The following is a 72,089-nucleotide window of genomic DNA, read 5'->3' on the forward strand; positions in this document are numbered from 1 at the left end:
ATTCTCGGTACATTCCCGGTAACTCCGAAAACCTTCCGGTAATCAAATGAGGTCATCCTATATATCAATCTTCGTTTCCGGACCATTCCGGAAACCCTCGTGACGTCCGTGATCTCATCCGGGACTCCGAACAACATTCGGTAACCAACCATATAACTCCAATACGCATAAAACAGCGTCGAACCTTAAGTGTGCAGACCCTGCGGGTTCGAGAACTATGTAGACATGACCCGAGAGACTCCTCGGTCAATATCCAACAGCAGGATCTGGATGCCCATATTGGATCCCACATATTCTACGAAGATCTTATCATTAGAACCTCAGTGTCAAGGATTCATATAATCCCGTATGTCATTCCCTTTGTCCTTCGGTATGTTACTTGCCCGAGATTCGATCGTCAGTATCCGCATACTTATTTCAATCTCGTTTACTGGCAAGTCTCTTTACTCGTTCCGTAATACAAGATCCCGCAACTTACACTAAGTTACATTGCTTGCAAGGCTTGTATGTGATGTTGTATTATCGAGTGGGCCCCGAGATACCTCTCCGTCACACGGAGTGACAAATCCCAGTCTTGATCCATACTAGCTCAACTAACACCTTCGGAGATACCTGTAGAGCACCTTTATAGTCACCCAGTTACGTTGCGACGTTTGATACACACAAAGCATTCCTCCGGTGTCAGTGAGTTATATGATCTCATGGTCATAGGAACAAATACTTGACACGCAGAAAAACAGTAGCAACAAAATGACACGATCAACATGCTACGTCTATTAGTTTGGGTCTAGTCCATCACGTGATTCTCCTAATGACGTGATCCAGTTATCAAGCAACAACATCTTGTTCGTAATCAGAAGACACTGACTATCATCGATCAACTGGCTAGCCAACTAGAGGCATGCTAGGGACAGTGTTTTGTCTATGTATCCACACATGTAAATGAGTCTTCATTCAATACAATTATAGCATGGATAATAAACTATTATCTTGATACAGGAATTATAATAATAACTATATTTATTATTGCCTCTAGGGCATAATTCCAACAGTCTCCCACTTGCACTAGAGTCAATGATCTAGCCCTCACATCACCATGTGAATTACATCGTAATAAATCTAACACCCATACAGTTCTGGTGTCGATCATGTTTTGGCCGTGGAAGAGGTTTAGTCAGCGGGTCTGCTACATTCAGATCCGTGTGCACTTTGCATATATTTACGTCCTCTTCCTCGACGTAGTCGCGGATGAGGTTGAAGTGTCGTTTGATGTGTCTGGTCTTCTTGTGAAACCGTGGTTCCTTTGCTAAGGCAATGGCACCAGTGTTGTCACAGAACAAGGTGATTGGATTCAGTGCGCTTGGCACCACTCCAAGATCCGTCATGAACTGCTTCATCTAGACACCCTCCTTAGCCGCCTCCGAGGCAGCCATGTACTCTGCTTCACATGTAGAATCTGCTACGACGCTTTGCTTGGAACTGCACCAGCTTACTGCACCCCCATTAAGAATAAATACGTATCCGGTTTGCGACTTAGAGTCGTCCGGATCTGTGTCAAAGCTTGCATCGACGTAACCTTTTACGGCGAGCTCTTCGTCACCTCCATATACGAGAAACATCTCCTTAGTCCTTTTCAGGTACTTCAGGATATTCTTGACCGCTGTCCAGTGATCCACTCCTGGATTACTCTGGAACCTACCTGCCATACTTATGGCCAGGCTAACATCCGGTCTAGTGCACAGCATCGCATACATGATAGAACCTATGGCTGAAGCATAGGGGACGGAGCGCATATGCTCTCTATCTTCATCAGTTGCTGGGAACTGAGTCTTACTCAATCTCGTACCTTGTAAAACTGGCAAGAACCCTTTCTTGGACTGTTCCATTTTGAACCTTTTCAAAACTTTATCAAGGTATGTGCTTTGTGAAAGTCCTATCAGGCGTTTTGATCTATCCCTATAGATCTTAATGCCTAGAATGTAAGCAGCTTCTCCTAGGTCCTTCATAGAGAAACTTTTATTCAAGTAACCTTTTATGCTCTCCAAAAGCTCTACGTTGTTTCCAATCAGTAATATGTCATCCAGATATAATATTAGAAACGCCACAGAGCTCCCACTCACTTTCTTGTAAATACAAGATTCTCCAACCACTTGTATAAACCCAAATGCTTTGATCACCTCATCAAAGCGTTTGTTCCAACTCCGAGATGCTTGCACCAGTCCATAAACGGATCGCTGGAGCTTGCACACCTTGTTAGCATTTTTAGGATCGACAAAACCTTCGGGTTGCATCATATACAAGTCTTCTTTAAGGAAACCGTTAAGGAACGCCGTTTTGACATCCATCTGCCAGATTTCATAATCAAAAAATGCAGCTATTGCTAACATGATTCTGACGGACTTAAGCATCGCTACGGGTGAGAAAGTCTCATCGTAGTCAACTCCTGGAACTTGTGAAAAACCCTTTGCCACAAGTTGAGCTTTATAAACGGTCACATTACCGTCAACATCCGTCTTCTTCTTAAAGATCCATTTGTTCTGAATAGCCTTGCGGCCCTCAGGTAGTATCTCCAAAGTCCACACTTTGTTCTCATACATGGATCCTATCTTGGACTTCATGGCTTCTAGCCATTTGTTGGAATCTGGGCCCACCATTGCTTCTTCATAATTTGTAGGTTCATTGTTGTCTAACAACATGATTGATAAGACGGGATTACCGTACCACTCTGGAGCAGCGCGTGATCTCGTCGACCTGCATGGTTCAACAGAAACTTGAACTGGAGTTTCATGATCATCATCATTAACTTCCTCCTCAACCGGCGTCGCAACGACACAGGTTTCCCCTTGCCCTGCGCCACCATCCAGAGGGATGAGAGGTTCGACAACCTCGTCAAGTTCTATCTTCCTCCCACTCAATTCTCTCGAGAGAAACTCCTTCTCGAGAAAAGCTCCGTTTTTAGCAACAAACACTTTGCCCTCGGATTTGAGATAGAAGGTGTACCCAACTATCTCTTTTGGGTAACCTATGAAGACACACTTTTCCGCTTTGGGTTCCAGCTTTTCAGGCTGAAGCTTTTTGACATAAGCATCACATCCCCAAACTTTAAGAAACGACAACTTTGGCCTTTTGCCATACCACAGTTCGTATGGTGTCGTCTCAACGAATTTTGATGGTGCCCTATTTAAAGTGAATGCAGCTGTTTCTAATGCATACCCCCAAAATGATAACGGCAAATCAGTAAGAGACATCATAGATCGCACCATCTCTAACAAATTACGATTACGACGTTCGGACACACCATTACACTGTGGTGTTCCAGGCGGTGTTAACTGTGAAACAATCCCACATTGTCTTAAGTGCGAACCAAACTCGAAACTCAGATATTCACCCCGAAGATCAGACCGTAGGAACTTGATCTTCTTGTTACGATGATTTTCCACTTCACTCTGAAATTGCTTGAACTTTTCAAATGTTTCAGACTTGTGCTTCATCAAGTAGACATAACCATATCTACTTAAATCATCAGTGAAGGTGAGAAAATAACGATATCCGCCGCGTGCCTCCACGCTCATCGGACCACACACATCGGTATGTATGATTTCCAACAAGTCACTTGCACGCTCCATTGTTCCGGAGAACGGAGTTTTAGTCATCTTGCCCATGAGGCATGGTTCGCACGTGTCAAGTGAATCAAAGTCAAGTGACTCCAAAAGTCCATCAGCATGGAGTTTCTTCATGCGCTTTACACCAATATGACCTAAGCGGCAGTGCCACAAAAATATGGCGCTATCATTGTTAACTCTAACTCTTTTGGTCTCAATGTTATGTATATGTGTATCGCTATCAAGATTCAATATGAACAATCCTCTCATATTCGGTGCATGACCATAAAAGATGTTACTCATAGAAATAGAACAACCTTTATTCTCTGACTTAAAAGAGTAACCGTCTCGCAATAAACAAGATCCAGATATAATGTTCATGCTCAACGCAGGCACTAAATAACAATGATTTAAGTTCATCACTAATCCCGACGGTAGCTGAAGTGACACTGTGCCGACGGCGATTGCATCAACCTTGGAACCATTTCCTACGCGCATCGTCACTTCATCTTTCGCCAGCCTTCGTCTATTCCGCAGTTCCTGTTTCGAGTTGCAAATATGAGCAACAAAACCGGTATCGAATACCCAGGCACTACTACGAGAGCCGGTTAAGTACACATCAATAACATGTATATCAAATATACCTGATTTTTCTTTGCCCGCCTTCTTATCTGCCAGATACTTGGGGCAATTGCGCTTCCATTGACCCATACCCTTGCAATAGTAGCACTCCGTTTCAGGCTTAGGTCCAGCCTTGGGTTTCTTCGGCGGATTGCCAACAGGCTTGCCGCTCTTCATCGAATTTCCCTTCTTGCCTTTGCCGTTTCTCTTGAAACTAGTGGTCTTATTCACCATCAACACTTGATGCTCTTTTCGGAGTTCAGACTCTGCGACTTTCAGCATTGCAAACAACTCGCCGGGAGACTTGTTCATCCCTTGCATGTTGTAGTTCAACACAAAGCCTTTATAGCTTGGCGGCAGTGATTGAAGGATTCTGTCAGTGATAGCTTCTTGCGGGAGTTCAATCCCGAGCTGAGCTAGACGGTTTGAGTACGCAGACATTTTGAGCACATGTTCACTGACAGACGAGTTTTCCTCCATCTTGCAAGCATAGAATTTATCGGAGGTCTCATACCTCTTGATCCGGGCGTTCTTCTGAAAGATAAACTCCAACTCCTGGAACATCTCAAATGCTCCATGACGCTCAAAGCGACGTTGAAGTCCCGGTTCTAAGCCATACAAGACTGCACATTGAACTATTGAGTAGTCCTCCTTACGTGCTAACCAAGCGTTCTTAACATCCTGATCAGCCGTAGCGGGTGGTTCATCTCCTAGCGCAGCATTAAGGACATAATCCTTCTTCCCAGCTTGTAAGATTAGCTTAAGATTACGAGCCCAGTCTACAAAGTTGCTTCCATCATCTTTCAACTTAGCTTTCTCTAGGAACGTATTAAAATTCAGGATGACTGTTGCCTGAGCCATGATCTACAACACAAATATATTCAAAGTGGACTTAGACTATGTTCAAGATAATTAGAGTTCAACTTTATCAAATTATATGCTAAACTCCCACTCAAAAAGTACATCTCTCTAGTCATTTGAGTGGTTCATGATCCACTTACACTATCCCAAGTCCGATCATCACATGAGTTGAGTATAGTTTCAGTGGTAAGCATCCCTATGTTAATCATATCAACTATATGATTCATGATCGACCTTTTGGTCTCATGTGTTCCGAGGCCATGTCTGCACATGCTAGGCTCGTCAAGCTTAACCCGAGTGTTCCGCGTGCGCAACTGTTTTGCACCCGTTGTATGTGAACGTTGAGTCTATCACACCCGATCATCACGTGGTGTCTCGAAACGACGAACTGTAGCAACGGTGCACAGTCGGGGAGAACACAATTTCGTCTTGATATTTTAGTGAGAGATCACCTCATAATGCTACCGTTGTTCTAAGCAAAATAAGGTGCATAAAAGGATTAACATCACATGCAATTCATAAGTGACATGATATGGCCATCATCGCGTGCTTCTTGATCTCCATCACCAAAGCACCGGCACGATCTTCTTGTCACCGGCGCCACACCATGATCATCCATCAACGTGTTGCCATCGGGGTTGTCGTGCTACTCATGCTATTACTACTAAAGCTACATCCTAGCAAAATAGTAAACGCATCTGCAAGCACAAACGTTAGTATAAAGACAACCCTATGGCTCCTGCCGGTTGCCGTACCATCGACGTGCAAGTCGATATTTCTATTACAACATGATCATCTCATACATCCAATATATCACATCACATCGTTGGCCATATCACATCACAAGCATACCCTGCAAAAACAAGTTAGACGTCCTCTAATTTTGTTGTTGCATGTTTTACGTGGTGACCAAGGGTATCTAGTAGGATCGCATCTTACTTACGCAAACACCACAACGGAGATATATGAGTTGCTATTTAACCTCATCCAAGGACCTCCTCGGTCAAATCCGATTCGACTAAAGTTGGAGAAACCGTCACTTGCCAGTCATCTTTGAGCAAAGGGGGTTACTCGTAACGATGAAACCAGTCTCTCGTAAGCGTACGAGTAATGTCAGTCCAAGCCGCTTCAATCCAACAATACCGCGGAATCAAGAAAAGACTAAGGAGGGCAGCAAAACGCACATCACCGCCCATAAAAAACTTTTGTGTTCTACTCGAGAAGACATCTACGCATGAACCTAGCTCATGATGCCACTGTTGGGGAATGTCGCATGGGAAACAAAAATTTTCCGACGCGCACGAAGACCTATCATGGTGATGTCCATCTACGAGAGGGGATGAGTGATCTACGTACCCTCGTAGACCGTACAGCAGAAGCGTTAGAGAACGCGGTTGATGTAGTGGAACGTCCTCACGTCCCTCGATCCGCCCCGCGAACAATCCCGCGATCAGTCCCACGATCTAGTACCGAACGGACGGCACCTCCGCGTTCAGCACACGTGCAGCTCGACGATGATCTCGGCCTTCTTGATCCAGCAAGAAAGACGGAGAGGTAGAAGAGTTCTCCGGCAGCGTGACGGCGCTCCGGAGGTTGGTGATGACCTTGTCTCAGCAGGGCTCCGCCCGAGCTCCGCAGAAACACGATCTAGAGGAAAAACCGTGGAGGTATGTGGTCGGGCTGCCGTGGAAAAATCGTCTCAAATAAGCCCTAAAACCTCCGTATATATAGGTGGGAGGGAGGGGGCCTTGCCTTGGGGCTCAAGGAGCCTCAAGGGGGTCGGCCGAGTCCAAGGGGGAGGACTCTCCCCCCCAAACCGAGTTGGACTAGGTTTGGTGGGAGGGAGTTCCCCTTCCTTCCCACCTCCTCCTTTTTTTTTCTTTCTCTCTTGATTTTCTTCTCCTTGGCGCATAGGGCACTTGTGGGCTATCCCACCAGCCCACTAAGGGCTGGTGTGTCTCCCCCAAGGCCTATGGGCTTCCCCGGGGTGGGTTGCCCCCCCCCCCCCGGTGAACTCCCAGAACCCATTCGTCATTCCCGGTACATTCCCGGTAACTCCGAAAACCTTCCGGTAATCAAATGAGGTCATCCTATATATCAATCTTCATTTCCGGACCATTCCGGAAACCCTCGTGACGTCCGTGATCTCATCCGGGACTCCGAAAAACATTCGGTAACCAACCATATAACTCAAATACGCATAAAACAGCGTCGAACCTTAAGTGTGCAGACCCTGCGGGTTCGAGAACTATGTAGACATGACCCGAGAGACTCCTCGGTCAATATCCAATAGCGGGACCTGGATGCCCATATTGGATCCCACATATTCTACGAAGATCTTATCGTTTGAACCTCAGTGTCAAGGATTCATATAATCCCGTATGTCATTCCCTTTGTCCTTCGGTATGTTACTTGCCCGAGATTCGATCGTCAGTATCCGCATACTTATTTCAATCTCGTTTACCGGCAAGTCTCTTTCCTCGTTCCGTAATACAAGATCCCGCAACTTACACTAAGTTACATTGCTTGCAAGGCTTGTATGTGATGTTGTATTACCGAGTGGGCCCCGAGATACCTCTCCGTCACACGGAGTGACAAATCCCAGTCTTGATCTATACTAACTCAACTAACACCTTCGAAGATACCTGTAGAGCACCTTTATAGTCACCCAGTTACGTTGCGACGTTTGATACACACAAAGCATTCCTCCGGTGTCAGTGAGTTATATGATCTCATGGTCATAGGAACAAATACTTGACACGCAGAAAAACAGTAGCAACAAAATGACACGATCAACATGCTACGTCTATTAGTTTGGGTCTAGTCCATCACGTGATTCTCCTAATGACGTGATCCAGTTATCAAGCAACAACATCTTGTTCATAATCAGAAGACACTGACTATCATCGATCAACTGGCTAGCCAACTAGAGGCATGCTAGGGACGGTGTTTTGTCTATGTATCCACACATGTAAATGAGTCTTCATTCAATACAATTATAGCATGGATAATAAACAATTATCTTGATACAGGAATTATAATAATAACTATATTTATTATTGCCTCTAGGTCATAATTCCAACACCCTGGGCTCACGAACCGGGTCTAATACCCCCCCATTAGTCTCGGTTCTTGAAGAACCGGGACTAATGGGCTGGCCGGGGCCGAACGGTAGTCCTGTTTTCTACTAGTGTCTTGATGTTGACAACATGATGGTGGAATACACCCAAGATGTATATGGAGATCTCATATAATCTCCACATCACTCATTTGATGTTATCAGCTATTTTATTGTAATAATGGATGTTATAATTTGTATAACTCTAAGTAGAATAAAGTCCTACGGACCAATCGTATTATGTAATTCAAACATAATGTCATATTTGTATTTTTAATTGTACTATGAATACTTTGTATGTATATATATATTTATATGTGAGTAATATGAATAAAGTTTCATCCTAAAATATTTTCTTACTCTATATAGATTTTACGAAAAAATAATCCAATGCAAGAAGAATTATGTTTGGTGGACAGTTGTACCACTAACACAATATTAAGGGAAATAAAATATTTCCAAACTCTAACTAAGAGAAAATGGAATATTATGACAATCGCCGGTCGCGATGCATCGACTATTGGTTCAGGACGAGCCACACTCGTTCTATCTATGGGTACTACAATTGTAATTGAGGATGCACTCTTGTATCCTGAACCTACACGCACCCTTATAAGTTTCAAAGACCTAAGATCAAATAATTTCCATCTCGAAACAATTTCTGAAAATAATTCTGAATATTTGCTTTTAACAAAGAGCAATGGGTCTGAGAAACAAATTCTTGAAAATTTCCCCTCACTTTCATCTAGATTATATTACAGTTATATAAAACCCGTACCGTATGTTGTGTACAAAATAATTTTTCAATATCTTGATAAATTCAAGGCTTAGCATGATCGCCTCGGTCATCCTGGCATAGGGATGATGAGAAAAATTATTGACAATTCTATTGGTCACAGCCTTCCAACTAAAAAAAAACCCAAAATCATCAGATTTTGTGTGCACCGCATGTGCATCTGGGAAATTAATTATAAGACCATCTTATCTTAAAGTAAAAAGCGAGTCACTTAATTTTCTTAAACGCATTCAAGGAGATATATGTGGTCCAATTCAACCACTATCGGGACCTTTTAGATATTTCATGATACTCACAGATGCATCTACTAGATGATCCAATATAATTGCTCAAATTATCAAATTAAGAGCAAATCATCCTGAAAATAGGATAAATTTTTTTCGAATAGATAATGCTGCTGAATTTTCTTCACGTGCATTCAAGAACTATTGCATGGCTATGGGGATTCATTTAGAACATTTTGTGCCTTTTGTTCATACTCAAAATGGTTTGGCTGAATCTCTCATCAAAAGAGTAAAATTAGTTGCTCGACCACTATTACAGAATTATAATTTACCAGCATCTTGTTGGGCACATGTGGTATTATGCGTCGCAGATCTGATACAAATCAGACCAACTGCATATCATACAATCTCCCCGATACAACTAGTACGTGGCACTCAGCCAAGTATTTCCCATCTGTGAAAATTTGGTTGCGCAGTATACATACCGATATCACCACTGCAGCGTACAACCATGGGCCCCTACAAAAAACTAGGGATCTATGTGGGTTATAATTATTAAATATCTTGAACCTCTTACACGGGACCTGTTTACTGCCCGCTACGCTGATTCTATTTTTAATGAGGACCATTTCCCAGCATTAGGGGGAGAATCATACCACAAAGAATGCCAGGAAATAGATTGCAATGTAACAGTCATTCAGTCCTTAGATCCACATACTAAAGAATCTGAAACTGAAGTTCAGAGGATCATAGATTTGAAACACATTGCAAATAATCTGCCAGATGCATTTACTGACCATAAAGGTGTCACTAAATCACATATTCCCGCTGTTAATGCACCAGAACGAGTGGAGGTACCAACTAAAACCACTCAAACCCCAAATGAGAGTAAGAGGGGGAGAAATCTGGTTAGCCGGAATATAGCTTCTCAAAAGCCTCCGCGAAAACACAGGAAACAAAATTCTCTACCAGTAAATGCAATTCAGCCTCAAGTTGAAGGACACCAATGAGATGCTCAACATCTTGAACCTAGCATAAATGCGCATAAAACATAATAGCTGGGACATCGGAACACCATGACTCTATTGTTGTGGAAAATCACATAGAGTCTGAATGTATAAAAGAAATTTCCATAAACTATATAGAATGAGGAGAATCATATAATAGAGAGACTACAATTGTCGACATATATTTTGCCTCTGAAATTGCTGAAATCCTTCAACTGGATCCAGAACAAAGACCGTCGGGGAGTGCCTCGAGCGTCCTGATTGGCCTAAATGGAAGGAAGCAATTGAGGCAGAACTGCACTCGCGCAATCAAAGAGAGGTGTTTTCCTCAGTAATACCTACTCCTCAGAATGCCTTCCCTGTGGAAGCAAAATGGGTTTTTGTTCGAAAAAGGAACGAAAAAATGAGGTGGTGAGATACAAAGTGAGGCTTGTAGCACAAGGGTTCACGCACAGACCCGACATCGATTACATACTCTCTTGTTATGAGTGGAATAACGTTTCGATACTTAATATCTATGGCGGTACAAATCAGTTTATCTATGCAGTTGATGGATGTAGTGACATCATACTTATATGGGTCACCTAAATCGGACATATATATGAAAGTCCATGAAGGACTTAAAATGCTGAATCCATAAGAAAACCGCAACACATATTTTGTAAAATTACAAAAGTCATTATATGGCTTAAAACAGTCGGGTAGAATGTGGTATAACCGACTGAGTGAGTTCCTTATTCAGAAAGGCTACTCAAATAATGATGATTACCATTGTGTATTTATAAAGAAGTCCTCAAATGGATTTTGCATCATCTCAGTGTACGTTGATGACCACAATATCATTGGAAGTACACCTGATATCGAAGAAGCACGCAATCATCTAATGGCGGAATTTGAGATGAAAGATTTGGGAAAGACCAAATTTTGCTTAGGCTTACAGCTTGAGCACCTTCCCTCAGGAATTTTAGTATACCAACCTGCCTATATTCAAAAGGTTTTGAAAAAAATTAATATGGATAAATCATATCCAACCAAAACACCCATGGTTGTCAGATCCCTTGATATGAATAAAGATCCTTTTAGACCTCGGGATGATAAGGAAGAGATACTAGGACCTGAGTTCTCGTATCTCAGTGCCATTGGTGCGCTAATGTACCTTGCAAATTGCACCAGACCTCATATTGCATTTGCGGTAAATTTACTAGCTAGACATAGCGCTGCTCCAACAAAACGACATTGGACGGGAGTAAAGAATATCTTTAGATATTTACGTTGCACAAAATATCTAGGCTTATTCTGTCAGAAAAACCGAGATGTGACTATGGTAGGATATATTGACGCTGGCTATCTATCTGATCCTCACAATGCGAGGTCATAGACAGGTTTCGTATTCTTATATGGTGGAACTGTTTTTTCATGGAAGTCAACAAAACAGACTCTTGTAGCAACTTCCACTAATCATTCTGAAATTATTATATTATTTGAAGCATCAAAAGAATGTGTATGGCTTCGCAGGATGATTAACCACATTCAAACTACATGTGGTGTTGGTTCATTAGGATCGCCAACTATTATTTATGAAGTAATGCAACTTGTGTTGCTCAAATGCAAATGGGTTATACAAAAGGTAATATCACAAAACACATTTCTCCTAAGTTGTTCTATCCTCATGCATTACAGAAAAAAGGAGAAATTGATATTTTGCAAACTAAATCATGTGACAATCTAGCAGATTTGTTCACAAAATCTTTACCAAATTCAACATTCCAGAAATGCATACATGGAATAGGTATGAGACGACTTCGAGATTTGCAAAGTTCAGCGGGAGAAATCTTTTGAAAATATAACCCTTTAATTATCATCAGGTAATGAATATTGTACTCTTTTTCGTTATGAGTTTTTCCGACAGGTTTCTTATAAAAGGTTTTTAACGAGACAATTAAATACAAGCGTTGATGCATGCCATATCGTATTTCTCCTTATATTTTTCCTACTAGGTTTTAAAGGAGTTTTTCATGGCACATCTCATTGCACTCTTTTCATTATGAGTTTCTTTGAAAAAAAATCTCATGATGTTTTTAATGAGGCAATATCTTCATAAAGATTATATGCTATACTTTCTATTTTTCCTATGAAGGTTTTTAAAGGAAAGTATCTAAAGCATATTTATTGTTCTCTAAAACTCACTAATAAATTTCTCCTTCTTTGAAGGTTTTTCTCATATGAGTTATCAAGAGACAATAATCACTAGATGTTGCATCATTTTATCCTTATAATTTTCATTGGGTTTAAAGGAGTTTTAACAACATATTTGTACATTTTTCCTCATATTTTTTGCAGAGGATTTTTGGGGGAGAATCTCAAAAGACGACTGATGAATATACAAGGAGCTTTCAATAATGGATTATTCAAAACGACGTTGTACAAGTAGAGTGTTACGAACCGACAAATATGGACGGTTATTAGCGAACCATGCATCATTAGCGTGTTATTAGTCAGTTAATTAGTGTCCAAGCGTCGTACAGACGCATCCGTCCGTACGGGCGCCTCTTTGTACAGACGCCTCTTTGGATGCGTCCCTAATTCTTATATAAATAATGTCAGATCAATGGAAGAAAGATCAATTCGCACAAACACTTTCACTTTCACTTTTACACAGATGCTTAGAGTGTGACGTGACGCAACAAGTGCACCTCTTCGGCAGAAGGTGATTCGCGGCACGTAACGCGCTTGCATGGCCATGGAGATGGTTGTACTTAACTATGCCTTACGCCCCGACCTGAGAGTTTCAAAGAGGCGATGGCCAATCAAATTCAGACTGTCATGGAGTGACTTGTAATTCTCAGCCAGATTCCATCGCCACTGGTCTGCCTGTCGATGAGATGCTCCCTCTATGTAATTGCACTAAAACAATGTTTCTTCTGATGCCTCTCATTCTCCAAGGTTACTGTTACTTTCTCCCCCTGTTCTGTATGTAGTGGCATTTCACATGGTCTTGGTTGTTCAAAATGTGTATATGGTTCTCAGTATGTATATTTATACATGTGAAATGGATCGCAACGATATTCAATGAATGTGATATGATCATGATACTCAATGTACATCACAACCTATATGTGTGCACACACTTTAATGCCTTGTTAGCACTATATGCTACTATATTTAGGGCCTGTTTAGTTCTCAGCCACACTTTGCCAAGCCAAAATTTAGCAGCCACAGTTTAGTTGGCATATGTTTGGTTTTTGCCACACTTTGGCTTGCCACACTTTATTGTCGCTATGGCCCATTTGTCATAGAGTCAATTTTTTTTGTCAACTTTTGCCAAAGTTTGGCGTTCGTTTTTTCAACCACACTTTGTGGCTTGTCACATTTTAACGACTTGCCACACTTTGGCTTGGCAAAATTACTCTCCAGCCAAACAAAATTAGTCCATGATACTAGTGAGTTGCGCTAATTCATAACTACTGGCTAGTGATGGATCTATCTTTTTAAAATAATTTATCAATAGTTTTGAAATATCGAGTACTTTTTAAATTTTATGAAAAAATGAACTTTTTTGGAGTCTCAAGTTTAATGGAAAAACCGGAACAAAATTGAAACGCGGGCAATTTTTTGTAAAAAAGGAAGAAACTAATAAACGGAAACATCTTTGAAATTATGCACAACTAGCAAAGGTGGCCCTCGCAAATGCGAGGGCATAGTCTATGTATAGTAAAAAAGATTGAAACGCGGTCCCTTAAGTACCGATCTCATTAAAAAAGGTCGAAGAGGGTTGTTCGGTTAATAATCGAAAAACCGGGCTAAAATCGTCACAATGCGCCCGCCACGACAGGCCACACAGGGCGACCTGGCAACCTGCACAAGAACGCACACACGTCGCCTAGGGGAAGAGCTCCGTCGAGGTTGTAATCCGGCGTCATCGTCATCACGCCTCCGCGAGGGCGACTCCGACTTCACCATCGACGCCAACCGATGTAGCCTCCACTGCAGACAAGCGTAGATGCCTGCGTCAGACAACGCCAAACAGTCCACCACATGCGCCGGCGACCAGGCAGCTTCGACTCGGCCGACGAGCATTGAAGGAAGTAAAGCACTGGACCTGCGCCGAGCCAGCGCCAGAACCGACCACCCGTCTTCACGTCATCGTCGCCGCAAGGATCCCCCTCAAACAGCTCCGACTTCAGAAGACAAGAGAGGCACGACAACCCCTCGAACACGCTGGACGAGACCGACTACCAGAACCCAACATCAAATCCTTCCCCGCTTGAAGGGGCCATCGTTGCCACACAAGAAGCCGCGCAAATCATCCACATTGTCGAACGAGCCCCAGCCGACCACAATGTCGCGAGCGTCTAGCCCCTGGAGAGTGCAAACGAGATTCAAAGATCTTAAAGACGACACCCCCAAGGAGGAAGCAACGATGTCGATGCCGTCGTCCGGCCCAACCGGGCCTAAGGTTTTCACCGAAGAACTAGATCCGAGGGTGTGTAAGGAGAGAACTCCTCAACGGTGCCTCCAAGAAGGTGAGACGACGTCCATAGACGCCGACACCGTCGGCCGGCAAGCTTTTGCCCGGAGCACCTCCCAACACCACAACCCCACGCACAACACTTCCGCTAGCCCACATGCCTCCCACGAATCCACCGCGCCAGCGGCACCGGAGAGCCACCAAGCACCTCCTCCACGCAGCACCGCAACAGCCCCCAGCGACACGGGGACTCAGTCCCGCTGAATCCGTCGCACTCCCCAGCCACAACGCCGGAGAGCCGCTGCGCCGCTACGCTCAGCGCCAGCGCAGCGCCGCAGAGGCGGGCCAACGTGAAGCCTGCAAGCAGGGACGGGAGGGCTGCCATCCCTCCTCATCCAGGCTAGATCCAAGAGCCGAGGCAGAGGAGTCTCGGACACCGCCGCACGGACGGGCCGCAGGCCGCCAGATCCGCGCCACAGCATGCATGGAGACGCCGTCGGAGGAGTTACCCGCCGGATCTGCGCCCCGCCCAGCCGCCCCATCACGCCACCTCGTTGCGCCGCCCCGAGCTCGAGCACCTGCGCTCGGTCGAGCACGTGCCGGAGAGAAAACGATCCGCGCCGTCCTATCCTAGAAGGAAGAGAGTGTCGCGCCGCCGTCGAGCCATGTATAATATTGAATATATCTGAGAAATAAAATTGATGTCATATTGAAAAGACGGGCTTTCAAAAACATAGTTTATTGTTACTTTATATATCATGTTAAGTAAAGTAACAACTACGATGGAAAAAAATTAAATCCTTGTGATATGTGCATTAATGGTTATTATGACATGTCACAAATACCATGTCACCAAGTTGTTGAAAAGGTCCATTCGACATAGGTAGTAGTTTCTCAACCTACTTTTACATTCTTCTTACAACTCCCCACTCTTCGATCGAGCTGTTATAAACTTTCACTTGCATCTATATATTTGTTGTGTCATGTAACATGCCTATACGACTTCGATGTCACATAGTGTAAACACTTCAATTAATCAATAATTTACTACATCTCTTTAATCAAATAATATTTTCTAGACAAGACACCACCTAATTCTTCTAAAAAAGAATCAGAGGACGCATGTAGAGCCTAATACCATCACTGCCTAACAATAGGCATCCCCGTAGTTAATTTTATAGCTGTCAACTTCCTTTTCCCGTTCATCATAAAGATCACACAATCAATGCCAATATATATAAAACCATCAAAAGTCACATTCTGCTCCAGAGCTCATGTGAGCTAGGGCTGAACAGTAAATTTCATTAAAAAAAGGAAAAAATTAAAAAAAATCTGAAACTTTTTGGATGCAAACTTTGACAAATGTTCTCGGTACTTGTAAATTTCATCCCAATTAACATTCATGGGAATCATGGCAAACAAAACTGAAATAACACTCCAAAATGCTTTTGAAAAAAGCATCTCAGGAGTGCCGACTTTTTTTACCACGGCCTCCACGAATGTTATTTCAGGATTAATTTTTCCAAGATCTGAAAACATTTATCAAAGTTTGCACCAAACAAATTTCAGAATTGTTTGATTTGTCTTACTATATATTTTTATTTATTTTACTGTTCATTGAGCTGAGAATAGATGCGTCCACAAACCATTTTCTTTCTCTCATTTCTCTCCGGAGGCCCCAAGAAGCTAGCACATTATATCCCGAGAACTTATGGTGCACACTGCACGGTTGTGTTGTAGAGATATGCAGTTGTTGTTGCACTAGAACACACTATATGCACTGGTGGAAAAAAGGCCTTTGGTCGCGGTTCGCAACTGCCATTAGTCGCGGTTGCGCAACCGCGACCAACTAAGCGCGACTAAAACCCCCCACCTTTAGTCGCGGTTTCTTAAGAACCGCGACTAAAGGCCCGTCCACGTGGGCGCCAGGCGGCCGTCGGGGCGGAGGACCTTTAGTCGCGGTTCTTCTGGCCAACCGCGACTAAAGGCCGCCACAGGTTTAGGGTTTTAGCGCCCCCCTCCCCCCCTAAACCTGTTTTCTGTTTAATTTGTATTGTTTTATTTCTTTTGTGCTTTATTTTAATTTTGAAGGAATTTCATATATTCTACGGTACTACATACATGCATATGAATGTACAATTTCAAACAAATTTGAAATTAGAACCAAAAAGAATTCAAGAGGAATATACAATATATATTCAATATCATCGGATGACCATATACAATTTTGAACAAGTTTCCATACATAATTTAATGCATATAAAGTTCTACGTCCTCGTAATGGTGTTCTCCTTTAGGATGGAGGACTTCCCTGCTGAACCATCCAGCTAGTTCCTCTTGAAGTGGTCGGAAGCGAGCTTCTGGACTAAGCATCATCCGGAGGTTATTCCTCTTAGCATTGGTATCACTCGGAACCCGCTCAGAGGTGTATCTCCGGATCATCTCACAGACATAGTATCCACATAGATTGGTCCCCGCTGGCTGAATATCCCCAGCATTCTTCGGCTTTGACCTTTTGAATTCTAGCTCTTTTTTGAATTCACCGACCTTTGTATCTACGAACCGTCTCCAAACCCTACGAGGCAAAGAAAATTAAATGAACAAGAGAGTTATTAGTTACTTGATATTAGGAAATGAACGAAATAGGCCGATCGATATAGAGCGCAAATGAATGAAAATAATTACTTCTGCAGCATTCTTCTCATGCCGCCCCAAAGCTTTGGATCCATATTCAGAGAGTCGTGGACGAGACATTCTGAGGTGTTAACTTTAATTACTAGCAGAATCCAGTGGAACCTGCGGACACGATACATGCACAGTACGTCATGCATAACTCATCGATTAGCCGGCCACATACCATGCATGGAGTAAACAAAAGAGAATGTGCTCAAGACAGAAACACTCACCCAAAATGGTAAGGAAATAGAATATCACTTTTGAGTTCCTGCTTTGTAAGAAACTGCCACAGGTCTGCCTCCATGTCGGCGGGGTGATGCTCCAACACATGTCCATTAACGATGTGTGGGTCAATGAACCCAACATCATGGATGTTCCTTACTCTGCATTCCTTAATCTTCATTCTGCATGTATAATAGCGGACACAACAATATAGTTAGGACATATATATAGTGCAGGCAATATGAACGAGATGGGGTAGAAATAAATCACTTACAGAACGTAGCAACTGATGATAGATTTGTCGAGATCGCGCAGATTGAAAAGCTGGAACAATTCACTCAGTTCAATTTGTACATAGTAATGTTTGAAGTGATGCTCATGTCTAACTTCCGCATAAATATAATCTTTGGCGCTTTTATTTTTTATGTAACCCTTGTACCATTTCAGCAGACCTTTCATTTGTGAAGGTAGATCCTTTTCCTGCGCAGGCTCGACGAGAGGCCCATTCTTGACATATGTAATTACTACCTCCTTCACTGGCGCCTCATCAAGGCCTAACAGTTCACGAAGAGTAATACCTAAGTTGGCCGCTTGTTCTCTGGCACTCGTTGCAGTCAATCCCTGTGCTGCCGCAGCTTGTATGATCTCGGGGGCATCCGGACCGGCGGCTTCCACTATAAGCGGGGCAATCGATTGTTTACTTTGTTCCCCGAGCTGGGCAACTTGTTTCCCGCTTTTTTTACTTTCGGCCTTCTCCCGCTCTTTGTTCTCCTTGAACATGAGTGCCTGCCTGCGAAGTTCACGTGCATAGTCGTCAGGCAGATTCTTCGCGGCTTGGGACGGTGTACTCAAAAATGACTTAGCCCACTTCTTTTGCTCATCAGAAAATACTGGCTTGGGCTCGGGCTCTCTTTTCTTCTTGCAGTCCGCCTTCCATTTCTCCAAATCAGCAGCCGCGGCCGCGTCGACTTCCTCGGCACTACGTTCCCAAGGCCTTGTGGGGAGAGGCTTCAGTGATGGCTCCGGTACCTTTTTGGTCTTAGGTACATAAGGGTCCGGGTTAATAATCCAGGACTGCTTCTGCTTCTGCTTCTTTGCCGGAGGTGGATTGGGGGGCGGCGTCTGATCACCCGCCGGACGAGGACTGGGGGGCGGCGTCTGATCACCCGCCGGACGTTGTGGACTGGGGGGCGTCGGCTGACGTGACGGAGGTGTAGGTGAACCGCCACCACCACCACCACCACCACCACCGCCACCGCCACCACCACCACCGTAGGGGGGTGGACTTGTTGTCCTTGGCGCCTCGCCTGGAAACTTGATAAACTTCTTTTGCCATAGAATGAAATGGCGCTTGACATCTCCAAGTCTTTTCTCCCCTTCAGGTGTAGCAATGTCAATCTCCAGGTCCTCAAACCCTTGGACTATGTCCTCCACCGTGACACGAGCATAGCCATCTTGAATGGGGTTGTTGTGGTGGAGTGCTCCAGGTAAACATGGTAAAGCACTGCCGATGGCTACCTTCATGGACATGTTCCCGATAGGATAATACAGATGACATTCTTTCATCTCCTTTATATCGTCCACGGGGTAGCGAGGAGGCTCCGGTGCAGTAATTTCGACCACCAGAGGCTCCGGTGCAGTAATTTCGACCACCAGAGGCTCCGGTGCATTAATTTCGATCGTCGGTGCATCTGCACCAGCCGGTGGGGCCTCCGTGGAAGCCACGCTGCTTCTCCGCTGCTGGCTTCCGAGATCCGCTGGATGATCTTCATGCTGCACCCGAGCTGCATCTCTTTCGGCTACTAGTACACTCATGGTTTTCTTCATCACATCCATTTCCGATGCCAACCGCGCCACAACATCTGCTTCCCGATCCATCTTTCTCTTACGGCTTCTGTAACCGTACGGGTCATCGTTCTGGGGGAACCCTATTTTCCACGGAATGTGCCCCATGCCTCGTACACGTCCTCCGTGTTCAGGATTCCCGAGGGCTTTTGTCAGCGCGTCGTTCTCTCTGTTGAACTTGATCTTCCCCTCTTGAGCATCCCTCATTGCGTCAATAAGGGCTTGGGTGGGTTTAATTAATTTGCCCCGGTAAACACACTCCCCTGTCTCCGGGTTCAGCGTTCCCCCATGCCCGTACCACCAGCTTTTGGCCCTTGGGTCCCATCCCTCCGTACCTGGACGGATTCCTCGCGCCCTCAGCTCGTTCTCCATCTTCTCCAACCTAGGCAACAAAATGCGATACCCTCCTGGCCCCATAATATGATTGTACTCCTTCTTAGCCGCATTTTCCTTATTTTTTTTCGATATTTGAATGAACTGCTCCGATTTCTTTTGCTTCACAAATTCTGGCCAATCATGTTTCAGTTTCTCATATTGTCCTTTGAAATCCGGAGTCTTGTTCTGCTTGACAAAGTCATGGGCTAGATTTTGCTTGAATTTCCGGAATGCGTCGGCCATCTTATGAAGAGCGAACTGTTTGACTAGCCTCCTCCTCTCCTTGTTTTCCTCGATCTTGTTACCCTCCTCATCGAATTTGTTGTATTCCGGAGGTAGAACGAAATGTTCCATAAGCTTCTTGAAGCAATCTTTTTTTGTTCTCTTATCGACAAAAGTGAAACCTGCAGCAATTCGTGCCTTCTTTGGCTCATTCCACTCCTGGACGGTGATCGAGACGTTGTCTCTAACAACAGCTCCGCATTGGCTGACAAACTTGGTGGCGTTCTTGCGGGGCTCCAGCGGCCTGCCGGTTGCACTGTCGACAACCTCGATGGTGCATGTTTCTCCTTGTTTCATCGTCTTGGTTGCGCCACGCTTTGACGACGTACTCGATTGTTTCGACGATCCGGCCGAGGGCTAAAATAAGAAACAGAGTCGCGCGCGTTAGTACACACATATTTATTCAAATCAGTTAGTTTGTATCACCAGAGGCTTAATGTATATATATACCTCGGCGCCGGAGGTGGTTGCTACTTCCATTTGAAGATCGTCGTTTATCGACGTTTGTTCGGCATCATCTTGCTGACGGCGCCCTTCATCTTCACCGTCAAGGTTCAGATAAGAAGAGATATCATCTTCTTCTTCTCCGGTCGGCACATATAGAATATCGCCGTTTATGATGCCGAACATATGTGTTTCACCGTCCGGATCATAGTTGTCCATAATCGGGTCAGCTCTATCGTCCGCCATTATGTCAGTCCTGAAAACATGTAGTAAAAACAAATTAATTAAGTGAAGAAGGGGGGCAAAAGGAGGGGGCGAGGAAGGGGTGGGAGAGGGTGTCGCGGTAGAGCGCGAGACGTTCTTTTTCTTCCAAGACGTTCTTCCAAGACGTTCTTTTTCTTCCAAGACGTTCTTCCAAGACGTTCTTTTTCTTCCAAGACGTTCTTCCAAGACGTTCTTCCAAGACGTTCTTTTTCTTCCAAGACGTTCTTCCAAGACGTTCTTTTTCTTCCAAGACGTTCTTCCAAGACGTTCTTTTTCTTCCAAGACGTTCTTCCAAGACGTTCTTCCAAGACGTTCTTCGAGCGGAGGAAGCGAGGAAGGCGGCGACAGGAAGCGAGGAAGGCGGGCGCGGCGCGGGAAAGATGAAAGGATAGGGGTGAACCAACCGCGACGGCGAGGGCGGCGACGGCGGCGACGACGGCGAGGGCGACGGCGGGCGGCGTCGACGAGGGCGAGGGCGACGGCGGCGGCAGGCCTTCGGCGCGCGCGCGACGGTTGGAATCGGAGAAGACGAGAGAGATGGAGAAGACGGCGGCAGGGGTTGTATTTATAGCCCCCCCCTTTAGTCGCGGTTGGGGACGAGACCCGCGACTAAAGGTACCCTTTAGTCGCGGGTCGCCTCCCCAACCGCGACTAAAGGGTTTTTGGCGGGTTTTTTGCCTTCCCGCGCCCCCCCCCCCCTTTAGTCGCGGTTGGGGAGGCGACCCGCGACTAAAGGGTAACCTTTAGTCGCGGTTGGCCAGACCAACCGCGACTAAAGGGTAACCTTTAGTCGCGGTTTGCCAGACCAACCGCGACTAAAGGCCCCCCCCCCCCCCCAAATCTTCTTTTATTTTCAGAACCTTTTATCTTTTTCTTTTCAGAAAAATCATCATTGCTTTTATAGAAACTTCAAACATTTTATTTTCTGTTTTCTAAGCATATTTTCGTAGGAAAAATATGCATAGAGACAATACATTGAATCTGCCTAAAACGGGACAGAAAAAAGAGAATCCATTTAAAGGGAACATTGGCCACAGCCTCTCTCCCCCCCGGCCTGGGCCGGCCTTCGGCCTCGACCCATCTTGCTCACGCCTGCCTGGTGCGGTGGCTGTGATGCCCCGCTGAGAGGCCTCTCGCCCGAGCCGTGAGCGCGCCGCCCCTTTCTTCTCCTATCCGCCCGCTGAGAGGTCGTTTTTGCGTTCCCCGCGCGCAACGACCTTTAGTCGCGGTTGGTCTGGCCTTTAGTCCCGGTTGCACCAACCAGCCGGGACTAAAGGTTAGATGACCAGCTCTGGATTCCTCTTCTTCCCGCCATTTCTTCCCTGTCTTCCCGCCTCTTTCTTCCCGCCACTTTCTTCCCGCCTCCTGTCTTCCCGCCTCCTGTCTTCCCGCTCCCATTTTTCCCGCCATTTCTCACTACATATATGTAGCCCGGCTTGGCCAACATTATCACATCTCTACAATCTCTCATCACTCTCTCATGGCTTCCACCGCACCCACTCTAACCTACCAGCAGGTGGAGGAGCTTTGCGCCTCGAACTACCCTTGTCCACCGGGCTACCGCGTCCCCACCGGCTGGAGCCTAAGCGCCGGCGGCGTGCCGGTCCCTCCCGTCCCTCAGGGTACTGCGCGCCGGGCGGCCATCACGAACCACTACTACCTCGACCTCACGCCGGAGCAGCGGATGAATCCCCGCTGGCATCCCGATAACCAGCATACTTGGGACGCCTTCTTCATCAATCGGCGTGAGAGGGCGCTCGCCAGGTATGAGGAGGACGGTCTGCCTCCTGGGAACTTCCACGAGGCCGGCCGTCGGCTATGGTGGTACGGCCGGACTCTGCAGAGCGTCATGGACTACATCACGGCCGGCGATATCCCCCGCCTGCGCTACCCTCAGTTCGAGCCACGAGCGCCGCCCGACGACAGCGACGACAGCAGCGACGACGACGGCGGCAACTTAGAAGGCGACGACTACCAGTACAACGACGACAGCGGCTATGAAGACTACGAGTATGCATATTATACGCCTAGGCAGGAGTATGACTAAATCACTCCAAATTTCATGTATCATCAGTGGTATCTCGAATCATTCGAAAATGGACACCAAACACATCACGGGTAATATAATTCACATGATCCATTCAACAAAGTTTGGTACAATAAATTATTACACATCATTTCTTCCCTTGTGTCCCTGCTTGCTTACGATTGTGCCGTATCCATGGAGCATCCTCATCATTTAACTTAATGCTTGGGTCGGTGTTCACTTTGAAGGGCGGAATTTCAGCAAACATATTATAATCTTCTGACATGTCTGTCTTGTCCTCCACTCCCACGATGTTTCTTTTCCCTGAAAGAACAATGTGGCGCTTTGGATCATCGCATGATGTACTGATCGTTTTCTTATCTTTCCGTTTCCTCGGTTTGCTACTCATGTCCTTCACATAGAAAACCTGAGCGACATCTTTCGCTAGGACGAATGGTTCGTCAAGGTAACCAAGATTGTTGAAATCCACCAATGTCATTCCGTATTGCTGGTCCACCTTTACCCCACCTCCTGTTAGCTTGAACCATTTGCACCGGAACAAAGGGACCTTAAAGGAGGGTCCATAGTCAAGTTCCCATATCTCCTCTATGTAACCATAATATGTGACCTCTTGCCCATTCTCGGTTGCTGCATCAAAGCGGACACCACTGTTTTGGTTGGTGCTCTTTTTATCTTGGGCGATCGTGTAAAATGTATTCCCATTTATCTCGTACCCTTGGAAAGTCGTTATAGTCGAAGATGGTGTCTTGGCCAACATGTACAGCTGATCTACAACATCATTGTCATTCATTAAATGTTTTCTCAACCAACTGCCGAAAGTCTCCATGTGGGCCTTCCTAATCCAGGATTCAGGCTTCCCCGGGTTGTCAGAGCGTAAAATATTCTTGTGTTTCTCAAAGTACGGAGCCACCAAGCTGGAATTGGTCAGTACAGTGTGGTGTGCTTCAGTCAGAGAATGGTCGTCCATACATATCGTTGATTTCCTTCCGATCGTGCCTTTTCCACTTAGTCTCCCCTCGTGCCGCGATCGAGGAAGACCAATCGGCTTAAGGTCAGGAACAAAGTCAACACAAAACTCAATTACCTCCTCATTTCCATAGCCCTTGGCGATGCTTCCTTCTGGCCTAGCACGGTTACGAACATATTTCTTTAATACTCCCATGAACCTCTCGAAGGGGAACATATTGTGTAGAAATACAGGACCGAGAACGAAAATCTCTTCGACTAGGTGAACCAGGAGGTGCGTCATAATATTGAAGAAGGATGGCGGGAACACCAACTCGAAACTGACAAGACATTGGATCACATCGTTCTGTAACTGTGGTAGAACTTCTGGATTGATTACCTTCTGAGAGATTGCATTGAGGAATGCACATAGCTTCACAATGGCTACTCGAACATTTTCCGGCAGGAGCCCCCTCAAAGCAATCGGAAGCAATTGCGTCATAATCACGTGGCAGTCGTGAGACTTCAGGTTTTGGAACTTTTTCTCCGCCATGTTTATTATTCCCTTTATATTGGACGAGAATCCAGACGGGACCTTCATACTGCTCAGGCATTCAAAAAAGATGACCTTCTCTTCTTTGGTCAGAGCGTAGCTGGCACGACCTTGAAACCATTCCGGATGCCGGTCATCAGGGTCTTTCAAACGTTGCTGGTCCTGCCGTGCTTCCTTTGTATCATTTGTCTTCCCATACACGCCCAAGAAGCTTAGGAGGTTCACGCAAATATTCTTCGTAACGTGCATCACGTCGATTGCAGAGCGGACATCTAGGACTTTCCAATATTCTAGCTCCCAGAATATAGATTTCTTCTTCCACATGGCTGCGTGCCCGTCTGCTCCCTTCGGAACTGATTGTCCGCCAGGACCCTTTCCAAAGATGACTTTCAAATCCTTGACCATATCAAATACCTCAGCACCAGTGCGTTCCGCAGGCTTCGGCCGGTGATCTGCCTTGCCGTTGTAATGCTTGCCTTTCTTTCTTACTGGATGAATTTTCGAAAGAAATCGACGATGCCCAAGGTACACGTTCTTCTTACAATTTGGCAAATGTACACTTTCAGTCTCATGTAAGCAGTGCGTGCATGCATTGTATCCCTTATTTGACAGTCCCGAAAGGTTACTAAGAGCAGGCCAACCGTTGATGGTTACGAAAAGCAACGCTCGTAGGTCAAATTCCTCTTGTTTGTGCTCATCCCACACACGGACACCACCCCACAGCTGTAAAAGTTCATCAACTAATGGCCTTAGGTACACATCGATGTCGTTGTCGGGTTGCTTCGGACCTTGGATGAGCACTGGCATCATAATGAACTTCCGCTTCATGCACAACCAAGGAGGAAGGTTGTAGATGCATAGAGTCACGGGCCAGGTGCTATGGCTGGAGCTCTGCTCGCCAAAAGGATTCATGCCATCCGTACTTAGAGCAAATCTTATGTTCCTTGCGTCAGCTGCAAAATCTTTGAACCATCTGTCGATCTTTCTCCATTGCGTTCCATCTGCGGTGTGTCTCAACTCCCCGTCCGACTTACGGTCCTCTTTGTGCCATCGCAACAACTTGGCATGCTCTTTGTTCCTGAACAGACGTTTCAACCGTGGTATTATAGGAGCATACCACATCACCTTGGCGGGAACCCTCTTCCTGGGTTTCTGGCCCTCAACATCGTCACCAGGGTCATCGCCTCTGATCTTATAACGCAATGCAGTGCATACCGGGCATTCATTCAAATTCTCGTATTCACCGCGGTAGAGGATGCAGTCGTTGATGCATGCATGTATCTTCAGAACCTCTAAACCTAGAGGGCAGACAACCTTCTTTGCTTCGTACGTACTGGTGGGCAACTCGTTATCCTTTGGAAACATATTCTTCAACATTTTCAGCAAGTTTTCAAATGCCGAGTCAGCTACACCTGCCTCTGCCTTCCATTTCAGCAAATCCAGTGTGCAGCCCAGCTTTTTCAGACCATCATCGCATCCGGGGTACAGCGCCTTTCTGTGATCCTCTAACATGCGATCCAAATTCTCCCTCTCCTTTTCAGTTTCGCAGCGTCTCCGTGCATCAGCAATGGTCCGACCAAGATCATCAACGGGATCATCACGTGCCTCTTCTTCACCTTCCCCTTCACCTTCAGCATCCTCCATGAAAGTATCACCGAAATGAGCAAGATAGCTTTCATCGATGAAATCATCCCCTTCTTCATCTTCTTCCATTATAACCCCTCTTTCTCCATGCTTGGTCCAACAATTATAGCTTGGCATGAAACCGTGCCGAAGCAGATGCATGTGAACATCTCTTGAGGAAGAGTAACCCTTCTGATTCTTACAGTTAACACATGGACAGATAACAAAACCCCCCCGCTTGTTCGCATTAGCCACTACGAGGAAATCTTTCAAACCCGTAGTGAACTCGCCGGAGAGTCGGTTAACGTACATCCATTGCCGATTCATCTGCATTATTATAATATAAAATATATAATTAACCATCATGCATTTGTTAAACTAACTAGCTACAAACAATATAAATTAAACAATGAACTACACACATGCATATTTTATCAATGACACATCAAAGGTTCATCAAGTTGCTAACCGCGATCGAGGAGTGTGGCTCCAACACTTCATGTCATGTTTGTTTCATGCTCTTGGGGCATTTCATCAAACACCTTATGTGCATAAGAGGAACCAAAAACAAACCTAAACCCTAAGTGTGAAGAGAATGGCTTCAAATGGCTAAGTGTTGGCTGCTGGATGGGTATATATAGGGGAGGGGCTTTAGTTGCGGTTGGCCTGGCAAACCGTGACTAAAGGTGCCCGAAGGCCTTTAGTCGCGGTTGTCCTGGCCAACCGCGACTAAAGCCCCTCACGTGCACCAGCTGGCCACCGAGCGCCCTGGGCCCAGGCCTTTGGTCGCGGTTCACCTCCAGAACCGCGACTAAAGGTCCCATTAGTCGCGGTTCCTACAGCTTCGCGACTTATGGGGCTGGACGGAAGCCTGTTTTTTCATCAGTGATGGTTGATGACGCAGATCATTCATGGGGCCAACGCAACAAAGTCATCGATAATGTAGGATTGGGAGGTACCGAGAATTCCGTGCTATTAGTTGGCCAAAACATTTCTCCCTTGGCCATCAAAACTGATGCGAGGGAATAGCACTGCACCTGCACATTGGTAGTCTAGACAGCATGAACCAGCCGCCAACGTGGTGGGCTGGGACGGGGCTTCACAGTGTGGACCCGTGGCTCTACACAACCTCCACGCTTGGCTTTGTTGACATAATTTTGTGGGGAGTAAAAGAAAGAACGGATAGAAGAAAAAAGAATGGTGTTTTTCTCGTGAGAGGTAAAAGCATTGTCTTTAGAATGAGTAAAAACATTTCTAGCCGATTCCCCGAAACTTATTACCTCATCTTATCCTCCATCACTTAATTCGTTATCATTTGAAAGTAAACTCCTGTTCATCTAGCCGGTCCTTCAAAACTTGCTTGCATGGTACAGGACATTTGCTTGCATGGTTAATGCATTCCCCCCCCCCCCCCCTTACGCAAGTGTAATAAAGCGATATTTCTCCCGATAGCTCTCAAGCCTCACGAATCCCCCCCCCCACCCCACCCCTCCTCCATCCTTCTCTAGGTATAGCGGTGTCTCGCATGGCCTTAGTTCACAAAGTGCATATACAGCTTTCAACATGTATATTTATACATGTGAACAAATGGACCAAACATATATTCAAGATCGGGATATGATCGCGTGATAATCAATGACATCACAATACATGTACGCGTTTGTGTTTCAATGCTTGATTGACACTATATATGCTACTTCATATTTAGTACCAAGCGACATAGTAAGAAAACTTTATAGTTAGATCAAGTAGAGCCTTATATTTTACGTGCTTAGGTTTTATTTTGAAGTTTAAAAGAGCTATTACTTGACTATTTTTTATCCAAGAAGAAGGCTTGGGTTGTGAGGAGAAAGCGAATCCTGAGCCCACTCTGTCAGGCAAGGCCAAAAAGAATCCTAAGGTTGGGACGGAGAAGACGAGGCGTGAGCCCGCTCTGCTGGGTAAGGCCAAGCAGGTTCAGGATGCGGCGAAGAAGGCATGTGCTGATCATTTCTATATGGCAAACGGGTTTTCCAAATTTGCATATTTTATTAATTCATGATGTTTTTTAAATTCAGAACATATGTAAAATTGATAGGTAAGTTTTAAATCCACATATGTTTTTATAAATCACATACATTTTTTATATTGGTGTTTCAAAAATTTACCAATACTTTAAAATTAAAAAAATCAACACCATTTCCTGATTTCCGAAAACAAAACAAAGTGGCCTAGGCGTACGTGAAATTCCATTCACGCCCTCAAGGGGTTGTTTGGCTAACAAAGATTAGCCAAGCGATTATAGAGAACATGTTCTTAGCTAATGTTTTAGTAAAGGGACTGCTACGACGTTGCTGCGGATCTTTTCAAAAGATCCGTCGCCTCGCAAGCTGTCTGATTTGATATAATTTATGAGCAAAACGTCTTTCTCTACTTTGCAAGAAAGGTCTTGCTACGGAAAAAATGCAACATAGGTGATGTTATGATTCTTTTTTTATAACATAGGTTGTATTGCAAAAAAAAATTGCAACATAAGTTGCATTGCGGGATTTTATTTTCTTTCGAAACATTAATCTTGTTGCCAAAAAATGCCCTTCCTGGTCCCAGCCGCTGCGGGATCTAGCCCCTATTTGTTTTGCAACAAGGGGCTAGTTGCGGGACTTCTTTCTGAAATAATGAGCCAAATGCACAACATGGGCATAGAAGGGTAAGCTCCAGACTCTTGATTAAAAGCCCATCCGAGAGACATAGTAATGGTGAATACCCGCACAGAATCGTTAGTTGAAGGAAACCATCCCAAGAGGATCAGCGAATACAAAATAGTTATTCTTCATCTACGAATGTCAACAATTTGTACTCCATAGATAGTTTGATTTTAGATAGCGATAATAATTAATTTAGCATAAATTGTTTGGATGGTAAGCCTACCCTATTTAATGGATTCGACACGTGCACTTCCTTTTCCTCCGAGAGACCCACAATTTTTTACTTTTACTCCCCTCATATCTATTTTTCTTAGGCCTGTGCCAATGCATCATTTCTTTACACGTTATCATAGGAGCATTAATAACTTAGGAGACTACTAGCCCAATGCATTGTTTCTTAGAGGTTGTCTCTAAATTTAATGATTTGATGCTCATGCATAGATGCGATTGGGCTATTAACCATTTTTACCTATGGTAGTGTGCAAATGTTGTATCTTAGACTCTCTCTCTCATCATTAACTAGTGTGACACATCAGCAAAATGACTATGAACCCATGCTAAGAAACCTCCATTGACACGGGCCTTAGTTAATCAGTGGCATTTTCATTGCTTTTCAGAATGTACCTCTATAGTTTATTGGGAAGCTATATATTATGCACGAATGTTAGACTTCCTATAAGGTTCCCTAACTTTTTTGATAGAACAATTGAATCTCTAATTACAATTAATTTCCCATTGCTAAAGTTTGCATAATTTTTTTATCCACATCATTCTCTATAAGATTGTGTTTTTTGGGGTAAAGACATAGCTTTATTAGGCATTAAATAGGGGATAACTTAAGATTCAAACCATATGTTGGTGTTTGGAGCCTACACACCACAAATCGTAGTTGTTCATCCCACCACAACTCATTCGTGAGAAAAAATGGTACCATAAGTCTTTATGGTCCAAACACACACTTCTGGCATACGCTCCATTGTTGCCTTAATCTCCGTGAATAGGTAAGTCCACTTTGATGTATCATGGACTGTCATAACCACCGGTTCAACTGGAAGGGAGCATTGATATTTTATTATCACCAATATGTGGACACATTTAGCTGACTACTAGGCACCTTCACATAACTCGAGGCTATCAACACTCATAGTGGCAGTGCAAAGCCCTCGATGTGACTCAAGTAAAGCGGTTCCTCCTGATACCTCTCAATTCTCAAGATTCTTTGGTTCTCTAACTGCCCCTCTATGTTATAGTTTTGTCTTGCCAAGGTGACCTGGCTCCTATTCTCAAAATATGTATACATTTTGTAGTTTTGTATATTTATATATGTGAATGAATGGACCAAATCTTAGTTTTATTGAATGATTGTGATATGAACATGCATGCATTCCAATGCTTGGTTGGTCTGGAATGCTACTCCATATTTAATACCAACATACAAGTGATATATTAGTATATCTATTTGATAGAAAAAGAAAAAATTTGAAGTACAAACACAAAACACATGTGCTTTAAAAACATGCCCATGCCAAGAACATACTTATAAATCGATCTAACATTGTTGTGAGATAACACATCAACAAAGCTTAGAGTTTGGGCCAACTTCAAAGCGTTGGTTTTGTGAGAGTCCTTTTTTGTGTGGCACAGAGATACATGTTTTACGATTTCCAGGCTTTTGCACACCTTCTACCACACCACTATCATCATTTGGCTCCATAGAGTCAGCAACCACAAGCGATGCGCACCATCGATAACCTCACATAGTCACCAATCACCTAGTTTTGTTTGTATTTCATGATTTTCATTTTAACATGATTTCCCGGAAAATAATTTGTTCAATGTTGTGATGTTTTTCCAATTGTAATATTTGGCATAAAAAATCATGAGTTTTGCTTCAATACAACCCCTTCACTATATTAGCTTTTCATGAATCTAAAAATTACTTTAAAAGTTTATCACCATATTAGCTTGCACATCAAACATATTGAATAGATTGATTTGGATTAAAAATACTACATTGTCCATTTTGATTGAAGGGGTACCTTATAATCTCCACCTTTGGTATGCATGGAAATCCGTAAACTTTTCTAGGTGGGAGGGGGTGCCAAAGCAAAGTTCATACATCATAGTCACAGTAGTTTGAAGTTTCTAACGCGGCGGCAAAAAATACCTACAATATTATCGCCTTCCTTGTTTTTTAGTTCATCTTCAAGTTTTGTATATCTTCAGTTTACAATATTTTAGATTTTTATATTTGAAGTTTTCATTCCAAATTTTAAATGTATAGTATACCAATTTGTGAAATAAAAAGGTTTTGCTATAGAAGAGTGGACTTGGAAGCTTCCTTATCTCTGGCGTCGACAACATCTAAGGATGCATACACCCAAATATCACATATCCAATAAAACGGGCAAAATGAAGGGAAAGAAGAAACAAGGCTGCCGAACACAATACAAACCGTAGTTGAGTTCCTTTGTAATCCTTACATCGGAGACTGGGAAAGTACCCACACTCTAACAACAACTACCCAATGACGAGGTGGAGTGTATCCTAGTCTTCGATGTGACACATCCAACAAGGAATATGCATCCTATCATCTTGCATCACCAACGGCAGATCTAACCAGTAAGGTAGAGTGTTGGATTTTTCATCCAAATAGTTTGTAATGGTGCACCACAACAATATAACTAGGCAGGAGGCACCACATAACATCATTGTTGTCGGGTCCAAACAACTAGGCCAATGTTTTTGCCTTGGATAGTTGACACAGAAGATGTTGAATGAGCACTCTAGACACCGTCGTCATCGGATCTAGATAGCCATGCCTAGATTTTTCGCCCTAGATAATTGATACATAAGCTACACGGTGGGCCCTCAAGATGCTATCGTTGTTGGATCTAGTCAATGACTATACCACCAAGCCATGTTCCGCCACCATTGCAACCGATTCTCATCACCACCACCCCTAAGATTTGCCTAGCGGATCAATGTCGTCCATCACTGGTGTAGACTAAAAATTAAGATTGAGAGTGCCAAAGGTGTCATGTAATGTAAGCATGGGCCAAACTGTACAAATTTGACTAACTTTCTCTTACACACAGAGGATTAGCAAGAAGATATACATGCATTTCTGAGAGAATGGGGGGATCCCGAGCCCAAGCCAGTCCCTTTGTCTCCGCCCATGATAGAGCCAGGGCGGTGGACAATGGCGGAAGTAGACACCTAAGCAACCGCCAAAACGGCGCCCCGAAGGGTCTTAGGAGGCCACCATTGGGTCCTTGCAAGCAGGCCGAACACCGCATTGTCTTGGATTAGTCGCCCCACACATCATGCCTTCAGAGGGGAGGCGGCGACGAGGACCGAGGTGACAAGGAAGGGCCGAAGGGGAGTAACCATCGCTGGCAGGAAGGCGGGCTTCAAGGAAGGAAAAAAAAAGGTTCCAACATATGAGTTGCTTAATCCTTGGTCACAAACGTGCATGTTGCATCTCCTGTTTGAACCTTTTCCCTTGGCACGCATGATCAACCTCTTACTTAATTTGAGCGACAACACAAGTGTTGTTCACAACTCACGAGTAGAGTACTAAAAACAAAGTGCCACAAGTAGCACAACAAAGCTAGCTCGCGAGGGGTGTGGAGCTAGCTAGCGAGCGCGTTATACCAAACCCGCGGTGGCGGGCGATCGATGGAACGCACATCGCATCTCGCATCTCGGCTTAGCTCCTAATGCAAGTCACTTGACGCAGGGCCCTCTCCCCCAAAATTCTTTGTTTACTGCTCAGCCTCGATCAGCTCCCGTAATAATTACTCCGAGATTACTTGCTTGCTAACCCTGCCCATCGCGTCCGTCCCATATCCTCTCTTTTCTAGATCACGTCGGGCCCCATGCACGTATGCCCCATGGCCATGATATCATAACAACAATCAAGCTACACCGCATTGCTTTACGGACGTGAGCCACAGCCGGGCTATAAACTCGGGGTCTGCCCAAACCATCTTCGCTTTGATCTCTCCCGCGCCACTTTCCCCTCCTCCCTGCGGCTAGCAAAGCAAAGCAGCAGCGAGCCACCATTGCGGTTGGTTGCTGGCCTCCTTGGCCAAAGCAGAAAAGGCTTCTCCTTCTCCACCACACACGTCGTACGTCGTCACAGGTTCGTCGTCGTCGGCGCAGGTAGATGCGTAATGGGAGCAGCAGCAGCAGCTCGTGTTGCTCTTCTTCTTCTTCTCCGGTGGGGTTGTACCTGCAGCAAGTGCTTGGCTCGAAGGCTCCTGCTCATGGCCAGCGGCTTGGTAGCAGCTCCTCCTCCTCCTACTGCCCTCGTCCCATGGCGGAGCTGCTACAGGTGACGTGGTTGCCCGCGGCGGCCGGCGGCGACGGCGGCGGTCTCCTCCACGCCCTGGCCTCCCTCAACTTTCTCCTCCTCCTCGCCTACCTCCTCCTCTTCCTCCTCGCCAAGCTCTTCGCCCGCCTCCACCGCGCAAGGTACTGAGTCCCTACCAGTACTGTACTGTCTACGAAGCTTACTGACTAAGTAATTATTGCTCCTTCAATTCAGGCATGCACGCTCACGAATTCCTGCTCACTTCTTCTGCGTGCATGTATTGCAGGGAGCGTCGTGGCCATGACAACCGTGCGGAGAGTAACTCCGGGAGGGAGGAGGGCGTGGCCGCCGCCGACGTCCACCTCGCCGGAGGGGAGCGGCAGCAGGCGGCGGACACGCTCTTCTGGTTCGACGAGGCCGTGTTCGAGGACACCGCCCTGCTTGGCCTTGACGATCACGGAAAGAATCATCACCTTTTGTACACTGGTGCTGCTGGTGGGACGGCTGCGCAACTTTGCTTGGAGGTGGCGGAGACCCGCTGCGCCTTCCACACGGCCCCGCCGGAATCCGCCGACCGCATCCCGTTCTCGCCGCCTGAGGAGGTGGAGGACCACCGCGTAGAAAGTGATGCCACCGCCGCCACCGAGGTCCAGGGGCAAGAAGAGGGCACGGTCGACGTGGCCGCCTCCGTAGCCGACGACGGCGTCCCCGTGGCGGCTGACGACGGGTATCCACAGAATATTCCGGTCGCCGCGTCGGCGTCACTGCCGAAGACTGTTTCCGTTCATGGCAATCTCCTAGGTACCTAGATTCCATTCCGTTCGTATTCTCTATTCTTTTTCATCAGTCACTTCTCAGCTTGATCGTCTGACACTCGCCATCCATGTACGGTTGCAGAGAAGCAACGAAGCAGAGGAGGAGGAGATAATGACCGTGGTCGCCGCGACGGTGATCATCGTGAAGACGGGCATGGCGTAGAAGAAGAGCCAGGGGAGGAGGAGAAGGCCGGCGGGTTTCCAGACATGAAGCGGCTGGTGAACAGCCACGCGCTGGCCGACACGAAGAAGCTGGTGCTGGACGGCGGCGCCCGGTTGCGGCCGCGGCGGGAGGAGGAGGACGGGGACAGCTGCCGGTTCGGCGCGTCGACGCTGACGAGCGAGTCGACGTCCAAGAGCTCGGTGGAGTGGCAGAGCTCCACGGTGACGACCGGCAAGGACGCCTACTCGGACCTCTTCTCGTCGTCGTCGCGCCGGAGCTCGGCCAGGTGGGAGTCCTACACGCTCTTCCGCAAGTACGACGAGGACATGGTCTACTTCCACCGCGTCGGCGCCCAGAAGCTCACCGAGACAGGTACCCGCCTACACTTGAATACTAGATTGTCTACTGTCAAATTTGATTCTAGCTTGGAAAACCGATGAACTTGCTCATCATCATCAACCAAATATTCGCCAAGCTATCATCATCATCATCATGCCTAAGACCAACTTTTGTTGCAAACAAGCTCCGGTCACCCGGATTTCCAGTTCTGTGCGACGCTTTTCAGGGGCATGTGTGGGCTCAATGGAGGATTCTTATTACACGTTCCCAAGAAGAACAAATCATTACACGTTCCTCGACGCACGCAATCTACTCCTAATAATCCTACTAGTACAAATCTGTAACAATAATGTTCCATTTTAAACTTGTGTTCTTGCTGCGGGCTGAAGGATTATAGGTGATGACGTCGACGTGTGTTGTGCATGCAGAGTCGTTCAGGTCGATCAAGTGCCAGCCGCGGTCGATGTCGCAGCGGATCACGCACAAGCTGTCCATGGCGGCGCCGAGGCCGAAGCCCGCGTCGGCGGAGGCGCCGGCGATCGGGCTGCGCGACCCTTACCCGGAGCTGGAGCGGGTGTACGTGGCCCAGATCTGCCTCACCTGGGAGGCCCTCAACTGGAACTACACCACCTTCCGGCGCCACAACGGCGGCGGCGTCGGCGGCACGATGATGCTGGAGGCGCGGTGCTGCCCGGCGCGGGTGGCGCAGGAGTTCCAGCAGTTCCAGGTGCTGCTCTACCGGTTCATCGAGAACGAGCCCTTCGAGCACGGCCGCCGGCCCGAGGTGTACGCCCGGATGAAGAACTCCTCCCCGAAGCTGCTCCTCGTCCCAGAGTTCAGAGGTATATATCCATCCATGCATGCACTGGTTTTGCTCTGCATTTTGATTCAAATTAACTTGGTTGACGCGCACAGAGGAGGAGGATGAGAAGGACGACCTGATATCGGCGGTGCAGTTCCTGCACATCCTGGAGGAGTCGATCAGGACGTTCATGACGTTCCTCCGCGCCGACAAGCGGAGCCACTACCAGATGTTCAGGGAGATGGTCCGGCGGAGGACGAGCGCCGCCGACCAGTCGATCGCCATCACCCTTAAGAGAACCAACAAGGCCGTGAGTGCCCATCATTCTTTAAGCCTTCATGCATGGGAATTAAGTGTTCATAATGTTATCCTCGATCGTGCGTGTTTGATCAGAAGAAGAGCCGGCTCAAGGACCTGAGCCGGCCGCGGCGGTGCCTGAAGCGGATCAAGGTGCGGGAGGAGGAGGAGGTGGCGGTGCTGCTGGGGCTCATCGACCTCAAGGTGGTGGCCCGGGTGCTGCGCATGCCGGAGATCACGGACCAGCAGCTGCACTGGTGCGAGGAGAAGATGGGCAGGCTCAGGGTCGACCCGCAGCAGGGCACCATGGAGCGAGACCCCTCACCCCTCTTCTTCCCCGCGCACTGATGAGATCGACCTCCCATCACAAAACCTCCATGGACACTCTTTTGACTGCAACCTACTTTTTTTTCTTCTTTTTCTTTATTATTCTTCCGTTCACTTTTATTTTATTTCCCTTTTTCTTTTTTCTCATGTATGTAGTAGTGTCAAAAAGATAAAGCTGTATGAATATGCAACGCACGCAGCCGCTAGCTAGCTAGCTACCATACTTGTGGTAGTGTATAATATACTACTGTCTACTGTGTATAAAAAGAAGTGAGATCTATCGATCGGACTAGCTAGAGATGACGACGGTGTTGTAAAGGCGTAATGTATATCTATCCGTAGAAAAATAAGATCAGATCAGATCGGCCCGTTTCCGTCTCGTGGTTGGGTGCATGTGATGTGGTGCGTGCTGACATACACAGAGAGAGAGAGAGAGAGATTGGGATCGGCAGAGTACTATATATATGTCGCCGTCTTCATGTGCGCGTGTGTGACACGATCACAGTCACAGTCACAGTCACAGTGGTGGGTGCATCCAAAGCGAAAGTGGCGACGAGCACGGCCGGCATTGCTTTAGGCTTTGCTTTCCTCGTGTGTTCCTCGGCTTTTACGGATGGATCGGTCACGAGAAGGTGCGTGCATGCATGCATGCATGCATGGGTGCGACAAGCAAATGCATGGCATGCACGCACTTAGGACTGCCTCTGCATTTAAGGATGGTAATAGCCACGTCGGCCTCCTTTTCCTTTTTCTTCGTACAAGATTTGGCTTGGCGATGTAGAGAAAGCAGTCTCGCTTGCAGGCTTTATCTTGGATCCTCTCCTCTGCGTAGATGTGTGCGGAAAAGCTATGCGCGGTTGAAAGTGCTATGGCCACAGTTGGAAGATGCATGCACGACAGGGGCAAGAAAAAGGACGCAAGCATCCGTTGATGTATCTGTATCTCCACGTTGGTTTCGGACTGTGGAATTTTGTTGGGAGAGGGGTGCCAATGTTGGTGCTGATAAGCACCGAGCATTTAGTGCAAGTATGTACAATAGTATAGCCAGCTGTGGCTATAAGTCATTGCCATGTTATCTATAGCTCATCTTATAGTCAACATGTACAATAGTTTATTATAAAAGTATATTACTTCTTTATTATATGGCTCACCTTTCATACTCACAAAATGCATAGGAGCACGTGCTAGAGCTGGCTCGTAGCTAAGAGCCCGCTTACCTTCTCTCTCTTCTTCTCTTTCTTCTAACTAAACAAAAATATATTAGTTTATTCCTTATAGCCAGCTGACTCAGCTCTATTGTACTTGCTCTTACAGATGCGGACATTAAATCTATATCCTCAAACATCGGTGGATGTGTCCATACTAATTTAGGGCATCTCCAGCCGTTTGCCCTCCCCGCGGCCTTTTTTCACTAGCGAGAGGTGAGCTCACGGAAATTTTGGGTTGGGGCTTGTTTATTTTCAGTCGGTCCCCTACATCATTGTCTTTTCCTTGCTTTCGATTGGTGCACGCCCCACGCTAGTCTTGCTCCATCCATGATCCCGTCGCATTCACAAAGAAAGAAAATAGAGGAGAGAGAAGAGAGAGAGATCCAATAGCCCCACAGTCAGTCATGGAAACGAGTACAACCGGCGTCCCAGCTGCCCCCCAGGGGGCTGGGTTCGGTCTGGCTCTGTCAGCGCTATTTTTGACCAAATCCGACAAAAAACGAGGTCCTGGGGACACAACTGGGCCATTTTTTAGCACTGACGATAAGAAAAGGGGTGTGGAGGGGTCCGTTGGGGCGTGGCTGGAGATGCTCTTACACCTAAAAATTTGTCTGCTCCATCCAAGTACCTCAAACTTAATACCTTAAATCCATACAAACCATGAAGAAGCTACATACCACGTAGATATTGTGTCTATCTATAGACTACTCATCATGTGTCAAGCTCTAGTCTTCCTGTGGCAACTTAGGCTCATCGCCGGACTCACTAAAGGCAAAGAGTTCGTCAATCTACGCCCGTTGGTAGTGGATAAAGCGTTGGTTGGCCTCCACCACGGCCTTATCCCCCCCCCCCCCCCCCCCCTCCTTCCTCCTCCTATGGCTCCGACGAGTCCAGAGGCAGGCCGATAGCAATCTGCGTGACGTGTCTAGCCCGGGTGCTCGTCCATGTGTGGTATATTAGTTATAATTTTCTTCTCCAGTCCCGGGAGCTCTTGATAAATATCCTTGATCCCACATTGATAGTAAGTATCATTTCTATTCTACAAATCAGATTTTCCCGGGCGTTCCGAGCGAATGGCCGATGAAAAACTGTCTCAATGCTCGCCTAGAGCTGAGGAGAACGATATACGTACATAAACGATCTCTCTATTAAGAAACACTGTATTGTGAAGTAAAATCACATGGAGCATATTCTCATGACATATTCATGGATAGAGATACAAAGAGCATATATGCTCGACTGCAGAAACTCCACAACCATCTTAGATGGTGGTCTAATCATTAGATATATACATCATCCAACACTAAACCGGAATCACCTCGTGGAACCACTAGTGCAGTGGTGAGGCTAGACGGGAATGGTTGGTGGCCAAAATGATAAAACACCAATTTTCAGAGGCAAAATACCCTATTTTTTTCAATATCAGCCTTCCCTTCAAAAAAGTTCTTCACAAACTAGTCAAGGTTGGGGGTTGTGGCCCCTGCAGCATTGCAAATAGCTCCACGAGTGCACTAGTGTATTGCTTTTCTATAACTCATAATGTGGACAACTAGGTTTTAACTAATACGCTACAGGAAACATGAGAATTGCCGTAAGTACTGCAATTTGCCGTTTGCATTTTGTCGGGATAGACGATAAAGTCATACTTTGTCGTCATCTCCTGGTGGCAACAAGCAGTTCACGACAAAGACATAATGTGTCGTCTTTAATATAAAATGCAGATGCCAAAAATTGTTTGTCGTCTATAGTTTGTCGTTTGTAAAGAAAAACGTTGCCGTCTGCGTTTTTTTTACAAACGACTAACTGGACACTTTGCTGTCTGTAAAACAAAACCGCAGACGGCAAAGAGAAAGCACATCCCATAAATCGATCCCACAGACCGATGATATGGCACCAACATCCATGCAGATGCAAATCCCACCCCAACACTCTCTCTCTCCCATCCCATTGTCAGGCCCCACCACAACCACCTCCAGCACGCCGAGGACCCCACCCCGGCTTCAACCTCACCGTCCGCCGCCACTCCGGCCATCGGCCACTGACCACATCCATACCCTTATGTCCTCCCTTCCCACCAGCGTCATCGGCCGCCACCGCTCACGCCACCAGCCTCCGCCGCCGCCCCTGCTCGGGCCACCGACCGTCCCCCCGCTCGGGCCACCAGCCGCCGTCGTCGCCCCTTCCCTGGGCGTCGTCCCTTGCTCTGGCCAACGAGCCCTGCCCTCGCTCGGGTTGTCACCCCCGCTCGAGCCACCGTCCGTGATTGTCGTTCGGACGACTAGCCGCCGTCCTTGCTCGAGCCAACGGACACAAGGGTTGTTTCCGTTCGCCCCCATCTGCTGCAGGACGCGAGCGGGTCCATGGCCCATCGCCTAGGAAGAAGAGGATGACGCCCCGGCGAACAACGCCCATGAGCCTCTTTCTTTGTAAATATTTTGTAGCAGAACTTTATAAATGGAACTATAAAGAAAATTTTGATGTTTAGATCTATAAAATTCGTGTGTAGATCGAGTATATAGAATGTTGTAGCAGAATTTTTTTTAGTCCTTTATGTCTTGTTTTGATGTTCATAGCATATTTTTTAAAAAATTAAAAAATTACTGTCGTATGTAAAGTAATTTGACTCACGATTGAAGATCACGTTCGGCTGACGGGAAAGTTGCTTGTTTATTGTATGTTGTTACTTTTGATTGCGACAAAAGATTAAGATTGGTTGACGGCGAAGTCTTTCCAGTCTGTCTCGAAAAAGCTGACGACAAAGTACTGTTTGCCGACATATTTTGTCGTCTTCATTCTTGTAGTGATACAGTATAATTTTCTATTACAGTTAATAATAATTAACACATAATCTTGTTTCTAAATAATTATATTCTTATTTACTACACACTTATAATGCCTAAGGTAGTTATAATCCTATTAGATAAAACACATTTTTGCAACAAAAGTTGTGTAGATATTTTCTCTTGATATAATGACTATTGAAAGAACTCCAACTAACTTCGACATGTAGAACGGATAAAGAAACATTTTTGTGCCTTCCTAGTATTCTAAGCACCAGAAAGTGGTATGCCTCCACACAGTAATTTGTGGCAGATATGATTAATAATGTGCCACATGTTAGCTTGCAGATGTTTTCCTAAACATGATTTTATAATAATTTAGTTTTTGGATTGTGTGTTTATTGTTGGCGCAAACACTGGGAGAAATAAAATATTTATTTGTTGGTAGAAGGATGCTTGTCCATTTTACTATTAAGAAACATCTTAACATAGAGATAAGTTATATTACCGGACAAATATCTCGAATGTGCTTCTATGTCTTAGATCTTAGGTGTAAACAAATAGAAAATTCTAGAATATATATGGGTGCGTGTGAGCCATCTTTAGAGATCTGTCCTCGAATATCTGGCCATTGTCACTTTTGGTTCTTTCATGGCTGAGTATGTCCTCCATATTCCCGTGGGTTAAATCAAAAAGTGCAATGCATCCAGGCTTTGCGCTTATTATTAAAATAGCATTGCTTCCATCTTTTGTTTTTGCACAAAACTGTAAATCCAACTCATAAAATAAAAAACAAATTGCATTCACCCTAACCGTCACAGAGGTCAAAGCCAAGTCAACTCAGCAAGAACACATTCATGTATTGATTTGGAAATGGAAATGCATCTATCGTATGGAGAGTATCATCCAAGAAATATATGTTGCCGACGTGTGGCAAGCACGTGAGTGATGGGGTTGTTCTCGTCGATACAGTGGGAGAACAACGCCAACATGCTGGAGCCGATCACCTCACCACGGAACCAGGAATCAAGAAAAAGCATCATGTAAAATCCATGCTGAGACCACAACCATTGAGGACGAGCGACAGATGTTGAGGAGTGTGCAGTTGGCAGTCAAGTGTGGGTAGGGGAGTGTGGCGTGCTATGGTCCGACGCAGCCGAGCGTAGGGGGTCATAATGTGGATGGCGAAGAGGATTGAGGAGGAAGTAGGAGTTCCAAGTGGCAAATGTGCTTGTCGCCCTACAACTGCAGGAAGCCCCGAGGTACAACATAAGTTACTGCGAGAAAAGCCTTGCACTGGTAAAAAACTGGCCATTTACAATGTTTTGTAATCACCGCGGGCCATCACCGATTTGTCGTTAAATAATGTTATAGACTCGTGAGGAACATTTGCGTGACATACTAGATGCATCATTAAGGGTGTGCCACGGCGATCATGATCACCAGATGATGCATGAACGCATGGTGGCAAGTCACATACTTAGATTTGCCCAAAAGCTATGGACAGCTGTAAAAAGACGCTTCCGTTGGTCTATCCATCTTTCATTTGCGCCATAAGCAGAGTGTCAATGTTTGTGCTGATACGCATCGATGGTAGCGACCAGACGAGGCATGGTGATCTTGCTTTTCCAAAAGGTTTTGCAGGGTCAGAAAGTGGTTCTCCACTGTAATAAGTCAAAAAAGGGTAGGAAACAACACTGACGGAAGGGGCGCAGATGTTCCAGTCTCTCACTTGGGCTGGACGTGGCCATCCATGTAGTGGTACGAGTAATACCAAAGCCCACAGAATACTTTTGCAGTTCGACGATTCTGAGAGCAACTAGTTAGCAAGCTTTCTTACAAAACCCTTCCAACGGTCACTTACACGTGCCGTTATTTAACGTCACATATCGTCCTCTTAGCGTTTCTTCTAAATTATTATTTGATTTTTTTTCGTGCGTTTCTGGTTTTTTAGATGTTTTTTTTTGTGTTCCACTTTTGCACCAGTCTTCCTTAGCTTTTGGACGAATTCTTTTAAAAAAAATTGCATGGGAAAACGTTTATTTTTTTTCTTAAAAAACATAGTTTTTCTTTCACGAGAGGCACATATTTGCTTTCGTGAGAGGCATGGTCGTGCCTCTCAAAAATGAAAAAAAATGTGTTTTTTGTTTTTTTTTTGTGAGAGGCACGATTTTACTTCCACGAGAGGCACGATCGCCTCTCAGAAACGAAAAAAAAATGCATTTTCTGTTTTTGTTTTCTTTTGCGAGAGGCACAGTTTTACTTCCGCGAGAAGCATGGATTTGCTTTTGTGAGAGACACGGACGTGCCTCTTGAGAACGAAAAAAACGTGTTTTTTTCGTAAGAGGCACGATTTTGCTTCCGCGAGAGGCACCTGTTTGCTTCTTCGAGAGGCATGATTGTGCCTCTCGGAAGCTGTTATTTTTTCTTCCGCAAGAGGCATGTCTTTTTCTTCCTTTTTTCATGAAAAAAAGATCCATTAAAACATATAAACATGGGATCTATTTTTGAAGATCTCGACACGAGAAATCCAATGATGAAAACGGTTCAAGATTTGAATGCACGGTTTTAAAAGATAAAACATTTTGAAAATAACAAATCTATGGAAAAAAGAAAACTCTCAAGTTAGTACGCCACTTATCATAACCGGGAAGGTAGGAGTGATCTTTGAAAGAATTACTTCTTAATTAGTGATCTTGGATGATTCCAGAGGTCGCGCGCTTGTCCACGAATAACATGTTGATACGACCCGATGGCGCATTAGAGGGGCGATCCCTATTTTGAGTTTTTTTTTCAAAAAAACATCTCATCTATTCATATTTAATCATGAAACTATAACGAATATCAGAAATAATAAAAATCATAGCAGATCCGTCAACCATCTAACGATGACTATAATGAGTGAAGTATTTCGAGGTTACCTTTGTGGGGGACTTTCAGCGATTGTTTTTTATGTCCCTAGAGAACTTAAGTGGTGCTTTCATCACATGTCACATGTTGGACGTTTTCTTTTTTGGATTTTATTTTTATTTTTATACACATATTCACATTTTAGATTTTTTTTGGCCTTTCGGTTTCCACCTGTTTTTTCTTAGATTTCGGAGAGAGAGAAATTTGCAATGTCCTTTTTGCTCAAAAAATTGTGCATCCACGAGAAGCATATATTTGCTTCTCGTGGATGCATATATTTTTCTTTGGCGAGAATCACAATGGTGCTTCTCTAAAAGAAAATAAAAATGTTTCATGAGAAGCAATACTTCTCACAGAGGCACATATTCGAGAAACACAACTTGCAAAGAGAAAAATATGTGCTTTCATGCGAAGCACAGATTTGCTTCTTGTGAAGACACATATTTAAGCACAGCTCTGCTTCTAAAAAAGAAAAATCTATTCTTCCACGTGAAGCACATATTTGCTAACCTGAGAAGTACAACTGTCATTTTGAAGAAAACAATGTGCTTTCACAAGAAGCACATAATTACTTTCACGAGAAGCACAATTGTGTTTCTGAAAGGGAAAAAATGTGTTCTCACGAGGAGGCACGTATTTGCTTGAAAAAGTGATTGCGGTTCTATTTTTTCTTTTTTTGTCTTCTGTTTTTTGTTTTTAAATTTACCTTTTCATGTTTTATTCTATTGGAGTAGGGGGTGTTTATTTCGATTTATTTTGAAAAGAATGTTCTTCAAAACCTATCAATATGGATTCAGGAGATAATTCGGTTTGAATAAACAAATTGGTGACAAAGGAAAAAACTTCAAAATAGCGACAGATGTCACACATGAAGTATGCCACTTGTCAGCGACTAAGAAGGTGAGAGCGGCCTTTGCAAGGGGTAACCTTCAACAAGTGATTTCACTATTTCACACATAGGTTGCTGGATAGCAATATGTTGTGTACCCTACCCCATGCTAGTCCTCTGTATGTGCTGAACCAATCATGTTTTACTCTAAACCATTTTCGGGAAGGTTCTGGAACCTTTTCTTAACAATTGTTTTGTTTTATCTTTCCTTTTTTTTTTCCTTTTTTCTTTTTCTTTTATGTTTTATGGTTTTTGTTTCTTTCTTCTTTATTGAAATACATGACTTTGTTGAAACTCGTGAACTTTTTCAAAATCCATAACATTTTCTCAAATTCATGATTTTTTTTAATACGTGGAAAAATCATATTGAAGAATATCTTTTAAATTCAATAGCCTTTTTTCACATTCGTTAATATTTTTTGCATTTACTATCATTTTGGAACTCGTGACCATTTTTCTGTATTTCACAATCATTTTAGAAACTACGAACATTTTCAAAACAACGAACATTTTTTGAGTTTACAAACATTTTTATTGAATTCTAGAACGTGGATTGAGTTCACGAACGAATTCATAAAAAGTTGAAATCATGAAAAATATTTGTATTGTCAACCATTTTTGGTTTTTGGCGCACATTTTTTGTATTCACAGACAATTTGAATTCGTAATAGGTTTTCAAATTCGTGACTCATTTTGAAGTCCTCAACATTTTTTCCAATTCAAGAACGTGTTCTGAAAACCTAAAGATTTTTTAAAAATGTGATTTTTTTTTTCAATTTCATGAACAATGTTTTGAAATCCTAGATATTTTTTTCGTGAATAGCTCTCAAAGTAAAAAAAACAAAACTAAAGGGCACCCAACCTGTACATGCGGGGAGCAGTAGGAATGCGCGATCTCTATCTATTTCCCGAGCTACGCAGCAAATAGGAGCTCCTAATAGGAGCATATGTATAATCGGAATGTATTAATTTTATTGTATATGTCCACTAACACATTTTAAAAATATGCATGAAAACCACATTTTTTTTAAATTGACTACACCTATACATATATTGGATGGGTATAAAAAGCAAAAAAGAAGAGAAAAAAATAAAGAAAGAGAGAAAGTGATACCGTTGGACGGGTTCAGTTCAGGCAAGTTTGGACATCCCAACTTCTCCCTATATGTGGGCTGAGTTTGGTGTTTTCCTGATAGCTTGAACAACTATGGTGAATTTACAGGCCTAAGTTGGAGAGGCCGCCCGGACATATGAAAAAGATTTGGGTGTCATGTAGGAAATGTTGAGTTACTTGTGTACCAAAGAGAGCTTCTATAGAACGCGTTCAATGTCGATTGTGCTCGCCGACACTCACGCTTTGGCGACCTAGGACTAGCCCAGAAAGGGGCACATGTCTGCTTTGATTCGCTTGCCTAAAGAAAAATGTGTTATTCCTTCGCTCTTGGATCTTGGTCTTTACGTGATCTACTTTGTTTGCTCTTCAAGAGAGTCTCCTAAAGATTGGGTCAGCCAATGACTATCGGCTTTTGTAAAAAACAAATGAACTGAAAAATCATAAAAGGTTAAAAACTTGAAACTTTGAAAAATCATGGACTTGAAAAGAGATCATAGACTTGCAAAAGTTTCACAAATATGATTTTTCAAATTTAATGAAAAAATTCTTGAATTTGAAAACAATTCACGGTTAAAAAAATCATTCACTAATTCTAAAAAGTTCATGGATTTGCCAATAGTTCAAAAATTACAAAAGTTCATGGATATAACTAAGCACACACACTCGAAAAAGTTCAAGATAAATTTGATTAAAAGTACATACATTTAAAATTAAAATTAATGAATTTTAGGAAAAACATGAGTTTTTTTTATAAATTAGCCTCAAATGCGAAAAAAGTTCATGGATTTGAATAATGTTCACTAATTAGAAAAAAGTCAAGGATTTGAAAAGGTTCAAATTCTTAAAGGAATAGTAACGCAAAATAAAATAACCATGAAATACATCCGAAATAAATAAATGAGAAAAATGAAAGGAAAAAAAAAACTCGAAAGAACTGTTTAGGGGGCTTCTAGAAGCGTCAGAAAACTGAGCTCCTGCACCTGAACGCAGGCCGCGAGCATACTACGAACGAGAAAGAAAACTAAATGGATACTCGAACTGGGCGCCGAATAGGGTTTGCGCGCACCAAACGCTTACGCATGACCGGTCCGCACGCTGCATGGTCTTTTCCATCGGTTTTGAGAATGTTGTAAAGCCATTCTTCAACATAACTTTTCTCTTTTTTGTGTATTTGTTTTTACTGGTTCATTATTATGTTACTATTTTCTTATTTTTTTTATTCTTGGCTATTTTCATAAATTTGGGAACATATTTTTAATTCGTAAACAATTCTGAAATACAGGAACAGTTTCTGAAATGCAGGTAAACAATAATGGTGTTTTTATTTCATTATTAGTTTTCTAAATTCTCAACATTTTATAATCTATGAGAAATAATAATATAATTAGTTAACGTAAATTTTATTTAGCTAGAAAACTTACTTCAATTTTCTAATAAAAATTCATGAACATGTTTACAAAATCTATGATTTTTAAAATGCTTACATTAGCCTGTTTTTATACAAGTTTGAAAAAATAACCAATTGCAAGCTTTTGTATCAGTAACATGCACGAAACAAACTAAAAATGACCGAAGTGCACCTGCCCACTACACGCCTGAGAATGGCTGTAGGAGGGTCACGCAAACGGCCACTGTGCCTAGTTCCAATGGGCTGATTTAATAGCCCAATTTGAATTGACTATATTATTTGTAACATGATTTGACCTTTTTTGCTCAAGTTATGAGTCAAATTTTCAATTTAGAATTCGCTCACGTGATCGATGGATGTGTCCATGCACTCAACTATTTTCATGTATATCTTTTGTGAATGTTAGGAGAATGTTTTTGAGATCAGGTACATCAACCACTAGCATATGTGCATTAGACAAAATGGCATACAGATGTTTGTGTTGTCCACTTCACCTATAATGGTAATACAATATGCCACATCAACATATAATGCCTATATCTAATGCATGGTTTACAACAATGAAATGTAATGACTAAAATTAAAATAGAGAACAGGTAACAATGGAATGCATCTAGAAAATGTGGAATACAATTAACCTTCCCATTGTTGTCTTGATCATAAAAATCCCATTGGGCAAACTACTAATTGCTTGAGTCACACTGCTGAACCGCAGAGCCTTCTTTCCCACGAGCTACACAACAATCTTTGCTATCAGGACAACGAGATGACAGACCACTTCTTAGTGGGTTGTGTCTTCTCCAGCATTGTCTCACACGATATCCGCTTGGTGCCGCTTTACCGTTGCTCCTCTTGATGGCCGCTCCAACTTCCCCATCTGGTGGGAAGAGGTCGCCCTTGCTGAATCGAGTGGACGCACCATATATTGAACTACACCAAAATATTCCAGCTAAAAGAGAACGTTATCCTTTGAAACTCATTTGGAACATCCCTAGTCACTTTTTTTACACGCCTAAGCTAAGCATTCGAAGGTGCTCATAGTCATTTCTGAATGTTTTGCGAAACGTAGGCCTGAAATGAGACTCTTTAGGATAGAATACAATTTTACAATGGCCTTGTTTAGATTTATGGGTTAGAGTTAGAGTTGTTTAGATTAGACCAAACTAACCCCAAAACATTCAAACAGAAGGGTTACAGTTGGTTAGATGCATCTAACCCATCCCAAAAAGCTTACCCATCCAAGAGGTGCTTATTTGGATTAATCCTAGTTAAAGAAGCCAAATGATTGGAAAAAGTGTTTTTATTGATCATCTAACACTATCATCCAAACACCTTTTTAGTTAAAGTTAGTTTAAAGTTAATTCAGGTTAGAATCTAACTCTAAACTTTAATCGAGTTAGAGTATCTAATCAGGACATAGTAATTAACAGCATAGTGCCGTTACTGAAAATGACACATTTCAGAATAGTGTAGATGCATTGTCAAGTTCTTGTCTCCTGCAAGTATAGGCTTTGGCACCATAGATTGATTGACAGCACACGAAGGGCTGCCCTCTATGTACCAGGGGTATCTTCCCACAGAGCCAACGAGTCACTGCAGCGATCTGTCAGACTGTGTGACGGGACCGACGGTCAGAACCATGTCTCTCTAACCGGAACCATGGGTTTCCTTTTGATGGAACAGCAGTGCCTGGATGCCGCTAGGCCCCAGCTGATAACCCCAAACTATAGCGCTAGACGTGATGTATTTGTTTCTTTGTATATGAATTTTTGAGGGGAGAGTATGAGAGAAAAGGAGACAAGGTAAGACTTGTCATGCAGGTACTACACTACTTGTAGTAGCATCTTTCATTCTGTCCCGTTTCTTTCCACATGCCCACAGTTCACACACATGCCATTGCTGGTTTTCAAGTACCTTGTGTTTATTCATGAATGTTTTCGGGGGCTTTGTTCATTTTATCATCAATTCCTCCAACACAAATATATATGCCCAACTAGATTTCAAATGGTTGATGCCTAAAAATAAATTAAATGCACGTTCGGCTGGCTTTCAATGCGGCCCTCGTTCATCAACAATATAAGTAAACTCTAACTCATATACAAATCAAATAAATTTAATAGCCTTTGAGAAGGAAAGATGAAGAGCGACACACACCACATTAATACCACAAGATTAGAGCAAGGGAAGTCCAACCCAACGCCCCGAGCAAGTAAGCCCAACTGGGCTGGAGCCATAGTTATCCACCAGAAGCCCGATCTAATAGCCCAACATAAATCGTAAACAAGCATTTTGAAACATTAACAGAAAATATGTATAGTGGTTTTGTTATTAAATTTAGAAAATGATTTGTTTTATATTTTTGATGTGAAAAGGTCTTATCTATTAAAATTATTAATTAAGAAGCACTCTTTACAAAGGTCACTCTCATCGCCTTAGCTTGGAGTGCGTCACTTGTCGCAAATAGTCGCAAATAGTCGCTACTTGTCGCAACCTTGTGGTTTTTCCTTTTTTTCCGTAGATTCGTTTGTTCAAAATGATTTATCTCTTAAACCATGCATCCAAATCTCGAACTGTTTTCACCGCTGCATTCCTCGCGTTGAGATCTTCAGAACTACATCCCATGTTGATAGATTTTGACAAACTTTTTGTTTTCTCTCGAAAACAGACGTAAAAACCGTGCTTGTCATGGAAGGAAAAAAAATAAAACGTGTTTTTTGTTTCTGACAGGCACACCCGTGCATCTCGCGAAAGCAAATCCATACCTCTCGCGGAAGAAAAAGAAGAAGAAAAAAAAATAATTTTTCGTTTCCGATTCGTGTTTCTCGCGAAAAAAACCATGTTCTTTTTTCGATTTCGAGAGGCACGATCGTGCCTCTCGCGGAAGGGGAAATCGCATTCTTTTATTTTCTAGAGGCACGACTGTGCCTCTCATCGAAGCAAATCCATGCTTCTCGCGAAAGCAAAATCATGCCTCTCAAGTAAGAGAAAAAAAGAAACCGCATTTTTTCTGTTTTCGAGAGGCACGACTATGCCTTCGTGGAAGCAAAATCATGCTTCTAGGCATAGGAAAACAGACGTTTTTTGATGCTTTTCTATTGACTTTTTGTTCGTCCAAAATCTAAGAAAGACCGATGGTAAACAAAAAAGTGGAAAACAAAAAAATCATCCAAAAGCCGAAAACGCGTGCGAAAAATATTATCCAAAAATAACACCCAGAGCGCTACCACATCCCGCCGGCCCGCAAAACGCGTTTGCAGTTCGCGCAAAACCACTTTTGCTGGCCGGCGCGGGCTGGCACAGATGCAGACCTCCCAAACGGATCCATAAAAAAGTATATTCGCGGAATATGCTTTTTTACGGGTCGGCTTCTGCGGGTTCTGCTCGGGCTCCACCGCGACGACCCGCAAACAGAAAAACTGCAAATCTCGCATTTGATATAGGGTTTGGCAAGCAAGTTCAAATTCAAACAACATAAACAGTTTGCGGGCAAATAAAAGCGAAGTTCATTACGCAAAAGAGGGCATGCAAAGGTTTGCGCCCATGTCCGGCATTATCTTGGGGGTCGATCTTCACTCCGCGCCATGGAGTCCATATTGAAGTTCATCGGCGCCACCGAATCCACCTCCGTCGCTTGTTCCAACTCCCGCACCAAAATCATCCACATTGGCACCATATGGAGCAAAGAAAACATCACCGAAACTGGAACACGGACCGTCCTAGGCGACCATTCTCCTCTTCAAGATCTCTCTCCTTGCCATATCATGCCATGTTTTGGTGAGGTCGTCCATGTCATTGTGGTTCATTAACATGATCTTGTTCTCCTCGACGAGCAACAATGACATCGATTTGGTTTCAGAGGCGCGTGTTTTTCTCTCCACAATGGCAGCTTTACGGAGCCCTTCTTCCTTGAGCATTTGCCATTTTTCTTGCTTCTCTTTTGCCTTCTTCTCGGCCAACTCTTTCTTAATCTCCAACGACTTGAACAACATCAACTCGTTTGATTGCACCATGGCATCAATCTTCTCCCTCAAGCTCGCTGCTTCTTGCTTTCTCTCTCTTCATCTTCTCTTTAGTCTTCTTGTCGCCATCAGGCTTGTGCAATTTCTTGGGCCATCATCATCCTCATCTTCATCCATGTTTATAAGTGAGCCTCTCTTAGGTGGGGATTCTTTGTCGATCAACTTTCACTTCTCGCACTTTTGGAGGAACTCCCAACAATGCTCTAATTTGAAGAATTTGCCTTCCGAAGCTTCCATGTCCTTGTATCTATGTTGAGCAATCTTGTCCTACAAAATGTGAACAAAGTGATGCAATCATTTCCCATGATACATTATGATGATGCACAACTTGAACAAAGGAAAGACAAACTCACATAGTCGGACTCCATGGTGCTACTTGGAGGTGCATTGCGTACTTGCTCCAAGCAAGCTGCCTAATGGCTGCACATAGGCTTGATATTCTCCCAACGCCCTTGAAGTGACCGAAATGTGCGTGCAGTCCTATTAGGATACTTTTTCATAATGCGGAAGTATTGATCTTCGATCCTTTGCCAATATCTCTTGGCGGTTTGAGAAACACCCGTGCATGCATCAAGAGACACCGCACTCCATGCTTGGATCAAAGCTTGATCTCTCAAGATCGTGTAGTTCTTCGATCTTTGGCTTTTCCCACCCTTTGCTTGCGATTGCTCAAACGCTTCCGCTTCGATCTCCTCCAATTCGTCGGCAGCACCATGATCATCCACGCCGCCGTCTGTTTCATTGTAGTTGAATGGTTCGAAAGAGGCTTGATCAATGTCAACCGCGTTCGTGTCCAACATGTTCATGAACTTGGTTGTTGCATTGTTCGAACCACTGCTATAGCGAACGATAACAAGTCACGAGCTATCGAGACTAATGGCAAAAATGAAAAGGAATCGCCAAGACCGAAGAGGCATACCTTCCGGCCATTTCGTCAAACACCTCGGCCGCGGGGGGAGCGGCATCGTTCAATGGCATCGCCGAAGCACCTCCTTGCGGGGGGGGGGGGGGGGAGGGGGAGTCAGAGGTTGAATAAGGTGGCTTCCTTGTAGCCGGAACCTTCCTCCGCTTTACGCCCGCGGCCTTGCCGGCCTTCTCCGCTGCCGGCCGGGATCCAACTGCGGCGTTGGCGCCCGGAGCGCGGGCCGTCGCGGCGGGGGCAACCGGATTCCCGCCCTGCACGACCATGTTGCCCTGCCTCTTTCGGGAAGGCGCGGCGTGTGCTTGGGCGACGACAGCGGGGACAACATGGTCGGCGACGAGATCCACCCGAGGGGAAGGAGCATGCGCGACCTCGACGGTGACGGGGGACAGCATGGGGTCCTTCATGGCGGCGAGGAACGGTCGGGGAGGAGGTATCGGAGCTTGCGGAGGGGGCAATGGTTGTGGAGGGTGCGGGGAGCAGGGAAAGGGCGCGCGGAAATGTCCCTCCCGCCAAATCTCGCGCCGGATAGGGGTTCAACTCGGATCGGCTTCCCAGCCCGTGAAGATAGAGGTTGGGAGAGAAGATTTGCCGCGCCCCGCAAAAATTTTTGCGGGCCGGAGCGGGATGCGGGGTCTGATCGTGCGGATTTTCCGGCCCCGACCCGCAATTTGGCGGTTATTTTGCGGGCAGGGGCGGGATGCGGGGTCTGCTAGAGTTGCTCTTAGTTGCTCCCCCTTATCCTTGGTGTCAAGTCCACGCAGGCTTGAGAGCAACCCCAACGCAGCGACCCATTTGTCCGTTTGGGTCATCCGAACACAAAACCTGACCCAACGGGATGACCCAAACGGACGCGCGTGTCCTCCTGCTGTCCGCTTGTTGTCCATCCCGACCCAAACTGGACGCAAAACTGAGTCACAAATGGGTCCGCGGCGGACAAAACTAGGCACTCCCGTCGTCCGCTCTCGTCCACTCTGTTGGGGAACGTCGCATGGGAAACAAATATTTTCCTACGCGCACGAAGACCTATCATGGTGATGTCCATCTACGAGAGGGGATATTCGATCTACGTACCCTTGTAGATCGCACAGCAGAAGCGTTAAGAAACGCGGTTGATGTAGTGGAACGTCCTCACGTCCCTCGATCCGCCCCGCGAACCGTCCCGCGATCAGTCCCACGATCTAGTGCCGAACGGACGGCACCTCCGCGTTCAGCACACGTATAGCTCGACGATGATCTCGGCCTTCTTGATCCAGCAAGAGAGACAGAGAGGTAGATGAGTTCTCCGGCAGCGTGACGGCGCTCCGGAGGTTGGTGATGATCTTATCTCAGCAGGGCTCCGCCCGAGCTCCGCAGAAACGCGATCTAGAGGAAAACCCGTGGAGGTATGTGGTCGGGCTGCCGTGGCAAAAGTTGTCTCAAATCAGCCCTAAAACCTCTGTATATATAGGGGGAAGAGGGGGAGCCTTGCCTTGGGGTCCAAGGACCCCCAAGGGGGTCGGCCGAGCCAAGGGGGGGAGTCCTCCCCTTCCAAACCGAATCCGACTTGGTTTGGAAGGTGGAGTCCTTCTTCCCTTTCCCACCTCCTCCTTTTTTTCCTTTTCTCTTTGATTTTCTTCCTATGGAGCATATGGCCTTCTTGGGCTGTCCCACCAGCCCACTAAGGGCTGGTGCACCACCCCCAAGGCCTATGGGCTTCCCCGGGGTGGGTTGCCCCCCCCCCCCCCCCGGTGAACACCCGGAACCCATTCGTCATTCCCGGTAACTCCGAAAAACATTCCGATAATGAAATGAGGTCATCCTATATATCAATCTTCGTTTCCGGACCATTCCGGAAACCCTCGTGACGTCCGTGATATCATCCGGGACTCCGAACAACATTCGGTAACCAACCATATAACTCAAATACGCATATAACAACGTCGAACCTTAAGTGTGCAGATCCGGCGGGTTCGAGAACTATGTAGACATGACCCGAGCGACTCCTCGGTCAATACCCAATAGCGGGACCTGGATGCCCATATTGGATCCCACATATTCTACGAAGATCTTATCGTTTGAACCTCAGTGCCAAGGATTCATATAATCCCGTATGTCATTCCCTTTGTCCTTCTGTATGTTACTTGCCCGAGATTCGATCGTCAGTATTCGCATACCTATTTCAATCTCGTTTACCGGCAAGTCTCTTTACTCGTTCCGTAATACAAGATCCCGCAACTTACACTAAGTCACATTGCTTGGAAGGCTTGTGTGTGATGTTGTATTACCGAGTGGGTCCCGAGATACCTCTCCGTCACACGGAGTGACAAATCCCAGTCTCGATCCATACTAACTCAACGAACACCTTCGGAGATACCTGTAGAGCATCTTTATAGTCACCCAGTTACGTTGCGACGTTTGATACACACAAAGCATTCCTCCGGTGTCAGTGATTTATATGATCTCATGGTCATAGGAACAAATACTTGACACGCAGAAAACAGTAGCAACAAAATGACACGATCAACATGCTACGTCTATTAGTTTGGGTCTAGTCCATCACGTGATTCTTCTAATGACGTGATCCAGTTATCAAGCAACAACACCTTGTACATAATCAGAAGACCCTGACTATCTTTGATCAACTGGCTAGCCAACTAGAGGCTTGCTAGGGACAGTGTTTTGTCTATGTATCCACACATGTATATAAGTCTTCATTCAATACAATTATAGCATGGATAATAAACGATTATCTTGATACAGGAATAATAATAATAACTATATTTATTATTGCCTCTAGGGCATAATTCCAACAGTCTCCCACTTGCACTAGAGTCAATAATCTAGCCCTCACACCATCATGCGAATTACATTGTAATAAATCTAACACCCATACAGTTCTGGTGTTGATCATGCTTTGCCCGTGGAAGAGGTTTAGTCAGCGGGTCTGCTACATTCAGATCCGTGTGCACTTTGCATATATTTACGTCCTCCCCTTCGACGTAGTCACGGATGAGGTTGAAGCGTCATTTGATGTGTCTGGTCTTCTTGTGAAACCGTGGTTCCTTTGCTAAGGCAATGGCACCCGTGTTGTCACAGAACAAGGTTATTGGATTCAGTGCGCTTGGAACCACTCCAAGATCCGTCATGAACTGCTTCATCCAGACACCCTCCTTAGCCGCCTCCGAGGCAGCCATGTACTCCGCTTCACATGTAGAATCTGCTACGACGCTTTGCTTGGAACTGCACCAGCTTACCGCACCCCCATTAAGAATAAATACGTATCCGATTTGCGACTTAGAGTCGTCCGGATCTGTGTCAAAACTTGCATCGACGTAACCCTTTACGGCGAGCTCTTCGTCACCTCCATACATGAGAAACATCTCCTTAGTCCTTTTCAGGTACTTCAGGATACTCCTGGATTACTCTGGAACCTGCCTGCCATACTTATGGCCAGGCTAACGTCCGGTCTAGTGCACATAATTTCATACATGATAGATCCTATGGCTGAAGCATAGGGGACGGTGCTCATATGCTCTCTATCTTTATCAGTTGTTGGGCACTGAGTCTTACTCAATCTTGTACCTTGTAAAACTGGCAAGAACCCTTTCTTGGACTGTTCCATTTTGAAACTTTTCAAAACTTTATCAAGGTATGTGCTTTGTGAAAGTCCTATCAGGCGTTTCGATCTATCCCTATAGATCTTAATGCCTAGAATGTAAGCAACTTCTCCTAGGTCCTTCATAGAGAAACGTTTATTCAAGTAATCCTTTATGCTCTCCAAAAACTCTACATTGTTTCCAATCAGCAATATGTCATCTACATATAATATTAGAAATGCCACAGAGCTCCCACTCACTTTCTTGTAAATACAAGATTCTCCAACCACTTGTATAAACCCAAATGCTTTGATCACCTCATCAAAGTGTTTGTTCCAACTCCGAGATGCTTGCACCAGTCCATAAATGGATCGCTGGAGCTTGCACACCTTGTTAGCATTCTTAGGATCGACAAAACCTTCGGGTTGCATCATATACAATTCTTCCTTAAGGAAACCGTTAAGGAACGCCGTTTTGACATCAATCTGCCAGATTTCATAATCGAAAAATGCAGCTATTGCTAACATGATTCTGACGGACTTAAGCATCGCTACGGGTGAGAACGTCTCATCGTAGTCAACTCCTTGAACTTGTGAAAAACCTTTTGCCACAAGTCGAGCTTTATAAACGGTCACATTGCCGTCAGCGTCCGTCTTCTTCTTAAAGATCCATTTGTTCTGAATAGCCTTGCGGCCCTCAGGTAGTACTTCCAAAGTCCACACTTTGTTTTCATACATGGATCCTATCTCGGACTTCATGGCCTCCAGCCATTTGTTGGAATCTGGGCCCACCATTGCTTCTTCCTAATTTGCAGGTTCATTGTTGTCTAACAACATGATTGACAAAACAGGATTACCGTACCACTCTGGAGCAGCACGTGGTCTCGTCGACCTGCGTGGTTCGATAGGAACTTGAACCGGAGTTTCATGATCATCATCATTAACTTCCTCCTCAACCGGCGTCGCAACGACAGGGGTTTCCCCTTGCCCTGCGCCACCATCCAGAGGGATGAGAGGTTCGACAACCTCATCAAGTTCTATCTTCCTCCCACTCAATTCTCTCGAGAGAAACTCCTTCTCGAGAAAAGCTCCGTTTTTAGCAACAAACACTTTGCCCTCGGATTTGAGATAGAAGGTGTACCCAACTGTCTCTTTTGGGTAACCTATGAAGATGCACTTTTCCGCTTTGGGTTCCAGCTTTTCAGGCTGAAGCTTTTTGACATAAGCATCACATCCCCAAACTTTAAGAAACGACAACTTTGGCCTTTTGCCATACCACAGTTCGTATGGTGTTGTCTCAACGGATTTTGATGGTGCCCTATTTAAAGTGAAGGCAGCTGTGTCTAATGCATAACCCCAAAACGATAACGGCAAATCGGTAAGAGACATCATAGATCGCACCATCTCTAATAAAGTACGATTACGACGTTCGGACACACCATTACGCTATGGTGTTCCAGGCGGTGTCAACTGTGAAACAATTCCACATTGTCTTAAGTGAGCACCAAACTCGAAACTCAGATATTCACCCCCACGATCAGACCGTAGGAACTTGATCTTCTTGTTACGATGATTTTCAACTTTACTCTGAAACTGCTTGAACTTTTCAAATGTTTCAGACTTGTGCTTCATTAAGTAGACATAACCATATCTTCTCAAATCGTCAGTGAAGGTGAGAAAATAACGATATCCGCCGCGTGCCTCCACGCTCATCGGACCGCACACATCGGTATGTATGATTTCCAATAAGTCACTGGCACGCTCCATTGTTCCGGAGAACGGAGTTTTAGTCATCTTGCCCATGAGGCATGGTTCGCACGTGTCAAGTGAATCAAAGTCAAGTGACTCCAAAAGTCCATCGGTATGGAGTTTCTTCATGCGCTTTACACCAATATGACCTAAGCGGCAGTGCCACAAAAACATGGCGCTATCATTGTTAACTCTAACTCTTTTGGTCTCAATGTTATGTATATGTGTATCACTATCAAGATTCAATATGAACAATCCTCTCACATTGGGTGCATGACCATAAAAGATGTTACTCATAGAAATAGAACAACCATTATTCTCTGACTTAAAAGAGTAACCGTCTCGCAATAAACAAGATCCAGATATAATGTTCATGCTCAACGCAGGCACTAAATAACAATTATTCAAGTTCATAACTAATCCCGATGGTAACTGAAGTGAAACTGTGCCGACGGCGATTGCATCAACCTTGGAACCATTTCCTACGCGCATCGTCACTTCATCTTTCGCCAGCCTTCGCCTATTCCGCAGTTCCTGTTTCGAGTTGCAAATATGAGCAACAGAACCGGTATCGAATACCCAGGCACTACTATGAGAGCCGGTTAAGTACACATCAATAACATGTATATCAAATATACCTGATTTTTCTTTGGCCGCCTTCTTATCAGCCAGATACTTGGGGCAGTTGCGCTTCCAGTGACCCATACCCTTGCAATGGTAGCACTCTGTTTCAGGCTTAGGTCCAGCTTTGGGTTTCTTCGTCGGATTGGCAACAGGCTTGCCGCTCTTCTTTGAATTGCCCTTCTTGCCTTTGCCGTTTCTCTTGAAACTAGTGGTCTTATTCACCATCAACACTTGATGCTCTTTACGGAGTTCAGACTCTGCGACTTTCAGCATCGCAAACAACTCGCCGGGTGACTTGTTCATCCCTTGCATGTTGTAGTTCAACACAAAGCCCTTATAGCTTGGCGGCAGTGATTGAAGAATTCTGTCAGTGATAGCCTCTTGCGGGAGTTCAATCCCCAACTCAGCTAGACGGTTTGAGTACCCAGACATTTTGAGCACATGTTCACTGACAGACGAATTCTCCTCCATCTTGCAAGCATAGAATTTATCGGAGGTCTCATACCTCTCGATCCGTGCGTTCTTGTGAAAGATAAACTTCAACTCCTGGAACATCTCATATGCTCCATGACGCTCAAAGCGACGTTGAAGTCCCGGTTTTAAGCCATACAAGACTGCACATTGAACTACTGAGTAGTCCTCCTTACGTGTTAACCAAGCGTTCTTAGCATCCTGGTCAGCCGTAGCGGGTGGTTCATCTCCTAGCACAGCATTAAGGACATAAACCTTCTTCCCAGCTTGTAGGATCAACTTAAGATTACGAGCCCAGTCTACAAAGTTGCTTCCATCATCTTTCAACTTAGCTTTCTCTAGGAACGTATTAAAATTCAGGGTGACTGTCGCGTGAGCCATGATCTACAACACAAATATATTCAAAGTGGACTTAGACTATGTTCAAGATAATTAGAGTTTAACTTAATCAAATTACTTGCTAAACTCCCACTCAAAAAGTACATCTCTCTAGTCATTTGAGTGGTTCATGACCCACTTACACTAGCTCAAGTCCGATCATCACGTGAGTTGAGTATAGTTTCAGTGGTAAGCATCCCTATGCTAATCATATCAACTATATGATTCATGATCGACCTTTCGGTCTCATGTGTTCCGAGGCCATGTCTGCACATGCTAGGCTCGTCAAGCTTAACCCGAGTGTTCGGCGTGTGCAACTGTTTTGCACCCGTTGTATGTGAACGTTGAGTCTATCACACCCGATCATCACGTGGTGTCTCGAAACGACGAACTGTAGCAACGGTGCACAGTCAAATCCGATTCAACTAAAGTTGCTATTTAACCTTATACAAGGACCTCCTCGGTCAAATCCGATTCAACTAAAGTTGGAGAAACCGACACTTGCCAGTCATCTTTGAGCAAGGGGGTTACTCGTAGCGATGAAACCAGTCTCTCGTAAGCGTACGAGTAATGTCGGTCCAAGCCGCTTCAATCCAACAATACCGTGGAATCAAGAAAAGACTAAGGAGGGCAGCAAAACGCACATCACCGCCCACAAAAACTTTTGTGTTCTACTCGAGAAGACATCTACGCATGAACCTAGCTCATGATGCCACTGTTGGGGAACGTCGCATGAGAAACAAAAAATTTCCTACGTGCACGAAGACCTATCATGGTGATGTTCATCTACGAGAGGGGATTTCCGATCTACATACCCTTGTAGATCGCACAGCAGAAGCGTTAGTGAACGTGGTTGATGTAGTGGAACGTCCTCACGTCCCTCGATCCGCCCCGCAAACCGTCCCACGAACCGTCCCACGATCTAGTGCCGAACGGACAGCACCTCCGCGTTCAGCACATGTACAACTCGACGATGATCTCTGCCTTCTTGATCCAGCAAGAGAGACGGAGAGGTAGATGAGTTCTCCGGCAGCGTGACGGGGCTCCGGAGGTTGGTGATGATCTTATCTCGGCAGGGCTCCGCCCGAGCTCCGCAGAAACGCGATCTAGAGGTAAAACCGTGGAGATATGTGGTCGGGCTGCCTTGAAAAGGTTGTCTCAAATCAGCCCTAATTTCTCCATGTATATGAGGAGGGAGGGGAGGCTTGCCTTGAGGCTCAAGGAGCCCCAAGGGCTGCGCCACCAAGGGAGGAGTCCTCCTCCAATCCTAGTCCAACTAGGATTGGAAAGTGGAGTCCTTCTCTCCTTTCCCACCTCCTTTTTTTCTTTCTCTTTGATTTTCTATCCTTGGCGCATAGGGCCCTGTTGGGCTGTCCCACCAGCCCACCAAGGGCTGGTGCGCCACCCCAAGGCCTATGGGCTTCCCCGGGGTGGGTTGCCCCCCCCCCCCGCGGTGAACACCCGGAACCCATTCGTCATTCCCGGTAACTCCGAAAACCTTCCGGTAATCAAATGAGGTCATCCTATATATCAATCTTCGTTTCCGGACCATTCCGGAAACCCTCGTGACGTCTGTCATCTCATCCGGGACTCCGAACAACATTTGGTAACCAACCATATAACTCAAATACGCATAAAACAACGTCGAACCTTAAGTGTGCAGACCCTGCGGGTTCGAGAACTGTGTAGACCTGACCCGAATGACTCCTCGCTCAATACCCAATAGCGGGACCTGGATGCCCATATTGGATCCCACATATTCTACGAAGATCTTACCGTTTGAACCTCAGTGCCAAGGATTCATATAATCCCGTATGTCATTCCCTTTGTCCTTCGGTATGTTACTTGCCCGAGATTCGATCGTCAGTATCCGCATACCTATTTCAATCTCGTTTACCGGCAAGTCTCTTTACTCGTTCCGTAATACAAGATCCCGCAACTTACACTAAGTCACATTGCTTGGAAGGCTTGTGTGTGATGTTGTATTACCGAGTGGGCCCCGAGATACCTCTCCGTCACACAGAGTGACAAATCCCAGTCTTGATCCATACTAACTCAACGAACACCTTCGGAGATACCTGTAGAGCATCTTTATAGTCACCCAGTTACGTTGCGACGTTTGATACACACAAAGCATTCCTCCGGTGTCAGTGAGTTATATGATCTCATGGTCATAGGAACAAATACTTGACACGCAGTAAACAGTAGCAACAAAATGACACGATCAACATGCTACGTCTATTAGTTTGGGTCTAGTCCATCACGTGATTCTTCTAATGACGTGATCCAGTTATCAAGCAACAACACCTTGTACATAATCAGAAGACCCTGACTATCTTTGATCAACTGGCTAGCCAACTAGAGGCTTGCTAGGGACAGTGTTTTGTCTATGTATCCACACATGTATATAAGTCTTCATTCAATATAATTATAGCATGGATAATAAACGATTATCTTGATACAAGAATTATAATAATAACTATATTTATTATTGCCTCTAGGGCATAATTCCAACAGATTTCTGTGCGTGCATCTCATACCTTGAGGCCCATGTCGACGGACGGACGGACGGACGAGCGTCGGTTGCGGTTCGTCGGCTGCTCCGCTGGCGATGTGTTCGAGGCGAGGCGAGGAGAAGGGGGGCTGGGCTGGGTTGCCTCCGGTGCGTACGCCGTCGTTTATAACGGCGGGCGGGGGGCGCAGGGAGGTTCGTTCCTCCAAGGGGACTCGTGCTCGCGCCAGATGCGTGTCAAGGTCGATCTCGGCCGTCTGGTCCAGCAGCGCGAGGGAGGCATGCGCCCGGCCACTCCCGCTGCCCCGTCCGTCCCCGCGAGGTGCGGCCCGACCGCGAGCGCGCGCAGGTTGGGGGCATGCTGGCCTTGGCCCCCGGAGAGAGCGAGAGGAACAACGCGGCGGGGTCGTCTGCTTTTTGGCACCTCATGCGTTGGGTTCATCCATCGACCGCGATTGTCCGCTTCATGTCCGCTAGACGGACGTGCGATCCAAACAGATAAAAAGCGGACAAAGTCTGTCAGCCCGTTGGAGTTGCCCTGAGGTTGGCAATTTAATGGCTGGCTTTGCAAAGCCCGGGCCTAACCTTGGCCCTACCCAGGTGATTACCACTGCCGAGACATATGAATCAATGTGAAACTTTGGGTGAAAATACGAAGGGGCCAATTATGATGATCAAAATAATTAGCCTTTTTTTTTTGAGATGGTACTATTTCTATTTGGAGATTCTTAGCCTAGACTACGATCCACCCGACTGAGGTGCATCCTGACTAGCTCCTACCTTATAGAAATATTGGAGACTTGACGTGAGAAAATATATCATAACTAACGCTTGCATGCTGCAACATTTTATATATCTCATGTACACCAATGATTTTTCAATCATTGCCAAAATTTACGCCATATCATTTTGCATTCTCACAATAGCTACCCAATTGTTAAGAGGGTGCTTGGATACGTTTTAGTCCCATGACTAAAAGTAGCGAGACTAAAACTTGCTAGCCTCATTCATGCTTGGATCCAAATACTAAAGAGACTAAAATCAAGTTAATGAGCATTTATTATCCTCCAAACCCTCCGATCCAAAACTCGTCTGAGGAGTTAAATGAGGAGAGAGAGGACTAATGCACATTTTAGTAGGGGTACCCCTGACTAAAAGATTTTAGCCTCAAGACTAGTTTTAGCCTCTCTTTTTAGTCAGGGGTGCTTGGAATCTTAGCCTCTTAAAGAGACTAGTTTTAGTCAGACTAGTTTTAGTCCCTTGGATCCAAGCACCCTCTAAGTGGTGTTAATATATTTCTTTTCAGTTGGTCAACCAGGGTGACAATCATCCATGTTTGGAAAAATGCCAGAGCAAAGCCCTCAGCTTTAGGCAACTAGGGCGTTGATACTTTATACAGAAAGTTTGAGTAGCTGCACATTTCAAATTAAAATTGTGTGCACCTTGAAGGAAACAATTATTTCTCCTCTAAAAGAAAGAAAGAAAGAAAGAAAGAAAAAAATAAAGAAAGGAAGGAAAGGAAGGAAAAAAGCTCCTTTTGTTGCTTTTGTTGCTATTGCTTCTCACTTTCCAGTTTCGGCCACATTCTTCATGGCAAGTTATCGTCAAGTACCACCCCTTTTCCACTCTGGATCGGAACGATCTGCAAGTGCGATCTGGACGTTTGTTTCCATGTGCTTGGATTGTACCCCTTGTTAATCTGTGTGCCAAATGGGGGCTGCGCAGCAGCTAGAGATCATAAAATAAAAGAAGACAGCGGATCAGAAGCTACGAGCCTAGGTTTAGGATGCATGCAGTGCTGCCGCAGTAGCTGCGGCTGCTGCATGCTATGCCAACCCATTGTTTACTCCATGTGTGTGTACGTACTTATGCAAGTAGCTGTACATGGCTTGAACACCTAAACGTTGCAAACTGCAAAGGTTTCCAGGCCCTTTTCTCCTTTCAAAACAGTACTACGTCTAGAATAAAATACAGATTATTTTCATATATGTGTGTATATATGTGTAGAGAGGAAGAGCTCTACTTGCTGCAGGCAGCTGCTTTCAGTTCAGAGGGCATGACATGAAGAAGCATGCAGCAGCCTCACTGATTAAAGCCAGTGTGGGTGTGTGGTAGTAGGACTGGGAGCTAGCTCGAGCATTAGGATCGGAGGAGGCTGGCTGGCAGGCATGCTTGCTTGCCGGCCTGCTTGCTCACTTTGACAACTCGAACGATATGATATGGGGTACATGTGTGTATGTGTACGCATCGAGAAGCTCACACGCACCACCACCACCAGTCATTTGGTTGGCCTGGGCGTACATGCATGCAGGGTTTTGTGGGCTAGCTAGGCGGCTACCCCAGCTGCTACAGGCCGGCCTTGAGCTAGTAGTGTATAGCTAGGTGTTAGGGGCAGGTGCGCATGCACACCGTGGCCACATCCTAGCCCAGTCGATCCTGGGAGATGGATGCATGGGGCTGGAGAAGCTCGCACGTGAAAAAAGTTCACTGATGATCTGAGACGATGACCTACAAAATTGATGGTTTGAAGTGCGTTTTTAAGACCCTGTTTTGTTTCAGAAGTTCCAGGACTTTTTTTAAGGCCCTGTTTGTTTCAGAAATTCCAGGATTTTTTAGTCTCAATTAAAAAGTCCCTAGTTCCTATCCGTTTGTTTTCATGGACTACAATGGACTAAAGGTTATTAAATAACATATAAAAAGACCATGTTACCCCTAGTAATGTAGTAGTTGTTATTAAATAAAATGCTACAAGTAGGGGGACTGTTGGAAAAAATGTAAAAAAAGTCCTAAAAAGGCCCTTCCATAAGGACTTCTTTCTTTAGTTCAAAATACCCCTTTCAGCCCTAAAAGTCCCTCATGTTTGTTTCACATGGGACTAAAAGGGACTTTTTTTAGTCCCTACACCAAAAAGTCCTTGGAAACAAACACCCCCTTAGGCCCTGTGCTTTTAAAAAGTCCTAGGACTTTTTTAGTCTCAACTAAAAAGTCTCTAGTCCCTAGCCGTTTCTTTCCAAGGACAAAACATGGACTAGAGGTCATTAAATGACATGCAAAAAGACCATGTTACCCCTAGTAATATACTAGAAGTTATTAAATGACATGCTAAAAGTAGGGGCGCTGTTGGAAAAAGTGTCAAAAAGTCCCAAAAAGTCCCTCTCATAGGGACTTCTTCCTTTAGTCCCAAATACCCCGTTTTAGTCCCTAAAAGTCCCTCCTGTTTCTTTCTCATGGGACTAAAAGGGACTTTTTTTAGTCCCTACATCAAAAAGTCCCTGGAAAGAAACACCCCCTTAGTCTCAACTAAAAAGTCCCTAGTCCCTACATGTTTGTTTTTATGGACTAAACAGGGACTAGAGGTCACTAAATGACATGCAAAAAGACCATGTTACCCCTAACAATGTAGTACTAGTTATTAAATGACATGCTAAAAGACCCTTCCATAGGGACTTCTTCCTTTAGTCCCAAATACCCCTTTTAGTCCCTAAAAGTCTCTCCTATTGTTTCACATGGGACTAAAAGGCTTTTTTTTTAGTCCATACACCAAAAAGTCCCTGGAAACAAACACCCCCTAAGAGCATCCACAACAGGACCCATCAAATGACCACTCATACGTCTGGTTAGTGACAGGACATGAGAGGGAAGGAAAAAATGACTCAATCGGACCCGTCATATCGTTTCTATATGCCCGGCCTAACCCTAAACCCTAAAAACCCTAACAAACCCTCGTATCCATAAAAAATATGACGGCTTGCGGATGCGCCCGGGCGCCCGGTCAATCCACCACATAGGACGCGACCTCAACCATGACCACCTTTTCTTTTCTTTATTCATTTTTTCTCTCTCTTTTCCTCTCCATCAATTGCGTGCAAATGATCGGACATATGATGAAGAAAATGAGGAGTGTGACTGCACGTACGAACAAATAGGGGACGCGTCCGTGGACGTTTGAGGGCCCGAATTTGTAAGTCGTGGCTGGAGATTCTCTAAGCAAGGGTTTAAATTTTTGGATGTCACCGATTTTTTCCCTCTCGAGATCCTTTTGTAATTTAAGCTTTCAAAATTCACTTAATTTATTGTATCTTGACATAATTTAGTTTCATTTTCAAATTAGTTTCAAATCTGACTTGACATTTAGAGGTCTTAAATATTTCTGTAATCATCAAAAAATTCATTAAAATTCGGAATCATACTTTCTAGTTCTTTCATAGTATTTTGTAGGATTCATGTGGGCATCGTATCTTGATCCTATGTTTTCATATTCCCACCTTTCGAAAAACCATGGCTCCATTCAGGCCCTCGTTTGAACAGTTACGCCACTTCTTAAGTTTGACGAAGTGTTATATGCCCTTAAAAATCAAAGGGTTGCATCTCAATCGTAATTTAAATGAGTTATCTTAATTATTGATGAACTACTCAAAAATGTGGTAGAATTTCATACCTTTCACATAAAATCATTGAAAATCGAAGAATAAAGTTACACATAGATTAACTAAGATTATTTGAGCAACAAGGACTCGCTAGAATAGAAAATTGTACTTAATATACCTAATCTCAAAATCTTTAGCACACAACTAAAATATAGAATAATAGACTTTTAAAATTGTGAAACCAGCATATCATGGTAAGTACAAAGTTAAATAAATTACCAAATATAAAATTCCACTCCAATTCAGTTAATGTTAAATTTTCTAATAACAGCACACTTTTTAAGAGAACGGAGGGGGAAATTGCTTAAAGTTTGTTGTTTTTATTAGCAATATTGACAACAAAATAATTTACTTTTGGGATTGGTTCTTTATATTCCGAATCTGACTTCCTAGAACTGCAATGGGAATTTTTCTCGTAATTAAGCACACTACCTCGGGGCTATCATTCAAACAATTGTTGACTCTAGATAAAACTAGAGGAAAAATACTCACGTAATATTTAAATTACAAATTCTTCACCATGCAAGTAAATTATGATAAAGATATCCATGATTATAAAAGAAATGCTTCATTACAAATATGGAGTATAAATGATTACAACTGGCATTTACTGTTTCCGTTTAACAAAATTCCTAGTATGTAATAGGCATGTCCTTAGCCACGTTGATCTAGTCTTGAGAAATATAAATGTAAGAAGAAATGGTAAAAAAAATTAATTGTTTGGTTATGTTTTGCCGTTTCTGTTTTTCTGACAATTTTTGGCGATATTTTGCTAATAATGATTTTTCTTGATATTTTATAGCCAGTTTCCTATAACTATCATGAAAAAATATATTGAAAATGTTTTAAATATCCTGCAATATCATCAATTCATTAGAATGCTAAAATTCTGAGTATTGACATGGTATCAAAAAAACAATAGCCCACAATTTTTTTATATGTAATGCTTATGAATAAACCGAACAAAATTATGTTATTGTGAAAGCTTGTGTTGAGATAAATCAAAGTATATGCATCCCAAAACAATATGCAGCTCTGCCCTGAGAGGAAAAAACAGAAAACTGCATTGTTGACCTTTTGATGGTGATGATTTCAGAAATGATAACGCCCACGGACTACTACCTGCGTACCAGAAATTAATGTGCTGCTACCGCACGCCGACAGGAAAGCTAGCTGTTCCATCAAAAAACGGTACTAGTCAATGTGCATGGCACTGCCCATAATCTTTTTCGAGAACACGTAGCAGTACTACTACGGGGTTGTCCATAATCCAAAGGATACTTCAGTGCAGCACGCACTATAGTTTTTTGAACCGGCTAGCTCATAATTTTGCAATCTTTACATTAGTTGACTTGCAGAGCCAACGTCAAATCACGTTTAATGTGACATTGACAAGCCAGGTTCTGAGCTCAAGTTGACTGTGTTTTTCAACTTGCTTTGCCGTCTCTCCAGGTACGGAAATTAAATGGAGTGACTACTGAGTGCAAAATGATCCATTCTCATTTTTTATTCAAACTGATGATGAGTTCAGTCGTTAACAATGGGAAATTATTGTGTTTAGATAATCAAATAATTGGGCATAGTGTCGAATCCCTCTGGTCCTTTTACTCCCTATACAAAATTTGTCTAGAGTGAAATTGTAAAAAGTTTGACTAACTTCATAGAAAAAATATCAACATTCACAACACAAAATCAATATATTTTCTGAAATATGCGCTAGCGTGTGTATCATGCATTAAAGAAGGAGAGGGGGAAAGAGCCCCATCCACCGGTGATCAAGGTTTACGTGTGTTTACATTTGTTGACAACAACACTACCGCCACCATGTCTCACAAGGCCGGCCAAGACCTAACTACTCACGCTAGCCCACCTAGCAAGCAGAAACAGGAAGGTTGCCATGTCGTGCCTAAACATCCCAACCCTCGTCCAAGCTCTGCCCTCGGCCTCAATGCGAGCAAAACACCGTCGCTATTGATGGTGGGCATCCCTCTAAGACGATTTTGTTTCTATGCTTTCATAGCTCCCAAAGACAAAGAGAGATCATGGTGGTGACATCCCTCTGCCGGATCCCCATGGACGAGCACGTCGTGAACCACTCCACTACGGAGTCCCCCTGTCATGGTGCCCATTCAGGTTTGCCCAATGCCGCAAGCACGGCGCTCCACACCGTTCGGGCAAAGACACAAGTTAGCATAATGTGGTTGATCGTCTCCCCCGCCTGATCACAGAAGGGGCAAGCCTCCTCGTGGGGAAGCTCTCGCCGCACAAACCCGTCCGAAGTCTAGCACCTATCTCTGACGACCAATCAGTTGAAGAAGTGACATTGTAGAGGCGCCTTGGACTTCCAGGCTAGAACCGCATAGTTTGCCCTCACGAGGCCCCATAAAATTGCCGCATAAGCCGATCTAGCAGAATAGAGACCATTTTCTTCCCAGGCCAATCTAACGGTGTCCCGCGAGTCCGGCGTTAGCTGAATCACGGCAGTCGCCGACCAACGGGTCAAATACTCGCGAAGGGTGCCCTCATCCACGTCTGGGCCAACGCTCACAGCCCAGCTTCCATTAGTAAGCGCCTCCGCGACGGTCATATTCCTCCTCGTTCTACGAGGCACGTGTTGATACAGGTTCGACACGATCAAAATCAATATCATGAACTTAGTTTTCATATTGAATAACTTTAGTATTGTAGATGTTAATATTTTTGCATATAAATAACTTTATAAAGTTTGACTTCATACAAATCTTATGGGGAGTAAAAAGGACCGGGGGGAATGTTATATAGTACTAAATTTTGTGTAACCAATTTTAATTCAGCATTCATGCATAGGAAGAATATTTGCCATTTTTAATTGGAAAAGAACTGGTTCCCCAATTTTAAACATTTTGGAGTAGAAGTAAAAAAGTTAAATTGCTGCAAGGCCATATAATAACCAAAATGCACATAAATTAAAAACTAATATTAATAGATTAGCCGCAAATTAAGTTCAAACATGCAGTAGTACTGATTACCTAGTAGAATTTCAAGGCAAATCAAACTTCAGAGACAGTTCTCTCTCTTCGAGAGATATCCAAAAACTAAAATGCCTATCTTAACATAATAATTCCCTGGCTCTTTACACTAATTAGCTGCATCAACTCAGGAGGAGGCATTGACATTTCTGGTGTGGCCGCCGCACCCGAAGTTGTAGTTGTGGTCTGGCTGTACGTTCCCCGGCGCCGTCTGCCGCGCGGCGACTGGAGCACCGAAGCAGGAGGTGAAGCCGGCAGCGCGGCGCTGCTGCTGCTGCTGCATCATTGCGTCGCCGGGGGAGATGGCGTGGCCGATGACGTAGTCGCCAACGGAGGGGGGCTGCTGGCGGGGAGGCGCAGCGTACGTCGCCGGGTAGCTCATGGGGTGCAACGCGGACGGCGTCGTGCTGTAGAGGTAGTGGTACGACGGCGGCGTCTGCGGCGACACCCGCGGGTGCACCGGCCGGAATGGGTGGTGGCTTGGGTCTCCGACGACCCCGCCGCCGCTACCGTTGACGCCTCCCCTGAATCCTCCTCCTCCAAGCATGACGGATGGAGCACTGCCTCCCATACCCGCATCCCTGAAACTGCAGCAAGAGAAAGAAATTGCAATGGCGGCCATGGAAAAACCCTAATCTGTTTTACGATCGAGAGTTCTAGACGGCCGGCCATGGCTGTAGACTGTAGGTACCTCATCTGTGCGTGTACGTCGACGGAGGAGAGGGTGTCGTTGCCGAAGACGAGCTGCCGGGCGCGGTTGAGGGTCTCGGTCTCCCTCTCTGAGCGAAGAAGAGTAAGATTACCAACTTTGCATGGAAGAGAAAGGAACATCTAGCTAGGGCTGTGATCTGAGTGATGATGCTTGCCTTGGCGATGGCGGTTCATGTGGCCGCCTAGGGCTTGAGACTTGCCGAACTTGAGGGAGCAGAACCTGCACTCGTACACCTTGCCGGCCTCATCCTTGCGGCCGGTGCTCTTCTTCTTTATCCCTGAAACACATTTGCAGGTACATGTTAGTACTTTTAATCTTTTATACAAGTCCATCTTCAAATCGAATGAAATAGTTATTGTTGGAGACTTGGAGTTTCTTACTAGTTGCGTCGGTGGCGGTGGCGGTGGCGGTGGCGCCGCTGGATGCGGCGGTGGTCGTTGAACTCTCCACGGCTTGCTTGCCGTACTCCTCCGGCAGGTTGTTCAAGTCCAAAGGGCTCCCTTCTTGCATCCTTCAAAACGATGATTGATTAGTTGTTGGAGATCCACACAATGATAAGCACTACAGGAACTCTGCATGCAAGATTGGGATGCAACAGGCAAGTAGTACTGCCTAGTACCAACAGCAAGAACACAACATATGTAGCTAGCACCACCAAACAAAAACAAGCTGTTCATGGAGGTCCATCCATGCTAGATAGTTTGACAACAGGAGCTTATGATAGAGAAAAAATGTACAAATATACACAAGAGATCGAGAAGAGGATGAATAAACAAGACACAGGGAGAATAGTAGTGTTTCAGAAGAGATGTACAAAACATGGGGATGAACAATAACAACAAGACAAGGAGAAGTAGATGATGCATGCTTCCTTGTAGAGGCTTCTTCTTACATGGTGGAGCAGGAGCAGAGAGAGCAGTGGTGTGAGAGCGGAAGAAACAGCAACAACTGAACACTCTATGATGCAATGGAGATTTGGAAGGTGCCGGCCGGAGGAGAAAGGAAAAGGGAGGGGATATATATCGGGTGGTGGTGGGGTGGTGTGTGTGTAGAGAGAGAGAACGAGCCAGCGAGAGAGCGAGCGAGAGAGAGAGAGAGAGAAGTAGTACTAGAAATATTATTGATTTAGTATCATCATGACACCAAAGCAAAAAGCCACTGCAGTTTGGGAACATCAAATGCATTGGGGGGGAAAGGCAGTCTTAAAGTGTTGGTTTGGGGTGTGTAGAGATAGAGTGTGAGAAGCGGCACTAGAGGTTTGGGTGGAGAGAGAGAGAGGAGCCTGAAAGTTCTCTATCAGTTTCACCTCTGCACACAGCCGCCCCTTTCTCTCTCCTGTCACACATTCACACACACCTACAACTACAACCCTGCTACAGCTACATACACCGCGCTCGCTCTCTCTCTCTCTCTCTCTAGATCCCTCTTCAAGATGCTGTGTGCGCGAAAGAAGCAAATGTGATTCTTGGATTCTGTGACGATTGCAATCCAAAGCGAAGCTGTAGCAGTGTTGCTATCCTTTCTCTCTCTTGGCCCCCTCTTCATCACCTAGAATCCTAGAGAGAGAGAGAGAGAGTGAGAGAGAGAGGAGAGAGAGAGAACAAGCATTGCATGAGTGAATCTGATCTCTGTGTTCGGTTTGAGAGTGTATAGGTCACTATGCACCACACTAGGCAGGAAAGGAAGCCCCACAAAACCACTACACTTAACACTCCACTGTGTATCTATTTGCAACCAGCAACATATACGCTGAGACGACGACTACCCCTGCATGAATCATTAATGGAGCAAGCCACGCTTCTCTCTCTCTCTCTCCATAAATCTTGTGCAAGCAAACACACGAAACATCACACATGCACACATACATCTGCACTCATGTGTATAGGTAATAGCTAGGCCTTGTAGTATGTCCTATGCTTGCATCCATCGTTCTCATCTCCATCCCTCTCTCACCCTGTGTCTGGCTTAGCTAGTAGGGCATGCATGCAGCTTGAGGAGAGAGAGAGCAGTAATAAAGACAAGGGCACCTCTTACAAAGTCCTGGCTGGGTATTTAGTTGAGAAGGGTATATACAAACACAAGAGGTGGCCAGCTAGGGGTCCTACAGGTGCATGCATGCATGCTTACTTAGCCTTTGAGGGCTACCTAGCTACAGCATGCAGCAGCACGATGGCGCCCTGCATGCTCTTGTCAAGTAGTACTACTGCGAGTTTAGGGTGGATAGATAGATCAGGGGGAACAAGAACAAAAGAGAAACAAGCTAGTTTTGTTTTGTATTTGTGCTGTTGGGATCAAGAAGATCAGCTAGCTAGTAGAGCAGATGGGCAGTAAAAAGTGCCTTTGGACGGCTAGCTGTTCTGCACATGTATGCTAAATATGAGACATGATTGAGCTTTAGTTGTACAAGTGACATATAGGACCCCATGAATGCTGGCAATGGAATGTATAGAAGTACATGGTTTTTCATTTGTTTTCTTACCGTGTTTAATTAGCTGCATCTTTTATCAAAGGATCTTCATACGAAATTTGCAAGATTCGGAACATTATGATTTCTTATCTATGTGAGCATTTTGATTTTAGGATTGGGTACTATAGGAACAATTCTAGACCGTGTAATGGTGCCAACCGGGGATCGACCTCGGCGGTCACATGCATCCCTGGCTGTGTCACCATTCTATTATTGTCTCACCATTCTTTTATTTTACATGTCATGGGGCTTCTCTCTCATGCCATTTATTTATTTCTACCTAGGAATTCCTTTGCACCCAGTGTCATAGCATTTTTTCATTAACATAAACCCCTCAAAAAGTTCCATTATTTTTTTCCTCTTGCAATCAAATAAATCCCGATGCACAATTATGTTGACCCAGTAGACTTGCCATTTTATTTAAAGACATGGTTCTTACATTCTTTTCCTCACCTAGACGTGCACAAACTCGTCGGGCCTTCAATAAACATCACATAAAAGGAGAGGTGTAGTATGACGATCTCATCGAATACGATAGGATCTACTCCTTGGATGGGTGAGTGGGCGGGCAGGGGGTGCGTCACCTACAGCCGAGACACATTGGAGCTACCTGAGCTTACAATGTAGGACAACAGGAGGGGCACAATTTTGTGAAACTGTAGAGATAGCTTATTGAGCGAGTGTTGGGGGTTGGATCGGTAAGGAGAACATGGGAGATCGACGAGGCAGTGGATGTAAATCTGAAGTCGGGAATCGCTAAACCTGGGAGGGATCATGTAGTATATGCATCTCTCGGGGAGGGGATGATGTACTCTTCCTGGGTGTGTGATCTCCAGGGGCATCTCTCAACGGTGGCAATCCTCCAATTCACTGAAATCTGGTTGCGGGTCTCAGGATGTCCGATCTGTGAGGCGCGGATCATTGCATTTTGAAGTGGGCCGTTCCGACAGTCACTCTACAAAAGTTGCCTACGAGGTGGCATTTGCAGGTCGCACATAGTGTGATTGGGACGAACTGATCGGAAGTGTGTGGGCTCCCATGAAGTTCAATTTTTTCTTAGATAGTCCTTTACAATCATAATTGGTCTTCTGATCTCGCAAAATTTGGCCTCCCCCACCAGGTTACTAGCCGCTTTGTGACCAGAACACATAAACAATCGAGCACCGCTACTTTTTAGGAACACGGTACCGACGCAG

The 72,089-nt window shown here is 44.8% G+C and overlaps 2 protein-coding genes across 2 annotated transcripts; one reads left to right on the forward strand and one right to left on the reverse strand.

Moving 5' to 3' along the window:
• The first annotated feature begins 32,646 nt into the window (after positions 1-32,646).
• LOC123442438 lies at positions 32,647-36,086 on the forward strand. The gene is made up of 6 exons (XM_045118488.1): positions 32,647-33,136; positions 33,262-33,776; positions 33,873-34,325; positions 34,721-35,134; positions 35,208-35,404; positions 35,488-36,086. The coding sequence occupies exons 1-6, from the start codon at positions 32,829-32,831 to the stop codon at positions 35,737-35,739; spliced, it is 2,139 nt and encodes a 712-aa protein (XP_044974423.1). The 5' UTR covers positions 32,647-32,828; the 3' UTR covers positions 35,740-36,086.
• A 31,565-nt stretch (positions 36,087-67,651) lies between these two features.
• LOC123439189 (zinc finger protein STAMENLESS 1-like) lies at positions 67,652-69,429 on the reverse strand. The gene is made up of 5 exons (XM_045115930.1): positions 69,319-69,429; positions 68,807-68,937; positions 68,581-68,703; positions 68,406-68,493; positions 67,652-68,301 (listed from the first exon to the last, which is right to left on the reverse strand). Coding segments are annotated over exons 1-5 (804 nt in total). The 5' UTR covers positions 69,321-69,429; the 3' UTR covers positions 67,652-67,841.
• Between the last annotated feature and the right edge of the window lie 2,660 nt (positions 69,430-72,089).

Source organism: Hordeum vulgare, chromosome 3H (assembly GCF_904849725.1).
Source record: "Hordeum vulgare subsp. vulgare chromosome 3H, MorexV3_pseudomolecules_assembly, whole genome shotgun sequence".
Taxonomy (NCBI): domain Eukaryota; kingdom Viridiplantae; phylum Streptophyta; class Magnoliopsida; order Poales; family Poaceae; genus Hordeum; species Hordeum vulgare.

Bases quoted from the DNA above. Each gene is read 5' to 3' on its own strand.
- LOC123442438 (XM_045118488.1), top strand. From the start codon at position 32,829: ATGCGTAATGGGAGCAGCAGCAGCAGCTCGTGTTGCTCTTCTTCTTCT. The intron at 33,777-33,872 runs GTACCTAGATTC...GTACGGTTGCAG, and splicing joins CGTTCATGGCAATCTCCTAG to AGAAGCAACGAAGCAGAGGA. The intron at 34,326-34,720 runs GTACCCGCCTAC...TTGTGCATGCAG, and splicing joins CCAGAAGCTCACCGAGACAG to AGTCGTTCAGGTCGATCAAG.
- LOC123439189 (XM_045115930.1), bottom strand. The intron at 68,704-68,806 runs GTAAGAAACTCC...AATGTGTTTCAG, and splicing joins CACCGCCACCGACGCAACTA to GGATAAAGAAGAAGAGCACC. The intron at 68,494-68,580 runs GCAAGCATCATC...TTCTTCGCTCAG, and splicing joins CATGAACCGCCATCGCCAAG to AGAGGGAGACCGAGACCCTC.